Here is a 72,089-nt window from a genome sequence, read left to right on the forward strand (position 1 = left end):
TTTAATAATAAACTATTTAATTTAATATCATTTGTACTATAGTTTCTATATGTAGCCATTAACAAATGATTTTGTGGAACACTTTCACTTCTAGACAAAGACTTCATTTTTCCCTAGTGTTCATAACTCCTCTACATTCCATGTACTTACTCTCACTTCCTCTTATTTCTCCCTTCTTTTCTCTTTCTCCTTCCCTCCCTTTCTTTCCCCCTCTTTCCCTTCCTTCTCTCATTTCTTCTTTCACTCAGATGCTTTATATATATTTCATGTCATTAAATGCATAGCTTTCTAAAATTTAATCTACAAAACAAAAATTCACTATCTCATTCATTGCCAGAAAACTCCTTGATTCTGCAATTTTAGTTTGGATACTAGACAAACACAGAAATGAGAATTTTGAGTATATAAGTCCTTCATATTTTTCTCTTATTATTAAAAAGAGTTAAGATGATAGCTTGACTCTTTGACTATTATATAGAAAACCTTGAAAAATCAATTACTGGTGTATTTGGTAAATATAACATGAAAGATTTGGGAAATAAAAGACATCTGTATGACTTGTAAATTTTTTTCTCATGTTTGACTTTAATAATCTACATATTAATAAATTCTCTAAGCAATTCTTTGGGTATTGCTATATGTTAATATGAGAAGTACGAAATAAATGAGACACAGATCCTATTCTATAGAGATTTACAGTAATATGGGGGTGACAGGTAAGCAATTTATACCATAGTTTGGGGGGAATCAGCAACAGAGGCAGGTCCAAGATGCCATAAAAAGTAAATAATGAACTCTTTTTAGAAGGGAAGATCTTCCGGAGGCTCAGGGAAGTCACTTGATCTTTGTTTCAAGAGATGACAAACACAGAGGCAGACTTCTGTGTTTATTTCATGGGCAACGACTCATGTTTCCAATCTCATTTGAACAGTAGGGAAAATAAACATGACGTCTGTCAGACTTTCCTCTAAACAAAAAATATGTTTTATATGTTAGGACACCAGAGAACATTCACAAAGCAAAAACCTTAACCCAGAAGAAACTGACGTTCATGGCTGCCACAGCTCCTTTGCATCTGATCAAGACTTTTCTGCCTGACTCTTGTTCCTTGCTGGAATCATATCTGCCACAGACCCTGCTTCCACACCATCCCCTGAGCTATCAGTGAATAGATTACCCCCTGTTTCAATTAAGACACATATGTGTTTCTCCAAAGAAATGTAGAACATGAGTATTGACATGCCTCTTGGCAAAGTCAAGATTAAACACGGATCTCAAATTTCCCCCGCCAAGTGGTCTGAGGACCCAGACACCCTCAGGTACAGGGATGTAGGACCACTAGAAATCCCATTACATCTTTTATAGACATTGGGTGGAACTTGCCAATTTTATTAAGAAACAAACGAACAATAAGGAAATAAAAAATAAGGAAATGCAAGAAGGCTGCAAATGGGAGGGAGCAAAACTTACCCTTACTAAATGCTCCCTCGGTACACAGCATTTTATTCATCATTTTACTGAATTGTCCCAAAATGTTTTGCTCTCTAGTAAACAAATAAGCAACCCAACAAAGCATGGTGATGAATAAAAATGCTGTGCGCTCAGTGAACTTTTATTAAGTTCAAGTTGTGCTGCCTCCTATGTGTGTGCCTTTCACTATCATTTTTCTTTAATTCTTTTTTATTTCTTTATTTTTGTAAGGGTAAGGGAGGTGAGGTTGGTGGGGAAAGGTTGGTGGAGATGGAAAGGTGAGGAGAGGGCTGTAAAAAATTTAATAAAGTTTCTTCTTCTGGGAATGTTTAGGGTTTTTCCCATAAGCACTTATTATACACAATTGATGTGAGCAACAAATTAAAGTGGGGGTAGGGGAACAGGAAGAGAGAGGAAAGGGAGAAAAGGGAAAAGATAAGATAAATAGGATAGGGTATTTAGGAGGAATTTTTTCCACTTCATACTTGAAAGTTTATACTAATTTAAATTTTGGGAGGAGGAAGAGATAGAGAAAGCCTAATAAAAGTATAGAAGATAAAGACAGAGTAGAATTTCAGTTCAGTGAGCAATGTAATTCAGTTCTATCCTACCAGTATTTATGGCACAGTTAGTATACATCTATCACCCATTAAAAATTTGACTACACTATACTTTTGCTGATTAAGATCAACAAAAAAGAATGGCTACACTTTTCTTCTTCATAGACAATCTTTATTTGAAACTGCCTGCCAGCTTTTCCTCCTTAAAGCCTAACAAATCTAACCAGAAAGCAAAAATTGTTTTTTTTAAATCAGAGACCAAAAATTGAACCCTTCCTTCCAATTTTATTCTACTTATTATTTCATCTGTTTTTATAGAATCAATTAGTAAACACTGTAGTTACACAGGTACAGATTTTCACTTACTTACATATTATAACAGGTGATTTTAAAATATGTTCTTAAAACAAAACTGCATGCAGGGCCTCCCTGGTGGCACAAGGGGTTAAGGCGCAACCTATGAAGCTATCTGTAGCCACTGCAGCAGGAGTTCGATTGCTGGCCAGGGAGCTACCCACATGGCACAGCAGATCTCTCCTGATTTACCCGCTGCTCCCCTCAGCAGTGTATTTCAGTCAATCTGCCTGTTCTGTTCCCCACTGTCTCTGGTGAATCTTCTCACGCCCCACACTTCTGGCCTGCACCCCAGTTCTTGTTTGCATAAATAAAAAATGAATCTTTAAAAAAAATAAAAAAACAAAACTGCATGCAAAAGTTCTACATGATCCTGATTTTTTACCAAGTCAGTCCACTTTTCTTAAACACACAAACATAAACTGTCCAGTAAATTCCAGTAACTTAATTTTTCCAGAGGAAAAAAGAAAAAAAAACTCCAGTTTTCTCCTTAGCAGGACAGGAAGCATTTCCTGGCGCTTAATCACTGTTCTGACTTGCAAAATTGGGACAGTTGAGAGAAATTAGTAAAGTAGGTTATATCGTCCTACTTTGGAGCTGGAATTTTTGGACATGGTCCTGCCATTCAGATGAAAGCAATCATGAGTCAAGCTGGGGCGGGGGGTGGGGGGGTGGGGGTGTGTGTGAAGCAAATCAACATTGTCACCCTATAAAAGCTGCGTTTAGAGGGTGGACCTAGAAGGAGACAGGCAGAGAGCAAGGCATCAAGACAACATAGAGCTGAGTAATATCAGTGGAAATGAAGACTCTTCCAATTCTGCTAGTGCTGTGTACAGCGATGTGCTCAGCCTACCCACTGGCTGGAGGTGCAAGGGACCAGGACAGCACCATGGACTTTGTTCAGGTAACTAAGGAGGTGGCCCTCACACTCCTTGACAGAGGCAAGTGGGAAACCAACTCTGTTTTCCATTATAAATCCCTCAGAATGGTTTGAGCTTACCTTGTAGGGATAGTTCAATGATGGGTTGTGTAGAGTCTCATTATCATGCTGTTCAGACACTGCCTTTCATACAGGAAGAAATGAAGGCAGTGCCTTTGCCTCAGATCACACAACAGCACAGTGGAGGCACATAGATAAAAGTACATAGATAATAGTGGATGGACCATGTCCAGTTTGGATAGAACTATTTGGGGTACTTTAGTTCAATGTTATTTTAGCTAGATATTTAAATTGCTAAGGTCATGTTTAGATGCAAGGATGTGCATATATATATATTTTTTTTCTTAAGCTAGGTCTCAGCAAAAAACATAAAATGGACATGTGATGAAGTTGAATCAATGTACTATAAATACAGTTATTCCTACAGATGTTTGTCTGTTTTGCTTTTCTCCTTAAAATTCACTGGTTATTTATCTCAATTTTCCACTTCATTTTCATTACTTTAGTAGTAAACTGCAGACATTATTTAGTTACAAAGGTACACTATGGTGAGGAGGCAACTATAATTGAAGAATTAAAATATAACATCTATTTTTATTTCAGCAAACTAGAGAAATACTTCAAATAGAGGCAGTAGGCAACTGTAAAAATTTACTGTAAGTGGATAAAAATCACAACAATGATCTAAAAACTACACTTATTATTATTCCATTAGAGATACCTAGAAAACTACTACAACCTTGCAAAAGATGTGGAAAAGTTTTTTAAAAGAAAGGACAGTAGTCCAGTTGTGAGAAAAATCCAAGAAATGCAAAGGTTCCTGGGGTTGAAGGTGACGGGGCAGCTGGACTCTGACACACTGGAGATGATGCACAAGCCCAGATGTGGAGTCCCTGATGTTGGTCACTTCAGCACCTTTCCTGGCTCCCCCAAGTGGAGGAAAACAGACCTCACTTACAGGTACTGGGTCCAAAGAGGTTTTCACATACATTGAGATTTTATACATTACTATCACAGGAAGAAAATAGTATCATCTTCAATTTTCTCCATGCAGGATAGTGAATTATACACCGGATTTGTCAAGAGATGCTATTGATTCTGCCATTGAGAAAGCTCTGAGAGTCTGGGAGGAGGTGACTCCACTTACATTCACCAGGATTTATGAAGGAGAGGCTGATATCATGATCACTTTTGCAGTTAGAGGTAAAAACAAAAACCATAAAAATGCATCCAGTTATTGGGTGTTGTTTTACTGAAAAAGATTCTAAAGGGATCCTGACACCTGTCTCTGCACTATAAACATTTTCTCTATCAGAACATGGAGACTTCATCCCTTTTGATGGGCCTGGACAAGTTTTGGCTCATGCCTTTGCACCTGGACTGGGACTTTTCGGAGATGCTCACTTTGATGACGATGAACAATGGACAGAGGATACAGCAGGTCAGTTAGACACTCAGAATGACTTGGGCTGATTTTGCTTATATTTGTGAAATTCTTAATAACTAAGACTATTTAGGAAAATTGGCGTTCTGGATTTCCCAATGGGTCAAAGATCAGTAGAATATATATCTGTTTTTATCATTATTGAAAAATTTTCAGGAGTCTAAAAAGTTTATTATCTGTCTTGGTAAGCACAACTAGAGTCATCACTGAGTATTTCTCTCATGACAATGGTTCCAGTGTGCTCTTAGGATTATCATTAAGAGCAATTTCTTTGCAGATATCCAAGGGTTAGCATATTAAGCTGAACCTACACTAATGTGCGTCCTAAATACTGCTTATATCCAATTAGGGGAAATTGCCCCCAATTACTTCTTCACTCTTCAAAACAAAAATAAGAATTAAATTCTAGTAACTGAGGCTCCTATTTAGGTTTTTCTGGCTACACCAACATTTTACTCTCTTTAGGTTAAGAAGAGTGTTTATGAACTTACTCTGAAGGAAAGGATTAACCCCCAAATACAATGTACAAACACTTTCGGTAGAACAGTGTTTCTAAACTCATAACTGGATACTTTGAGGAATGGCTTCCAAAATTTCAAAAAACTGAAACAACACTGCTTCTGAATTTTAATTAGAATTTATAATCAAAATGCAAACAGACTCCCTACAGAGAGTACAAATATAAGGATTGCTCTAGGTAAACCTCTTGGTTTAACTGAACTAACAGTTTTTGCCTGCGAAAGAACCTTCCTACAAAGTCTCAAGTGAAAATTCTACTAGGATCACTAGCTACACAAAAAAGACTCACGGAATTAACTCTTACTTGCTATATTAAATCACCCACTGCCTTGCAGTTTCAGCATTCTGGGTTGTTTTTTTTTTAAATATGAAAAAATATTCTGAATATGGCTAATGTTTGTGCAGCCTAAACATCTTTTGTGACAACTTCTGGGCATCTTATGTTTCAATTCAATCTTACAAATCCTGACATCTATCATTGTTGATAATTTTGGACCCAATAAGTATTTGTTGACAGTGAGGCTGAAGAATTAGGTTGGCAAGAACCTAGAGGTGGAAGGGTGGGAGGTTTAACAGGCGTCTGATTGTCAGAGGATTTCAGAATTGAGTTGAATAAACTGTGATTCATTGAACTGAGACTAACTGGTAAGTGTTAAATACACTGAAACAGTGTTTAGCTTTTTATTGACAAATGAAGAAAAATATTTATTGATGTGTCAACAACATGGTTTATGAGTACAAGGAACCTGGTTCTCACATAGATAATAGGCTCTTGGTGCTGTAGAGGGGAGTAGTTGGATATGATTGGACACTGTCTTAATTAAAGACTCATTTCAATTATGAGCCTTGAAAAACACTTGGTTTTCTGTTAAGTGTGTAATTAGTCAATTCACTGATCAACCAAAAAGCAAGACAAAATAAATCCTGGGTGCTTCTAGGAATCAATATAATACACAACTGACCTGTGTGATATGTATGCAGCTGTTTTTAAGAAATGAGTTACTATTATCTATGATTTCTTAAATAGGAACCAATTTATTCCTCGTTGCTGCTCATGAGCTTGGCCATTCCCTGGGTCTCCATCACTCAGCCAACCCAGAAGCCTTGATGTACCCACTCTACAACGCTTTCACAGACCTGAATCAGTTCCACCTGTCTCAGGATGATGTGAAGGGCATCCAGTCTCTGTATGGTGAGTGATCAGGGAAAAATCAGACATGGTAGCTTTGTACTTGCAGTTTTCAGGAAAGCTTTAAAATGCTGCACAGAGCATTTTTGATGCAATTCAAAGCATTCACAGAATGTTTGAAAACCACATAAACTGAGAAGAGCATCACATTTCTCCTAATGTTGGCATGACTGCATCTGTTCCCTTTAGGGCCTCCCCCTGCTAAACCTGCTGACCCTGTGGTGCCCACAGAATCTGTGCCTCCAGGACCTAGGACTCCAGCCATGTGTGACCCTGCTTGGTCCTTCGATGCCATCAGCACACTGAGGGGAGAGATCCTATTCTTCAAAGACAGGTTATACTGGAAAATTATAATTTCCTATTTATTCTTTTGATGTGCAATGCCTAGAAAGGGAAATTAACAGAAAATTTGATATTTGTAAACAAAACAAAAATGTTTCCTTTGAACTTGAAATTCTTTATTTTTTTTGGTAGTTACAAATCATTTTAATTAGGCTGCTGCAATACAGTCCTGACCACCATTAGCTTTTCTTATTATTGTGCTAAATTGATTTCTTTTCCCACCTCTCATTTAATACTTAATTTTTTATATCATTGTTCATTTTTAAACAATATTTGCTCCCCACTCCCACCCCCCAGTTATAGTCCCCATAGAATTTCCTTCCCAATGCACCCGTGCACCATCACCACAGTCCCCTGTGCTCCTCCCTCCCTCCCTCTGATCCCTCTCCCTGCTCCTCCTCTGCAGGATGTCTCTGATTTATAATTGTCTGTTTTTGCTTTGTACTGTTATTATTTTTTTACACTGATGTCTTATTTGGTTCCCCTATATTCCTGCTATAAGTGAAACCATCCTATATTTTTCTTTTTCCTTCTGGCTTTTTCACTAAGCATAATTCCTTCTAGCTCCATCCACGTTGCTGCAAATAGTATGAGTTTATCTTTTTTGATTGCTGAATAATATTCCATTGTGAATATGTACCACATCTTCTTGATCCAGCCATTAATTTTTGGGCATTTGAATTGTTTCTAGGTTTTACCTATTGTAAATAGTGCTGCAATAAACATAGGTATACAGGTGTTCTTTTGAATCAATATTTTTGTGTCCTTTGGGTAGATCCCTAGAAATGGAATTGCTGAGTCATATGGTAGCTCCATTTTTAGTAGACTGAGGAACCTCCAGACAGCTTTCCGTAGTGGTTGGACCAGTTTGCACTCCCACCAGCAATGTAGTAGATGAACTTGAAATCCTTTAGAACCAGTGCTCCACTTCCCACCTTTTCCTAAAATTATCAAGTTCATTTTCAATGACTTGGAAAGATTTGAAACTTGTCCTCTAATTATTGTTCCCGAATGTTTTAAGTCACCATCATGGTGGCCTTACAAAAGGTGTAAGTAGAACTTCAGAATCAGAATTTATCTTTACCTCCTTTACAAATGACAGCAGGATAAGCTTTGTATTTAATCAATAATTCACTGCTGGATGAACATGCAAAAGCAGAATATTTAAACTACAAAAATGAGAAGTTCAAAGCAAGTGTCCCACACCTTACTGAATCTTGGCTCCTTAGTCCTCCTCATATTATCTATAGTCAGGGACTCTTCTATATACTTCCAGAATAGTTCATGCATAAGTAAGGATATACTACACAGTTCATACACACACATACATGCACACACACACAACTGACTGTTTAAAAATGTAGATAATGGTATAACATGCACACTGTTTTGCATGATTTATAGATATTTGGCTAATTAATTTGCACTGTAGGATAACTGGGATAATAAATTTGCACTCTAGGCTAACTTCCCTTTCACGGGAGACATTACTCTGGAATCCTATAGGAGGAGGTCAGGTGCAGTCAGGTGAAGAAAAAAAATATCCCCCTCTGTGATATACCTGATTTCTGTCTGCCCTGGTGCCTAAAGGAAGAGGAATGGGGGAAGATGGTGAGGCAGGGCAATGAGGAAAAGATGCTAAAGGTAGAAAACTATATTTCAGGTTATATTTCTTTGTACACATATTGCAGGCATTTTTGGCGCATACAACTGAGTGTACCTGAACCTGAATTTCATTCCATCTCTACATTTTGGCCATCCCTCCCTTCGGGCATTGACGCTGCATATGAAGTGACCAGCAGGGATACTGTTTTCATTTTTAAAGGTAAGTACTATCATTTCTTTAAGTTGTCAAAATAAACCCTCTTACAGGAAAACTGAATATCTCTTTAATTTTGTTTACTATGACAAACTTTGGCAACTTTACTACTCTAAGTAATGAAGCAATAACTAAGAAATATATTATTTTATTTTTATTACAAATGATAAAAATAAATGCAGATTCTGCTTCCTTTTTACCATAAAAACCAGAAGTACTAAAAAGTATTTCTAAAACCCAAAGACTTAACTGTTATAAATTCATTATGACTGAATTATTTTTTAACAGGAAAACAGTTCTGGGCTATTAGAGGAAATGAGGCACAAGCAGGTTATCCAAAAGGAATTCACATCCTGGGTTTTCCTTCAACCATAAGCAAAATAGATGCTGCTATTTCTGATAAGGAAAAGAAGAAAACTTACTTTTTCACAGAGGACAAATACTGGAGGTAGGATGCAATAGGATGATAGTATGTGGAGTCTTTTAGGGTTTTTTTTTTTTCTTTCACTGCAAATCCCCTACCTCATCTTAACTTACTTCTCTCTCAGTGGGAAGGGTATAGGCTTTAGACAAATATGGCTAGTGCTGACTATCAAATGTGGGTGCTCCTCACAGGTGTTTCCTAGGCTCTCCTGTTTTGAGTCCACATGCTATCAGCTGGACCTTTCCTCCCCACCTGCCTAGGGTATCTTCTTCTCTCCACCCACCAATTCCCACCCATCTTTCATGGATGGTTCCTGCTGGACTCTAACCTGACTGGACTTTTTTTGCCTTAAAGGAAGATGCCCTGAGAAACCAGGACACAATTTAGCATTTCTTTCCATGGTCTTAAAAGGCTACCCAGGGTCTCAGTGGGTATTTGTCTGGTCTTCTCAAATTTATGATTCTTAAGCATGCCCCTTAACTTCAGCCACTCATCCTCTGTCTGCTTAAGAGGATGGCGAGCCATAGCAGTCCAGGTTCATGGTTAGAACCCAGGGGCACACAGAGAGGCTGATTCCTGACCATCTGCCCAGACTCTGCAACATCTGGGCAGACCAATGGAGGCACAGTTGAATACGCATTTTTTTCTGTTTTGCTTCTGACCCCAAACCCTTTCCTTAGGACGGTGCCATGGGAAATCCAGGTGTACAGGATGGGGAGGGCATAAATGAGCCAACTATGGTAGAGAACTTGAAATTTGTATTTGAGATGAATTATTCAATTCACTTTACCTGTCTGTTCATAACATCTGTCTTTGTGACAGAAATACTGAGGTTCTCTCTGTCCATGCTTAAGAAATATGATAACAACTGCTAGATCAGGATGTAGCCTCAGTTTCTGACAGAGGTACCATTTTAAGAGTTAAGTTTAATTGCAGAGCCATTAAAGTCCCATGTTTTGGTGGTATAAACATTTGACATTTATGGGCACTATGTGGAAAGTTCACTAAAATAACACATTAAACTAGCATGATTTAGAACTTTTGGTAATGTGCTCTCTTGGTAATACTGAGCTGTGTGTATCTTACTTGGTACAGATTTGATGAGAGGAGAGGGTCCATGGATCCAGGCTTCCCTAAGCTAATAACTGAAGAGTTTCCAGGGATCGGCCCAAAAGTTGATGCTGTTTTTGAAGCATTTGGTAAGAGGACATTTATTTTGTTGCCAATAAGGCATTAGGAGCATTCTTTGGTATCAGAGGGCAGAGAATTGAAATAATTCTGACTAACAAGTTTTCTTTAACCAGTTCTCTCCTTCTTCCCCCAAATATCAAACTACCAATTTTGTATCAATTATATTACTACTTCACATAATAGAATAATAAAGATAACATAATTCTTCCTATTGTACGCATGCATTAAATCGAACACGCCCAGTGTTACTCCCTTATATATGTATCTATTACTTTTCAGATTACTGTGTCAATATAAAACTCTTCTCAAGTGCTGTGGTCACATTTAATATTGGTTGACTTTCTCCTCTCTATTTCTTCTAATCCATCCCATTGCTTCAAATTACCAGGGAGAGTTTTCTCTGTCCTTCCTGAGTAATTAGTCATTGTCCATAACAGTAAGTTGCAAATGCTTACTTTTCCATGTGCCAAAGCTTAATATGTGATCTATGTATACAATGGAATGCTATGCTGCCATGAAAATATGAAATCTTGCCATTTGCAACAACATAGATGGAACTGGATTGAGATTATGCTAAGTGCAATAAGTCATAAAGAAAAATAGAGATATTGGATAATTTTACTCACATGTGGAATACAGAGAAACAAAACAAAGGTACTAACAAAGCTAAACCAAAACAAATCCTAGAAACTTGAGCGCAGAACTTAACAGAGGGGGGGGAAATGTGAGTGGGGAATAAAGGGGAGGTGGAGAAGCTCAAAAAATCTATGGTAGAGGATTATAGGTACCTTGGTGGTGTGTGTGGACCAGTATGTATGTTATGTATGTTACATGTTATGTATGTATTTATGTATGCATGTTACATTCAGATGTATGTTACATCTGAAGAGGTGTGAACCTCTACCCCAGTTATATAGTTTTTTTAAATATATATTTTATATAATTCTTACATCACTTTCATTTTTGCACAATGTATGCATTTTCATTTTGGTTATATTCCCCATACAATTCCCAACCCCCTCATTTTGACCCTAATCCCTCCTCTCCTCTGCTCCCCCATAGTGTGTCCCTGGTTCATAGTTGCTTGTTGATTTTGATTTTTTATTTATTATAATTAGTCTTTTTTCCTGGTCCCTTATTTAGTTTTTCTAAATTCCCGCTATGAGTGAGACCATCCAGTATTTTTCTTTTTCTTTCTGGCTTATTTTGCTGAGCATGATCCCTTCCAGCTCCTAAAGACAGAGCTTCCATATGATCCAGCAATTCCACTCCTAGGTATTTACCCAAAGGACACAGAAACATTAATTCAAAAGGGCACCTGCACCCCTATGTTTATAGCAGCACTATTTAAAATAGCTAATCTATGGAAACAACCCAAATGCCCAAAAATAGATGACTGGATCAAGAAGATGTGGTATATATACATGATGGAATATTACTCAGCAATCAAAAAAGATAAACTCATGCAATTTGCAGCAACATGGATGGAGCTATAAGGGATCATGCTAGCAAAATAAATACAGTGTTTAAACCAACATACCACAATAAAAGAAATACTTTAAAAATAAATTGTAATAAATTGTTTTCACAAACAGAAATAAATAAAAAAAGTGTTTTTCCTACTCAAGGGCAGATGGTCACGGCTGATATTTTTGGAAAGGTAACCTGAGCACCAGGCTGACAGAGCTACACAGGGTCCTCTGGTGTTCTGCAGAATTAGTGTGTTTCTCTGAGGTCAGAAATGCCCCTCATGCTGTGGTAGGGGAAGGAGGATAAGGTGTGTTAGCTGGAAAGAAAGCAAAGAGATCAAAAGTTTCCAAAGAAGCAGAGAATTCTAATTCATTAGAAGAAGAATAATAGCCAATAGCCAGAACCAGGTTTTGCCATCAGATGGAGCTGGAAGGGAGTGCTGTCTCCTTGTCAAGTGACCTTACACAGCATGTAAGTCTGTCTGAGCCTCAACGTGTTTATCCACAAAATGGAATTAGATATATTTTCCTCACTGGATCTTTGCAGAAATAAATGGGAGAAAAACATATAAAAAGCTTAGCATAGTTCCTGGCACGTAGTTAAAATTATACACACTATTTTCAGTTGTTTGTTACTGAGTTGAATATTCTGCCAAATGCACATATGTGGTAAACTCTCTCACTATTTTCCCTTGTCTATATTTGCAGGGTTTTTCTATTTCTTCAGTGGATCTTCACAGATGCAATTTGACCCAAATGCAAAGAAAGTGATACACATTTTGAAGAGTAACAGCTGGTTTAACTGTTAGGAGAGAAACTAAGAAGACATAACATGGACATTTTAAATGAAGTGAAAAATTCTTCACCTAAGTCTTTGGGCATTGAAACAGTTCATCTTCTCTTGCATGTGTGGTGATTAAAATCTGAGCGTGAAGTGTGGGAACTGAGGGTCTTGTCAGTCACTTTCATGTGTTACAGGGCATTCCAAGCGACGGGGAGTTTGCACTTATTGCCGTCTACAGGAGAAGGGAGCTCACTAAGTTGCAAACCAATGACTGTACAGAGACTATTTACTTGGTATTTGCTTGATATTTAATAAACAGGGATTATACTTTACTTCTTTGTTTGTTTGTTCCAAAATAAGTCAGTTATCCTTACAATCTAGGGCACATCCTTGGACAGGAGTCAACCTGACATTCTCAGCCAGTAGAGGAGCAGGTGAAGGTCCCTGTGTCTGGGCCTTCACGATGGGCTCAACTGGATGGAAGACCATGTACCACTTGTCCTCCCTAAGTGCCCTGCCAAACAGGAGGCATATTTCCACCACCCAGACATCCCATAAGTACCTGACCACCTAGGAAATAGATCTAGGGACTTGCGATCTTGTATGACAGACTTTGGGGGGAGGTGGAATTTGGCGTATAATCCTACAATTATAACAAATCACCTAGTTCAGACACCTCATTTCTGGGGGAGAGGGAGTTGGACTCAAACATGCTCTTCAAATATTCCTTTTCTTATGAATTCCTTCAAAAGACTCATTTTCCTGCCCTAGCAAACAAAAGTGCTCATATACACCCTATTAAATATAAAAATATCTCCTTGTACTCATTTTGTGTCTGGCCATGCCCAAAGTCCATGGGTAAGTGCTGACCCTAAAACAGATTTAGCACCACCAAGGACTGTGTCTAGTGCAATAGCCACACCACAATAAAAGCCCGTTCACCCTTCAATTTACATGTTAACTTGAGAATAATTTATTAATCATATTTCATGTGCCATACACTGTGCTAGGTAGTAGTCATTGGACTTTGAGAAAATGGGACAGCTCCAACTTTATTGAGATTATAATCCAACAAGAAACTCGGTGTGCAAATAAGGACAATCATGAATATGTATTGTAATTTGAGTAAGAGTTATAAAGGAAAAACAGACTTCTTTGATACAACAATAGGAAGATCTGCTTTTAATAAGGTGGTTTTTGAAGAACTTTTGAAGGAATGGCATTGGAGGTGATTTTGAAGGGAGATATGGAAACTGGGTAAGGAGATAATGATTTGGACTAAATTGATAAGACAAAAACAGAATAGATATGTAATAAGTATTCTATTATATATACATAATAGACAACACAACTCTGTGTTAGAGAAGATATGCAGTCTAAAACAGAGGGAAGTGTCTGGAAAAATTCTGAGATATCTTCCTTGAGTGTAAGATTTGATGGTGACAGCACTTACTGACAGAGGAGGACTTGGAGAGAAGCAGGTTTGGTCTCACTCATAGCAGGAATCTAGAAAACTTAAATAAGGGACAAGGAAGATGAATAACTATAAGAAAGTGAAACTCAAAATCAACAAACAACTATGAACCAGAGACACTCTATGGGGGGCGGGGAGGGGAGGGATTGTGGTCAAAATAAGGGGGTTGCAATTGTATGGGGAATATAAAAATAAAATTTATTAAAAAAAGATTAATTTTGCTTAGTTTTGCCAAGCTTTTGAAATGTCTATGAGAACTGAAGTCTGTCATGAGGTAAATGAATCTCATTCTGACAGAGGAGGACTTGGAGAGAAGCAGGTTTGTGAAAAGTTAAGAATAATTGCTTAGTTTTGCCAAGCTTTTGAAATGTCTATGAGAATTGAAGTCTGTCATGAGGTAAATGAATCTGATTCCCCTCTACTTTTTTTGGGGGGAAGCTTCCCTTTAACTAAAAATTAGGAATATGTGGTGGAATTAAACTCTAATCACCTTTTTTGATTAACTACCCTCATGATTAATCACTAACTGCTCTCACCTGCATTCCTGGGTACTTGGAAACTGATTATATGATGTCCCTAAAATTCTCTGTGCCCCTCTGGGGTTGACAGTGGTCTCAGACACAAACATATGCTGGTTGCTGAGAAAACACCCTGCTGGGAAAGTCAAACACCCTGACTCATGTCACCTAGCACCTCCTGGGGTCTGGAAATATGAAGCCCTATACTCCCCTCACATTCCTTCTCCCCTTAGATAATCCCAGCACTCCTGCCATTTGGGGAGCCAGCTTTTTGGGGGTATCTATCCCACCAACCCTTTTAATGGCATATCAAATACTCAGTTCTCTGTGTAAAGACATTTCTTGTAGTTCAGAATCTAGGTTTCCAAGGGGCCAAAAAACCCAGCTTCATCATTTATAATCATTTAAAATGTACACACATATCAGGGCCTCCCTGGTGGCACAAGGGGGTAAGCACAACACTGTGAAGCTATCTGCAGCATCTGCAGCACAAGTTCGATACCCGGCCAGGGAGCTACCCACATGATGCAGCAGACCTCTCCTGTCTCACCCGCTGCTCTCCTCAGCAGTGTTTTTCAGTGAGTTTGCCTGCTCCCCACTCTGTCTCTGGTGAATCCTCTCACCCCCCACATCTCTGGCCTGTACTCCAGAACTTGTATGCACAAATAAATAATCTTTAAAAAATGTATACACATATCAAATCATTATGCTATATACCTAAAACCAACACATTGTTATATTTCAATTACATCTCAATTTAAAAAAAAAGAGGATATAAATATGTGGGATTGTTCAGCATTTAAATTGTTCTTAAAAACCAGGAATATGAAAGAGAGCATATTTTAAGAAGAAGATTTTAAGATATAAATTGCCCCAAGAAACTTTGTTCCAGGAAGATTGGTGTGTGTTTGTGTGCTGACAAGCCATTCATCCACATTTCTTGATACAGACCAGAAGCCAAGCACTAAGGACCCGATGTGCTGCCCATGTCAGGACGAGTTTAGCCCTAAGGGTGACGTGATGCTGAATCCCAGAATGATGTTCAAGAACTGGTTCAATTCCTCTTGCCTTGGGCATGTTTAGTCTTGGAAATTTGGAATATGTTTGCATTTACAGGAAGTGATCCAGTAGGTACTAATTTGGGGGGAGAGGAAAGAAAGCAGAACCTGGGAATCAGGTTAGAAGTTGGCAATAAACCAACAGAATGGTGGATTTGACATATTTTATTTTGACATCTTTTATTTCAAAGATGAAGACAGTACAGAACTTCATCAGTCAGTGAAGAGATGAGTGATGAACTAAGAAACATTTAAGATATCCACCATCAAAAATCAAGCAACATGGAGATTCTCTGGGACCCCACTGTATAGACAAACAGTGGAAAGAATATGCTGCACCCAAATAGTACCGGAATAATTTGTGAAAGCATTTTTCTATAAAATTGAAGAAGGTGGCAGCCTTAATTGCTATAAAGGGCTCAACTTGCTTGTGAATAGAATTATACTGGAAGTAGTACACAAGTCCTTTGCCTTGATTTATAATCACTGATAATAATCAGTGGCTGCACTGAACTTAAAATAGTAGTTACCTTCCCTTTGGTTGGTGAAAAAATTAACTAGTTCTAGAAGGAAGGTATGTATATGCTTAGAGACAATAAAAATGCATACTATATTGAGACTTTTATTTATTTATTTTTAAAGATTTATTTATTTATTTATACAAGCACTGGGTACAGTCAGAAGCGCAGGAGGGTGAGAGAAATCACCAGAGCCAGAGCGGGGAGCAGAGCAAGCAGAAGGACCGCAGTACACTGCTGAGGGGAGCAGCAGGCGGCAGGAGAGGTCTACGTGCCATGCGGGACCCTGCTCCGGTGGCCGGGGAGCAGCCAGGGATCGAACTGGCACTGTAGAGGCTGCAGGCAGCTTTGCAAGCCAGCACTCAACGGCTGCGCCACCGGGGAGACCCTATATTGAGACTTTTAATTATACTATTACTCTGTGATTGGTGGTCATCCTGTTCTGAATAGGTTTTCTCTGTTTTTAAGATGTTTGAAAACTATGAGAATTTCATTTAAGGCATTCAATTTTTTGTTTTATTAGATTAATAAGGGTTACTTACATGCTTAGACATACCCCATTTGTTGAGATTTAAGTCTGCACAATAGGGCCTCCCTAGTGGCTCAGGTGGTTGAGCACCACACCGTGAAGCTGTCTGCAGCCTCTGCAGCGCGGGTTCAATCCCTGCCAGCCGGTGAAAATCCCACTTGGCTCAGCAGACCTCTCCTGTCTCACCAGTTGCTCCCCTCAGCAGTGTATTTCGTCATTCTGCCCGTTCTGTTCCCCGCTCTGTCTCTGGTGAATCCTCTCACCCTCCTGCACATCTGGCCTGTACCCTGGTTCTTGTATAAATAAATAAATCTTTAAAAAAAAAAAGTCCACACAATAGAACTGGCTATTTTAAAATCTTAATTTGAAGTATTAATTAAAATGCTACATATGAATTCAAATAGTATTAAATGTTTAAGGATAATTCAATATTTTAACTGTACAAATCAATTACATTAATCAAACAGCTAATGAAAGTGATTGTACTTATTTTTATACATATTTATAGGTTAATTAAGATTAACAAGATTAGAACACTAAATTTAAAGTCTTAAGAAAAGTTGAGGTTTAAGTTTTTCTTCATTGACTATTAGTGATAATACAAGTAAACTACTAAGTATTTTTAGGTATGTAGCTCCCCTCAGATATTAGCAAATCAAATTGAAAAGCTGACATATATCACAGGTCTTATTTTAAAGCAGAAAGGAAACAAATAGTTTACATACATTATCTCATTTAATTGTCACTTCAGAAGTGGTGATATTATACCAGTTTTACAAATATAGAGATTGTTGTTGCTCTGTATGGTTAAGCAACATTCTCAAGGTCATGGAGATAATAAATAGCAGAGTCAGAGATGTAAGCATTCTGACACTAAGTTTATGTTCATCCACTCTGCAGTTCATCAACCCTACACCTAGAGTTGGCATGAATTGCTCTACAAATGCGATAAACAGTAAATGCTGTAGAGCAAAGAAAAGATGGACTGACATGATAAGACAGGAGTTGGAAAGAGATGGGGAACAAGATTGTCTCTTAGTAGCATGATGCATAAAAAGGAACAAGTTTGTGTGACTTAAGAATGGGGATATTCACAAGTCAAGGACTCATGACGCTTACAGGAACATAATAGTTCCAGCAAGTGTGATTTTATATTATTTTTCCATTTCGAAAAGCTATTTCCATGGGTTCACCTAGATGATATTATGCTAAGTAAAATAAGACAAGGTATGATTTCACTCATATGTGGAAGAGGGAGAAACAAAAGTAATGAACAAACAAAACAAAAACAAACTTTTAGACTATAACAATAAAATAGAGGTTACCAGCAGGGAAGGGGCAAAGGAAGTGGGTAAGAGGAGTAAAGGGGGTCAATTGTATGGTGAAGGATAGACATTAGATTTTTAAAGGTAAATATAAATAATTTAGTATACACATAGATGTTTGTTTTATGTGTATCTAAGTATCTGTTATTAATAACCAAAAGTATCTGTTATTAATAAAGTTACTTAATAAACTAACTCTTCAAAATTCAAGAGTATCTGATGATTTGTCAGTTGATATAGATCCACTAAGAAACTACTGCAAAATCTGATACAACAGGAAAGGGGTGTGGGTGACTCAGAACATCGTGGAGAGCTTCCACAATCCTGGAGAGCTTCCACAATCCTAGGACAACATGTGACACATGAGATCATGAATAGATTTTCAAAGGCATAAAAATATTTTACAGATCTGTTACAGCACATCAAATTAATGTCCCTGGTAAGTTGTACATCTGAAAATGACAGTTGAATACTTATAATTTTCTGTATGTTAAGTTGTTCTGAATTTGTTTTCCCACAAATAAATTCCCACTAATATGTTATAATTTGACTCCAAAGTGGGTAAGTTATTTGTCTCTATGCCCTCTGACCACAAAAGTCTTATGATTAATCAGATGCAAATTGCATCCTCATCAGTGAGTGATAAACTTATGAGGTGTGTCACAACTCCTCAGACTACAATGTGAAGAAATTCAGGTCAAAATTCTGCTCTGCTGGGCAAGGAAATGCTTCCTTTCCTTTTTGAGCTCACAAATTGGGAATGATGCTGCTTATAGGTACAAAAACATAAGGGCAAACAGGATAGGAGATAGTTTATTCAGCTCTTCATTTATTCATTCTTTTGGCAATATTTACTAATCTCTCCCTATATGCCAAGCATACTGATAAGACTTTGGCTAAATCAGCAAAGATTTTTGCCCTCTTAGAGCTTAAATTCACGCAAGGAAGGCAGACTAAAAATACATTTAGGGCCTCCCCTGGTGGCGCAGCAGTTGAGGGCTGCCCACAGCCTCTGCAGCACCGGTTCCATCCCCGGCCACTGGCAAGAGTCCCACATGGCGCGCAGACCTCTCCTGCTGTGCCCACTGCTCCCCTCAGCAGTGTATTTCATCAGTCTGCCTGTTCTGCTCCCCGCTCTGGCTTTGGTGAATTCTCTCACCCTCCCGTGCTTCTTACTGTACCCAGTATTTGTATAAATAAATAAAATCTTAAAAAAATAAAAATAAAAATACATTGTAACAAATAAATATATGTTAGAAGGGAGTGCTATGGGAAAAAAAGAAAAAAGGCGAGTGAGGGGATTGGAGGTGAAGAGGGCTGGGGTGGTGATGGTTTACAGTATGAAATGTGTGGTCAAGGAGCCTCACAGAGAAAGTGATACCTAGAGAGAGCTTGCCAAGCACATCAGAGGAGAGCACTCCAGGCACAGAGAACACCTGGATTGAAGAATCCTGGGATTGGATGTGTACAATATATTCAAGCCCAGCAAGGACACTATTATCAGCAATGAAACCATGAGGATTTTGGTGGAGGTGCGCCTAAACTGAATATTTAGTGGGCAAATACTTAGTAAGTGTAGGTGAGGAGGGATACTGTCCCCTCCAGGGAGGAGGAACATGTACCTGCAAAGGCCTGAAGGGAGAGACTTTGGCTATTTGTCTCCTTCTACTCCTTAGCATGGCATCAGGGCCTTCATAATTTCAGCATTAGCATGGCATCAGGGCCTTCATAATTTCAGCACTATTTCTTTCTCTGTTATATCTGATTGTGTCCCACCCTAAATGCTACAGTGAGGCCTTACTTGAACTTCTTTATATGTGCCATGTTCTCTGTCTCCTCCAGCCCTTAAGTTCAAGGTATCCTCCACCCGGAACACAGTGGATGACATGTTTGCTATGTCTACCTGGTTTTTTACTTCTCATGTCCTGCCAAAGTCCCAGTGTTTGGGAGGACACTGTTTAGGATGTGGTTGGCTAAATAACCATGAAGTTTGCACAGGTTTGCCCACCACTCAGTGGATTAGAGAAGGACCCAAGAATAAAATAGAGCTTGCTAGGGTTCTCTCCCATAATGAGACACAATAGACCCAGAACACAGGGTGATACCATGTTGCAGACCAGATCTAGAGAGCTGTAACCAGAATTGGGGCCAGGGCATATCAAAGTCATACACAGGCTGCTGATATAGGGGAGCATCCACATGCTGCATAGCTGGTTGACAGAAAGAGAACAAAAGCAAACACTCAAGCTAAGTCTATAAACATGAGGGAGAAAGAGACACACAGAGAGACAGCACTCACTAAGAATCTTTCATTTCTCAGAAAGGCTATACTGAGATGGGATTTCAAGACATTCCTCAAGTTCCTTATATATCCATTATAATTAACTTCCCAACAAAATGATTCCCGTCTTAGACATGATATGGGAGTGGGGCAAGCCACAGAGTTTCAGACTACTGAGGAAAATGTCTTTTCAAGAAGTCAGGAGTCTACAAGGAGAGGAAGGAAGCAGCTGGTTGATCACCACCTGTATTAAACTATGTCCTGAACTGATCACAAAAATCTGCAAAGAGCTGATGAGACTCAGCAACAACAAAGAAAATAATCCAGTCAAAAAATGGGCAGAAGAGCTAAAAAGAAACTTCTCTGAAGAGGAAATGCAAATGGCCAACAGACATATGAAAAAATGTTCAACATCACTTGTAATCAGGGAAATGCAAATCAAAACTACCATGAGATACCATCTCACACCAGTGAGAATGGCACATATTAAAAAAACTTGCAACAACAAATGTTGGCGAGGGTGTGGAGAAAAAGGAACTCTTCTGCACTGTTGGTGGGAGTGCAAACTGGTCCAACCACTATGGAGAGCTGTGTGGAGATTTCTGGACCTACTAAACATAGAGCTTCCATATGATCCAGCAATTCCACTCCTAGGGATTTACCCAAAGGACACAGAAACATCAATTCCAAAGAGCACCTGCACCCCTATGTTTATAGCAGCACTGTTTACAATAGCTAAGCTTTGGAAACAGCCCAAATGCCCAAAAATAGATGACTGGATCAAGAAGATGTGGTACATATATACCATGGAATATTACTCAGCATTCAAAAAAGATAAACACATGCAATTTGCAGCAACATGGATGGCGCTGGAAGGGATCATGCTCAGCGAAATAAGCCAAAAAGAAAAAGAAAAATACCGGATGGTCTCACTCATAGCAGGAATCTAGAAAACTTAAATAAGGGACCAGGAAAATGAATATAAGAAAGTGAAAATCAAAATCAACAAAAAACTATGAACCAGAGACACTTTTTGGGGGGTGGGGGGCGGGAGGGGAAGGATTGGGGTCAGAATGGGGCGTTTGCAATTGTATGGGGGAATATAAAAATAAAATTTAATATTAAAATAAATAAATGAATAAACTATGTCCTGAAACTCAAGTCATGTGCTCCCTGAAGGCAAAAGTCTTGAGTTGCAAAGTAAAGGTGTCTGAAGTTGTTGGTTATGCCTTGTCATCTAAAGTCTATGAGGACTGGGACATATGACAGTACAGGTTTTCTAACTGAAAATATGTGAAAATAGTAAATAACCTTGTTGGAAGAAGTCCTGATACCCTGTTATTCACAATAGGTCATAAAGATACCTCCAGAAGTTAAAATCACGTAACTGGCTTAACAGCAACAATTGAAGCCCAGCCTTATGGGTGGCATATGGGAGTGATGGTGTTCTCAGGGGAAGAAATGGGATCACTGAGAAAAGATGGTGGGTGGGTTGAAGGATTCTGATTCTATTTTCTAACCTCCTGCATCACATCATCTCATTAACAGATTCCACAAGATTCCTTGAGTCTTTCAAATAAACTCTCTCATTTGGACTCAGTGCTATTCCTGTCATTTAATTATTGCTTATTAAATTTTTATGGAATGAATGAATGGACAGGTTTGGGAAGAAAGCAATGCTTGGCTACAGATACGAATAACCACAGGTGAGGTGTACAGAGCAGGGCACAGCATGTGCAGGGTATGAGCAAGTGAGAGAAGCTACCATATCTGCAGAATCACAGAGTTGGTTTGACTCTTTTTTTTCTGAGTAATATTGTAGAGGGAAGAATAATAAATATTCAACTTGCTATACATTAAATTAATAATATTAAATTTCATTTATTAAATGTAACAACTGAGAAAATGCTTCCGAAAGCATATTAGTTAACAAATTCAGCGAATAATTCAGCAGCAAGTCCATTTTGGAAACAGACTATAAATAAATTAAACTATTAATTTACTTAGCTAACTGTCTTAAGATCCCTGAAGCAAGTTAAACATGCTTCAGAGAGGGGCAAAGTATACCGGGAGAAGAGCACCTTGGCCTTCCACAGACTTACAAAAGAGAGGTACTTGAGAATCCACATTAGTCACTTAATTCTTATAGGTCAGAAGGAAAGAGCTGCTTTGGGGAAAGTCTACCATGGAAAGGTCCTGGTAAGTGACAGACCACAGAATAATAACTAATTCTTTTTTTATTTAATTTTTTTCACATTTTATTTTTTATATTCCCCATACAATTGCAACCCCCTTATTTTGACCCCAAGCCCTCCTTTCCCCACCCCCAACCCCCATAGAGTGTCTCTGGTTCATAGTTGTTTGTTGATTTTGATATTTTCTTTCTTATAGTTATTCTTTTTCCTGGTCCCTTATTTAAGTTTTCTAGATTCCTGCTATGAGTGAGACCATCCGGTATTTTTCTTTCTTTCTGGCTTATTTCGCTGAGCATGATCCCTTTCAGCTCCATCCATGTTGCTGCAAATTGCATGTGTTTATCTTTTTTGAATGCTGAGTAATATTCCATGGTGTATATGTACCACATCTTCTTGATCCAGTCATCTGTTTTTGGGCATTTTGGTTCTTTCCAAAGCTTAGCTATTGTAAATAGTGCTGCTATTTACAATAGCTGCTAAACATAGGGGTGCAGGTGCTCTTTGGAATTGATGTTTCTGTGTCCTTTGGGTAAATACCTAGGAGTGGAATTGCTGGATCATATGGAAGCTCTATGTTTAGTAGATCAAGAAATCTCCACACAGCTCTCCATAGTGGTTGGACCAGTTTGCACTCCCACCAACAGTGCAGGAGAGTTCCTTTTTCTCCACAACCTCGCCAACATTTGTTGTTGCTAATTTTTTTAATATGTGCCATTCTCACTGGTGTGAGATGGTATCTTATTGTAGTTTTGATTTACATTTCCCTGATTACAAGTGATGTTGAACATTTTTTCATATGCCTGTTGGTCATTTGCATTTCCTCTTCAGAGAAATTTCTTTTTAGCTCTTCTGCCCATTTTTTGACTAGATTATTTTCTTTGTTTTTGTTGAGTCTCATCAGCTCTTTGCAGATTTTTGTGATCAGTCCTTTATCATTAATGTTGTGTGCAAAAATTTTCTCCCAATTGGTGGGGTTTCTCTTTGTTTTTGTTATTGTCTCTTTTGCTGTGCAGAAGCTCTTTAATTTGATGTAGTCCCAGCTGTTGATCTTTGCCTTCACTCTCACTGCTTTGGGTGATGTGTCTGTAAAGATGTCTTTGATGTGCATATCATGGAGTGTTTCGCCTATATTTCCTTCTATGTATTTTATGGTTTCAGGTCTTATGTCTAGTTCTTTAATCCATTTTGACACCATGCATAATAACTAATTCTTAACTACCTGTATCAATAAAAGCTCCTAAACGAGATGAAGAGCAAAGGGTGTTTCACTTTCCTAAGATAAAACTAAAGGTTAGTAGCTGTGACACATGACTTCCTGGCTATGATTCATGCAACTAAGAAACGTGATGCCTTGACAATTCTTAGAATCATCTTCAGCTCATGGCAATGCAGGTATATAGATGATAGAATACCTCACAGCATGGCTGCTTCATGGGCAAGGTTCCAAAATTAATGAAGGTGGTAACTCATGGTGTTGGTTTATGACAATAACTATATTCTCATTGAGAATATAGTTGACTTGTTCTACTGCCTTGCATAAAGAAAATTTCCTCAGGAATCACAGTTAATTCACATTACAGATGATAATTTATTATCAATATTTAACATATTGATACACCCTTCTTAAGATGTCTGAGTCATATCCAAAGAATTTTGCTTTCAGTAAATGAGAGCAAATGAAAATTTAGGGGCTCAACAGCTTCATCTCTAATGCAAGAGGGTTAAATTAAGTGATTGTGTGTTTCCAATCTAAGAATTATTGATGCTCTTTGAGCAGCTATTAGCAATAAGCATGATGCATATTGCATTTGAGGATATAACTATCCTCCAAACTGTCATGATGAACTTAATATTCCATCATGATGTGAGAAAATAAAACATCAGAGCATGCCTACGGTCACAGGTCTAAAGAAATGCAAAGTTGAGTTTGTTTGTTTTTTTAATGGAAGTATGACTGACATATAACACTATATTCATTTGTAACACTATATTCATTCAGGTGTACAACATAAGTCTTCCATGTTTGGATATGTTGTGAAATGACCATTACAGTACTCTAGCTATCACCCATCACCATGCATAGTCAGCATGCTGTACATTATACACCAAGATTTAATTTATACCTGAATTTGTGCCTTTTGATCCCCTTCACCCATTTTGCCCACCCCACAACTCCGATACTCACTCCACCCCCACTTGTAGCAACCACCAATCTGTTCTCTGTATCAATGTGCTTTTTTTTTTTTTTCAGATCCACATGTAAGTGAGATCATATGGTATTTGCATCTCCCTGTCTGACTTATTTTACTAGGCATAAACCTTCAAGGTCCATCCATATTATTGCAAATGACAGGATTTCCTTCTTTTTTATGGGTGAACATTAGTGTGTGTGTATCATATTTTCTTTATCAGTCATGATTCATCCATCAAAGGACACTTAGCTTGTTTCCATATCTTAGCTTCTATAAATTATGCTACAAAGAACATGCAGGTACCAACATCTTTTTCAGTTAGTGTTTTCCTTTTCTACAGATAAATTCTTTCCAGAATTGAAATTGCTATATCATATTTTAATATTTTGAGGACCTCCATATTGTTTTCCATAATGGTTGAACCAATTTGCATTGCCACCAGCAGTGCACACACCATGATTTCCTTTTCCTTTAAATCTCCTCCAACACTTATTACTTGCTTTTTTTATAATAATCATTGTACCAGATATGAGATAAGATATCTTTGTAAACTGGTCCAACCACTATGGAGAGCTGTGTGGAGATTTCTGGACCTACTAAACATAGAGCTTCCATATGATCCAGCAATTCCACTCCTAGGGATTTACCCAAAGGACACAGAAACATCAATTCCAAAGAGCACCTGCACCCCTATGTTTATAGCAGCACTGTTTACAATAGCTAAGCTTTGGAAACAACCCAAATGCCCAAAATAGATGACTGGATCAAGAAGATGTGGTACATATATACCATGGAATATTACTCAGCATTCAAAAAAGATAAACACATGCAATTTGCAGCAACATGGATGGCGCTGGAAGGGATCATGCTCAGCGAAATAAGCCAAAAAGAAAAAGAAAAATACCGGATGGTCTCACTCATAGCAGGAATCTAGAAAACTTAAATAAGGGACCAGGAAAATGAATAACTATAAGAAAGTGAAAATCAAAATCAACAAAAAACTATGAACCAGAGACACTTTTTGGGGGGTGGGGGGCGGGAGGGGAAGGATTGGGGTCAGAATGGGGCGTTTGCAATTGTATGGGGGAATATAAAAATAAAATTTATTATTTAAAAAAAAAAAGATATCTTTGTAGTTTTTATATGCATTTCCCTGGTGGCAAAACTGAATTTTGAATCTAAATCTGCTTTATAAAATTCAAATTTATTACAAGTCACAATGCTGGTTCCAGTACTATAATTCTGTGTGGTTCTTAGATTAATATTCTAGGGACATACTAACTGTCGACCAAGAAGATGGACTTCATATCTCTGAATCTGTCTACATGGCATTGCTCTTTAGTCCCTGATCACAGGACAGTTGTAAAGGTCAGAAGGTAATTTAATTACAACTTGAAGTCATCTGGTTTACAAAGTTCAATTATATCATAAACAAATGGGCTAGGCATTAGAATTTCCTTTTTGCAGATAACTCCAAGATTGCTCAGCTGTGATTCAAAACTAAGTCAAATGATTCAAAATTCTGTTATACTACCACACCCTTTAAAGGGTACTTGAAAGAGCTTCCTCCTAAATACCCACTGCTCATGTACTGATAACTATCTTCACTCACTAGTATTAGAAAGTCACAGTTTTGTACATAAACCACTGACATGGCAATGCACATTAATAACTTTGGAAACAGACAGCCCTGGGCTTCAATCTCCACTCTGCCACCTATGGGTACCTTGGAGAAGATAATGTGTGTCTATTTTTTCCTCACTATTATTACAGAGGATCCAGCTGTAAGGAACGCTGCCTTCCTAGACCCCCCTCACATCTCCTCAGGAGCTTCAGGGAGCCTAAGGGCAATCTAGGTATTTATGCCTGGTGGGAACTACCTAAATATTCTCAGTTTAAGGAAACTGCTCCTATCTCGTGTTTTCCTCAACCCTGATTCCTTTCTTCTCTTCATTAAAGATACCTGATGTGACCTCCTCACAAGGTTAGGAGAAATTATGGAGCATAAAAACACTCATGTCTCACATTACATATGATGGTAATATATGTTAAATATGTAGTTTTTGCTATAGAACTGTGTGCATATATTCTTTTATAGGTACATTGTTATGTACATTTATGTATTTATATTTGCAGATATTGAGTCACGAAGCTTCATATGCATTACACATTGGTTCTTTTTGTACAGAAAATATGCTAAGCCCTTAGTATATGTGAATATATGCATTTGTTCTTATAAACTTAACATCAGGACCCTGAAATGAAACAGGACTCTAGGATATTTGACAGTACTCGAAGACCTCAGGGTAAGCTGCAAGGCCAGGGAAGAAAATGCTCTCTAGTTTTGAAGCTAGCTAGAGTCTTCTGAGGGGTCTGGCTCTAAACCTGAGAGAAGCTTTCTCTTAAAACCATATATCCCCTGGTAGCACAGGTGGTTGAGCACAGCTCTGTGAAGCTGTCCACAGCTTCTGCAGCACAGGTTTGATCCTGGCCGGCAGGTGAGAATCCCACATGGTGCGGCAGACCTCTCCTGTCTTGCTTGCTGCTCCCCTCAGTGTATTTCAGTCAATCTGCCTGTTCTGTTCCCCCCTCTCACCCTCCCATGCATCTGGCCTGTACCCCAGTTCTTGTATGCATGAATAAATAAATCTAAAAAAATAAAAATTAAAAAAATAAATTAAAAAAAAAACATATATCCCAATCATTCTCTCTGTATACATTCTCCTGCTCCATCATAAGCATTCTTCTTTTGAAGGGTGTGTGACCTGGAAATCTAGTTTCATTTGCCAAAACCATGGAGGAGAATCGGGCTTGTGCCTGAGGGGAGGACATCATCTTTTATGAACTTCCATTTGGGATCCATGCCCGGCCTGGGCCACCATGGAATATGGTTGAAGTAGCATGCTAGTGGCTATCTCTGTACTACCTCTTCACTGAATTTAGCTGGTAAAGGAGAAACAGTAATAAAAACAATAAAACAGTAATACAAACAAAAAACCAAGGATGTTTCTTCTACTGTTATTGTGTGCCAGAAACTCTTCTAATTAAATTTCAAAAATAATGTTACCCAATGTCAAAGAACACTAATATGAAATAGGGAAGTAAAAGTTGATTTTCTTTTCAACTGGTTGTGAAGTTAAAATTATTTCATGAGGCAATTCAAACATTCAGTAACTTTTCCCCTTTCTGAAATGCAATGACTTTCTAAAAGCCTCCACATGTATTATGTGATTCTGAAATTGACTAGTAACATGTCCTTACCCCTACACCAAATCCTAATGAATACTCATGTTTTGAGAACCCTCTATTTTCAACAGCCCCCAGAACCAAACAGAAGACCCTACAAGGAGAGTTTATTGAAAGATAGTCCAGACAACTCTCTAACCACACAGCTCTTCTAAGTCTCTCTCTACTTACCTCTCTAACACATTAAATGATATTATTTATGTAATATGCCAAAATCTGCTATCAGGACTTAGAAGTGCCAGAACTAAAAGAGTCACACTTACATGTGTAGACAAACAGGACTAATTAAATTTGCTTTGACCATTAAATTAGTTCTAGATAAAATGTCTGGAAAGCACACACTTAAAGCTTGCATCTTGTTTTTCGTATTGTCTTCCATAATGAAATTTAGAGATATATGCCTATATTGGCATATAAGATTTTAACAGCTATTTGAAGAAATGATCATTTATACATGAATCAGGCTGAAACTGTTTCATGAGAAATTAACTTTTGAGAACAAAATCAGTGCCTCATTATTTTTATAATTCATCGCATGTATCCCAATGTCTTATATATCATACCCATTTAATAAATGGGTATGAGTTAAGTCTATATGCATTCAAATTTTAGGAAATACTTACCTAACTTCTTCTTGTCCATATACATTATTGCAATTTGATAGTTTTAATTTCTTTGAGAGTTCACTACTATTCCTTGGATTTAACCATTTCAGCACTCATAGTGACTATGTTCCCTCTTGGTCTTACCAGCTGAAAAAACACTTTCAGAAAGCAGAGAAATATACTATCAGAAGTGTTAATGGATGACTTTTCCATTCTACTGAATTATAACCTTACAGTTTCCATATCAAGCAAATGAATATAAGGCTGGTAAGCCCTGGAAAATAGAGAGGGACACGTACATAAAGAAGATATTAGCCCTCCTTTCAACAAATCACTTTACATTATGAGAGTGAAATTAAGGTAAAGAAAATAGAAGTGCTTTAAGAAAGTGTATTTTTTTAATTAAAAAAGTAGACCTATTTCATAGGAGGAAATAGAATCTCTGTGAATGAAATAACATTTAAACTAGATCTTATAGAATTGTATTAAGTAGAAATATTAAGTAGAGGAATAAAAAGTATGACAAGGTAGAAAAACAAGATGCAAGACACATTTGCAAAACAATGCAATTCAAATTGTCTGGAAGCTTAGGATGTAAGATGGGGAAGTCATTTTTAGAACTGACCATGTGAGATATTGAATGCTACCATTAGTTAATAGTTGTTTCAGAAATGGGAATCACTGAAGGATTTTAATCATAAAAATAATTACAAGTATTTTGTGTGTGCTCGCTATGATCTGGTCATTGTACCAACATATTATAGTTGTATTCATGTATTATCTTATTTCAGTCTCAGAAAACCCCTAACCCACCTAAATTGCTTCTTACACAATTTAGGTGAGAAAATGGTCATTTGATTAACCATTGACAGAGCTTGTATAGGAACCCAAACTGCAGTATAAGAAGCTCTGTGCTAGAAAGCAAGTAGAAAAGTAAGGAAAAATTAATCCTGGCTTAAAGGGAAATGAAATCAAATTCATCTAGGTGATGCCCTGGGAGCAGCTGAAACTGAGATAGGAATTCTGGAAAAGACTAAGGTTAGAATTGAGGGAGCAATTTTTGTAAGGATGTTGACTGAAGACAGTCCCAGGAAATAGTGATGAGACAGTCCCAGAAAATAGTGGCCAGAGATCAAAAATGAGTACTCAGAGCAGGACCTTGATGTTCAGGAGGAGGAGAAAAGAAGAAATGCCAGCAAAGAAGAGAAATAATCAGGAAGGTACAGGGACAAAAAAAAAGTGCAGGAATTCCCAAACCAAGCAAAAAATGATTTCCAAGACTGAGCATTAAGTGCGATAAAGGATCAATGAGAACGTGAACTAAAAAAAGGCCATTTGACTTGGTGGTGGGAGTTAATAGCAGCTTTTGAGAGAACAGTACAAGGGGTTAAAGTCTAGGTAAAAGGTTAAGCAGTAAGACTGATGGTAAAGAGAAGAGAGATGCTTGAGGAATAATGGACTGAAATGATAGTTGTCATTGAGGTCATTAATCCATTTCATAGGGAAGACATGTTCACAGGATGAGAGAAAATATCTTTATAAAGGAAAATTTTTTGGAAAAGAGAAAGGCTGAGATTACAGTGGGAGACATCTATTTAAGCAAATAGGGACCATGCTGTCTCACTAGTTGTTTCAACAGTAATTTTCTACTAGAACTAATAATTGCATTCCAACCTCAAATATATAAAGATATTGTCATGGTTTAACCTTTTGTATTAAGAGCTAAGTCATATGGCTTTATAACTAAAAACCTAATTTCAAGTTTCTAGCTCTACCACTTGATAGTGAGATAAACTTGAAAACCACAGAAACTTTTGAGTGTCTTCAAATACGAAACATAAATAATAGTATTTGCCTTAACTATTTCACATGATTATTGTGAGGGCAAAATAGTCATGCATGTTAAAGGTGACGAGGACCCAGTGACTGCCAATTGTTATTTCTTTCACCCAACAGTCCTAAGTGTTGATGAACTCAAAACCAGCTGAACAACCCAGTTTTCATCATAATGTTTTATCGCTGGGACATGAGTAATTGAGAGAAATTTTAAAGAACTGGATAAAATGATTACTAAATTCCCTTCCAAAGTGATTCTGCTTTGTCAAAAACATAGAAAAAGTCTGTAATAATAGAATATAATTTGAGGACCTAGTCATAGGAACAAAAGGTCTATGCTGAAAAAGCAGTATGTATGTATACATCACAGATCCCCAAGCAAGTCAGATTCTAGACATTGCCACGTTATCAAAATCTCATAAGGATGCCCTAAACTTCCTTATGCATCTCAAATCTACAGGTAAAGACATGAAGACTAAGATAGAAAGGTTATAACATGACTGGGCTGAACCATGATACAAACACACTCATTCCTACCAGGGGCCTTCATTTGAACTTCCTTCAAGGAAAGCTACAGCTGCAAATGTCTGTAGGCATGTCTCAAGGATATGTTCCCTATAAGCATTTTCCAAAGTGTCTAATAATCTATCCACCAGGGAGAATGTTATCAAAAAATTAATAAAATGCTTAAAATAATGAGCAAAGACTAATGGCCATATCCAAACTACTCCTATTCAAAATAACTTTAATCTTTGGAGAGTAAAAGAAATAAAAATCTAAAGATGGACAATAAACTGCTTGAAGACAACTGAGGCTAAGGAGAAATGATATGATCACTTTTAGGTGTGATATGGTATCTCTTTATTTATGGTCTCATTTGCTCATTAATCATCATAAACACTTACTAAACTAAATTGAAGTAGTATCTACAAACTGCAATTTCATAAATTTTGGTGAGCTTGAAAAGGAAGATTCTTTCTGGCCTGAGGGACAGGAGGGTGGCATGGAGACATTATTGTAGACATCATGGAATTAAGGGAACCACGTCCCAGAGTCTCACAACATGTTGTCTCTGTACCTGGAGTGTGTTTGTGTCCTGTCTGGTGATGGGAGCACCATGAAGCCAGCTAGGGGTTGCGCTGGAGTCCAGACCCATGCACAGTAAGTGATTCAGGGTTGATGTGTCACTCATTTCTATCTGGAAGGTAACCATGAAGACTGAAATGCCAGCAGGTGCAGAGTGTCTGATAAGTCTTTGGTTGTCCATGAAGCTACCATGTGGCCATATATAGAGTGTGTATATGGGGTGGGACAAAACTCATGTTACTTCCAAAACTTTAAATTTTAGTTTAATATTTAAATACCTAAAGTTTCTGACTAAAGACCATTTCAAGAGAAAAAATTTGAAAAAAAGTGACACACAAATTGAATTATAGAATTGTAAAAGATGTATTTCCAAGCACAAAAAAAAAAAAAAATAGAAAGCAAGTCTGAGTTCCAAGATTGAATTCAATATGGAAAAATGCAAACATTTGCTTCTTTACACAGAGCAGCCAACATGAAGTGACCAAGAAAACCGTGGGAAAACATGCTTGTTTGGAAAGGGTCAGGAGTCGGCTGATGCAGCCACACTTATGAGAGCCCTCTTAAGCTTTCATTCTCCCAGGGGACAAAGGGTAGTGGGATAATTTCCACAAAATTATGTGTAGGTCAATAAAATGTTAACATGTTTTGAGTTTCTTGGAAACTGCTAACTTCAGGCATTGCTAGGATTTGAGTAGAACTTAATCCCTGTTTAGTCTAGATTTTTTTGTTTTCTTTTTTACTCACCAATAGATCATCCACTAGCACTAGACCAGAGGTTACATGATGCTGTGAATATCTAACTGGAAATCTCATGATTCAGGACCAGGCATCCTGTTTAACCAAAACTTAATTTTAAATTATTTGTTATTTTAGGAATAAATTTAATAAAACACTGTTTGAAATAACCAGTTTCCAATCCATGTCAGCATTCTTGAAGTTGTAATGAAATTTTTAGATCAAGAGCTTTGGACTCAAGCCAAAAGACTGTGGTGTTAGTTCAAGCTCTATCTGCCTTTTTTCCCACTCCTGCCCTCTAATCCAGATGGAGGTGCACTCCCCTGGCCTGAAGGCAGTGTCTCTGATCTTTAGTTTCTTTAATCTGGTAAATGAAGCCCCTAGGCCATGTTTTTGAGCTTCAATCCATTGAACCCTCACTGTTCCTTAGGAATTAGGAACTTGGCTAGAGAAAGGGCGCAGAGGACAAAGTGAAAGTGAAGCACTCACAGCCCTTGTTACCACTTCCATCTCAGCACTTCTGCTTTCATCTGGTTTATATGCAGATTTTCCAAAAGGGATTCTGTTTAAGTAAGGATACAGTATTTTACAAGTATTTGAGAACTCTAAAACTGAAGGATACATAGAGTCTTGCTAGAGTGAACATTTCATGAGATTCTTGCAGGGTGGTATCTTGTGTAATTTCTTGCTCAACCCCAAATGGTCACAATGCTGTTCCCTTGAGTTAAACCCTTATGACCCTCGTTTCCCACGCCCTCATGGAGCTGTGGGGAGCAAACTGTTTGCATTGACCAGATTTCTTGTTAGTCGACCCCTTGGTTTTAAAAACATAGATTGCGCTAAACCTTGATTATGAAGAATACCTTTCATTTCTTCCCCTTGCCTGCACAGAAGTTCCTTCAGTTGCTCATGTTCTCTGCTGTCCATCCCATCTGTCCACAAGAAGGAAACCATTTTATTTTCATGAGAACCTCTATTTCCTCTTACCCTGTGAACTCACAGATGAGGAAGCTGTGGCTAAAAATTTAGGGAGTAAACAAGCTCTTTCAAATCAAGGCAGTATATGTTAAAGGAACATTTAAACACAAAGATGTTGTTAGAATAGAAAAGCAGAAATCAAGAAGGCAAGAGAAAACCTGAGAAAGGAAATGTGGCATTCTAGGGAAGGTGTTGAAGAAGATAAACAAGTGTTTCTTAACTTTAAGTTTCATCTAAACACTTTCAAGGAAGGATCATGGAGCGTGAGTAGAGAAGCTACAGCTTTAGAGCAGTTTTCTCACCAACAGTGGAATGGATACCACCAGTGGCATCCAAGGCACTCTGGACCAGGAATGTGGATTTTTCCATTTGTACAAATTCTTTTCCTGGCCAAGGTTTCAATGGACCTCCCTCCCCAAAATGCCTTCTCACGTGGCCCATGCCATGGAAACAGTGCTGGTCATGGTTCATAGACTCGCTGGGGTAAAAAGGCTTATTAACAAAGGAGGGCCTGAGCATATTCAAGGAAAAGGAGTTCCTTGGATCTTGGACTATCAAAAAGATCCTCTGGCTTGAGACAAATTGACAAAGGCCTCAAAATAGTGCCAAGATGGCAGGTGGGCTTCCAGTGTCCCTTGATCCTGGTGCCTGTGACACCGAACGCCGGTCTCAGTTTCCCTCGGCCAATAAAAGGAAACAGAGTTTGAGGAGAAGGAAAGTAATTTAATTTGTTGACAAACTGAGGAGGGCAGCAGACTCGTTCTGCAACACCACCGTCCTGCTCTTTGGCAGAGGGCAGGGGCATTTATACAAAGGAGTCAAACAAAAGGGAGACGGGCAAGGGTCAGCACGTCCTTTTGATGCAGGCATATGGAGTTTTCAGGTGGGCACCAGCCTGCTTTGTTAACACCTGATATTTAACATCCTTATTATCCTCTTTGGGATATCCTTCTTTTTCCTCAGACTGCAAGAAGACAAACTTGTTAAATGTAACAGATAGGAATGCTTATCTGAGGGGACAGGAAGAGAGACCTGACCTGTTTCACTGCATCAGCTGGGCTCACTGTCATGTACAATGACTATTCGGCAGTACACATGAGCAGAAGGGAAAGAAGCAGGCAGCCAGGAGCAATACTCCTGCTCCCTAAGAGTGCTCCTGCAGGGAGGGTGCCTTAAAGAATCGCCCAATGGCATCCCCCCTATAAGGATTTCACTAGCAAACCAGGACCTTAGAAAAGGCACAAATGCAATCCAACCCCTTTTGAACAGAAAAGAAAGAAAAGTCAATTCAAGCCAGATAGGCTTCTGATTTTTACATTGCTTGCCTCCTCTTACCTTCAGTACACAAATTCCGTTAGGGAAAAAAAAATAGCCCATTAAAATATGATTTTACAAATATGATTGTGAAGTCAGTTTTGAAGGTTTTGGGCTTGGAGAGTGGATTCCTTGGGTTAACTCTGGGAAAAGTTTCACCAGAGCTCCCCTTTTAGCGGGACTGGGGAGTTTGCCAGGTGAGTTTCTCCACAAGGCGGAGAAGTTAATAGTATCCAAAAGGGCATGTTTATTATAAAATGGAGAGAATAATAAAGGACACTTGCATAGACACAAGTGGGCAGAAAGGGCTGCCGCTGAAAGGGAAAGGTTTGCTAAAAAAGGAGGCCTGCATGGTCATAGGTGGGCAGCTTGGGAGGAGAGCTGCCTCTGCTGCTCTGCCGGAAGTCAGTAAAGAGAAGCACTGACATGGTGATTTTTCCCTTTGCTTTGCAAAAGGAAAAGTTTGGCCAAGAGAGACACCTGCATAGTCACAGGTGGGCAGAAGGGCTGCTGCCCCCCACCAGTGCAGAGATTGCACTTACATAGTTATCTTCTCCTTGGGAGGGGTCATTCCTTTGTGGAGTGGTTCATTTTTGTTAATTTTGAATAACTATGCAGAATTTGAAAAGGACCAGAGAGAATCTCTAATGGTCCTCAATCTCCATATCCTCTTTCTTTTGTGGAGGAAGGGGGTTGTCCCTTGTACTGGGTTGATTTGTAAGGACCAGTGATTCTCTACAATGACCCTCGATTTCCATTTCCCCATGTCTGGTCTGCACCTTGTGATACTCTCTGTTCTGATACTTGCTATAGCAGTTGGCACCTAAGGATTTTTCATTTCTAAATCTGGTTTAACGACTATGTTAATCACTTTGACCCCTACCTCCAGCTCCCAGCATTGCCTGAGCCAGGTTTCTGGTTTTGTGGTGCCTCCTTTTCAGTTTTTCTACTCTTAATCTCCATCAATTGCTTATAATGAGACAACACTTTTAAAGTACATTAAAATAAAAATAAATCTAATACAAGAGGTAGCACTAAGGTTTGGCAAAAATTATGATGGAGGTTGGAGGATGAAGGCACCTCAGGAAATTTTGGGCTAGACAGTTCCAGTCTCTTCTGTCACAGTACCTTCTACTAAAACTAATATGTGCAACTTTAAATAGACTCTGTGAAAGTCATCTTAAGGTCCCATCAGATGTGCTTACTAATTTGCTCCCTCCTATAGCAAAGAAGATAGCTAAATAAGATCTTCTGAATGAATGTTTACATAGGTGAGGGAATGTCTATGAAGAATAAACAAATGCTGTCTAGCCTTGGGGAGCAAGATATGCTCACATCAAAGGGAATCAGGAGGATTAAAAATAAGACCCTAGACTCCTACTTGGTCTTTGCCAGGCCCTGCCTCACCTAGTCATTTTGTCAGCCTCTACCTCAACCTCTACCCAGTACAAGGTTTCAAAGAAGGACCCTATTTGTCCCATGATACTGATGGACAGGGTCTGCGTGGAGTAGGGCGTTATCTCATACTCTACTGAAGACAGGGGTCTTCTCAACCAAGACTCTCAAATCCTGGGCCTGGACGAAGATGGCAAAATCATGGTGTTATGGAAATAGTGTTACAGGCAACTAAGTAAAGGCAGAAGGGAATCCTGATGAACTTGGGAGAGCTGCCCCAAGATGAATGCCTGCAGAGTTGAATTTTGGTCAGTACAGATGCTGAACAGCTACAGGTTACACAGTGCCAATGTGTGCCTTCTACCCTGGGGGCAAGGTGGATGCAAAACCCAGAGTACCTCGCAACAGGCAGAATCAAGCAGCAAAGCCCTTTTTAAAAAGGTCACAAAGTACTCTTTTATCCGGGTATATAACAGGCTCTTCTCAAATAGGATATCAATAGAAATGAAATGGAGAAAACAAGTGCTTACCCCAAGGAATGTGTCTCCTTCACACAGGTACTATTTGATATTAATCATAAGATTGCAACACTGAGCAAACCCAAATAATCTGCTCAGAGTCACCCTTTCTTATGATTGCTCAGGCTATTCATTGCTAATCAAGAGGATGTTGTGAAACGTGAGTCAGACAGCCTCTGGCTCTCCAGGAGTACAAAGACTCTGCATATAAAGGAGCTTCCTAGTTGAGTTATTAAAGCAGCTGGCAGGTGATTTCCTTCCGCTGAGAAGAAAGAGAACAGCATGTCCAGCCTTCCTCTGCTGCTGCTGCTCTGGGCCCTGGGCTCTCAGGGCTTCCCAGCAACATCCGACACACAAGAACAAGATATGGAGATGGTCCAGGTAAAAGCTGCCTTATACATGCCAGAAACACAAAAGCCTTTATTTTCACTTTTCTTCTACGGTATAACAGTGATAGTAGTATAAGGGACTTTATTTAAGGGTGGATTTCATACATTAAGAAATTTTTTTCTGAAAATGTATTCAGCCAGTTGTCTCTTTTTCCAACTAGAGGTGAGAGAGAAATCAACAGACAGTGTGCTGATGCGGTTCTACAAAGTGTAATTCCGACTTCAAAGTAATCAATGGCACGGAATATTCAACTCTGAAATTATATTTGAATTAATAGGACAATAAGAACCATAAAATCTAAGCACAGGGGCCTCCTCAGTGGCACAGCGGTTGAGTGCTGGGCTGTGAGGCTGCCCACAACTTTTGCAGCGCTGGTTCTATCCCCGGCTGCCAGCGAGAGTCCCACTTGGCGCTCAGACCCTTCCTGCCACCCGCTGCTCCCCTCAGCATTGTATTTCAGTCAGTTTGCCTGTTCTGCTCCCTATTCTGGCTCTGGTGAATCCACTCACCCTCCTGCGCTTCTGACTGTACCCAGTGCTTGTATAGATAAATAAATCTTTAAAAAAAAAATCTAAACACAAACTTGAGTTGTTCTCTGTTTCAGCTTAAACATTATACTGTCCATTTTTAGATAAATGAGAATGATTTTCCATCCACTATCTCAATAATTTTATCTTAGAAATATCTGGAAAACTACTACAACCTAAAGATTGATGGGATGCAAAAAAAGCAGAGAAGCCATGATCCACTTGCTGAAAAGCTGAAGCAAATGCAGGAATTTTTTGGGCTGAAGGTGACTGGGAAGCCAGATGATGAAACTCTGAAAAAGATGAAGCAGCCCAGATGTGGGGTGTCCGATGTGACCCTCCGCTTTAAACTCACTCCAGGGAACCCTCGATGGGAGCACACACACCTGACCTACAGGTAACCAGGATGAGCACCAGTGTGAGAATGTTTTCCCTCAAAGTCGTAAGAATACAGATCTGATGTGTATTTTTATTTCATTTTAAGGATCGAAAACTACACACCAGATTTGCCAAGAGCAGATGTGGACCACGCCATCGAGAAAGCCTTTCAACTCTGGAGCAAAGTCTCTCCCCTGACTTTCAGAAGGGTCTTTCAGGGTCAGGCAGACATAATGCTCTCCTTTGTGTGGGGAGGTAAGCCCTTCCTGTCACATGAGAATAGTCTCACCTTAACTTCACCTTGCTCCTAAATCTCTTCAGCTTTGCACCTGGAATTCTTTAAGGGGAATGTCAACCTCACAGGTTTAAGGAGGGGCGCTATATCATGTTCTGTGAGTTCTGTTGGTCTCTTAGAAAGCTAATGTTTGTCCTGCTGGGTCAGTCTAAACAGAATCACGAAGGACACTGCTTGAATTGTTTCTTGCAGATCACTATGACAACAATCCTTTTTATGGACCTGATGGAATCCTTGCCCATGCTTTTCAACCAGGCCCAGGAATTGGAGGTGATGTTCATTTTGATGAAGATGAAACATGGACCAGTGATTCCAGAAGTGAGTCAATGAATTTTGCCAATCTCAGTTCCTCCTCTCCTTCATGGTTCATTGTGACACTGGTATATTTAACCGAAAGAAAGCATGTTTAATAGAAGTATGCACATTTCTACTGCTACTGAGAAAATTAATGCTACATCGAGAAACATGTAAGAGAAGGATATTTCTGTTATTAACAATATATTGCCTACAAATAAGCCACTCTCAAATTTCTGTTTAAAAGATGTTGGAACTTGTAATGTTCTATTTGTAGGAATCTCGTAGAGTTTGTTTTTTACTAAAAAGACATACCACAATTTAACACTGGTAGTAACACTATGGAAATTGTAAGACTATGTGGGAATTAAAAGAGAGGAGGTTGTGTTTTCTAAAATTTCTAGCAGTACACCAGTGTCAGATTTGTATGTAGGGGGAAATATATTTATTGAACTCTATTGCTTCTCTGAAATAATATGTCCCATTGACTCACTGATATGATTGACCAATTTGTGTTAGAAACACAGCTGAGTTTTTCCTTTACTCAGTGTCATCATATAGAGTTTAGGCTTGCACCTATTTTTTAACTATTAATAAATGCACTCCTCCAGCCTTCAGAAAAAGTTTTAAAAATATTTCCAAACATTATCAAGGAAATATGAGGATTGCCTTTTGTGGGGTGGTATGTGGTTTTTTAATTAAATGTCTCTGAAAGATGAAAACATTTCAAATAATTGCAAACAACTTTATTGGCCCATTTAGATTACAACTTGTATCGTGTTGCGGCTCATGAATTGGGTCATTCCCTTGGACTCTCTCACTCTACTGATATTGGGGCTTTGATGTACCCCAACTACATCTTCAGTGATGATGTTGAGCTAAATCAGGATGACATCAATGGCATCCAGGCCATATACGGTGAGAATAAGGAAAATCTGGGTCATGGGGTCACTGACACCGCCATTAGCTACAACCTGGAAGGAGCTGTCATTTGTTGTCTATGTAGTTTTCTAATACCAAAACTAATTCCAGATCTTTTTTTTCTTTAGGACCTTCCAAAAATCCTATCCAGCCAAATGTCCCACAAACCCCAAAAGTGTGTGATAACAAGCTCACTTTTGATGCTATAACTACAATTCGGGGAGAAATGATGTTCTTCAAAGACAGGTGAGACCTCAGGTTCTTTGTGTTTTGCATTTGTAAGAATGACAACACTCACCACTCTGGGTCTCTGTGGGCCACCACTGCGCTTGACATGCATTTATCTTACACATATTAATATACCTCACAGTATGGCAGCAATTGCTTGCATTTCCACAAGATGAAAAACAGCAAATTTGGTTCCCCATGCGTATTCTATTTGAGCCCCAGGAAACTATACCATCGAAGGAAAAAAAAAAATCAGTCAATATAATTCCATTTTACAGATCAGTAAAGTAAGGCAGAGAAAAGAGAACTTTTCAGGGCATAAAAATAATCAAAAATCATCTTTTGAAATTATTTTGCTACAGTTTACTATTTCTTTAAGCTCTTGAGATTGTTTATGTCTGATGTTTGTGTATGATTGAAATACAAAGGTGCACTACTGAAATCTGCCTTGACCTGTATTTCCACACAAAATTAAGCAAACGCTATAAACTAAGTCTCCGCCCACCCCCATCTGGGAGAGCCAGATGTTAAATATTTACCAGCACATCACAAGTGCCAGCAATAAGGAACTGGATGTCAACCAGAAATTGTAGTCACTTAGATCAAAATCTTTTCCTTTTTTACAAATCAGATTCTATATGCGTACAAATTCCTACAATCCAGAAGTTGAGTTCAACCTCATTTCTGTTTTCTGGCCACATTTGCCAAAAGGATTTCAAGCTGCTTACGAAGTTGTCTATAGAGATGAAGTCCGGTTTTTCAAAGGTAATGTTTCCATTTCCCTTTCATTTTGGTATGAATTAATTTTTCATCTGTTTTGGGGCTGAGATATGAGAGTCTAACTACTTTCTCTCCATGGGCTTCTGAGAAGCTAACAGTTTCATCTACCAATCAAAAAGAGTCTATCACATTAAGTAAGAATTGCACAGAGCACCTCTGAGTTATTTTAAATAAAAAGTGTAGGGCCTCCCCTGGTGGCGCAGGCTGTTGAGCACAGCGCTATGAAGCTGTCCGCAGCCTTTGCAGCATGGGTTCAATCCCAGCCGGCCGGTGAGGGTCCCACATGGCGCAGCAGACCTCTCTTGTCTCACCTGCTGCTCCTCTCAGCAGTGTATTTCAGTCAGTCTGCCTGCTCTGTTCCCCGCTCTGTCTTTGGTGAATCCTCTCACCTCCCCCGCATCTGGCCTGTACCCCGGTGTTCTTGTATAAATAAATAAATAAATAAATCTAAAAATAAAATTTAAAAAATAAATAAAAATAAATAAAAAGTGTAAGAGTGGATGGAAATAGACATTTTCTGATTTATTTATGAATCAGGACTTAGAAAAGTATTCACTTGTGTATTATAAGTCCTCTCTACACTCCTGGGGTGCACAGGAATAAAATTGAGAGACTTGGTTCAACACCATAAAGAGGATAGAACTTAACATTTGAATCATGTGATTTCTGAGAACCTGTATTAATACAAATGACTCTTCTGAGTGAGGATAGGTCTTCAGTGGGCAGGCTTACTAGGTATAAACATACAGCAGGCTTGCTGTAAACATAGGGTCCTCAGACCAACAGCAATTAGAAATAAAGAATCTCACTTAGTATAATGTCCTTAAGGTCTAACAACATTGTCAGCTCCTATACCACACCTTCTGAACTTTAACAAAGATTTCTAAGCAACTTGTATGTATATGAAAGTGTAAGTCCTGAATTGCCATGAATTGAATGGTAACTTCTTTGATTTTATCATGATGAAATACAAAAAATGATCAGCTTTTAGTTTAGAAGATACTATACCCAACACTAGTATTTCTGCAAAGACATTTGTGGCACAGTCCAAATGTTAAGACATGTGACACAGTCTTATATTCAAGGCAATGAACTGAATGCTCTTTGGCGGGACACAAAACCTTGAAACAGACTTTCTATTTCATGAAATCCCCCATGATTTTAGAAAAACCAAGCTTCAAACTGCTTTTTCAAAAGGGGTTAAAAAAACCCCATTTGTGCCATGAAACCAAATCTGACTTCAAGAAAAATCAGTGGTTTTATATGATGTGGGGCTTACGAGGTATAAACATATAGACTCTGGACACCACATAAAGTCAATTATTTGGAACTGTGTTCTGCAGATGCAATGATTTTTACCTGGGGTTGCAAGCCATTAGAGATGGTGAGTCATTACAACACTCCAGCCGTTAGGATATCATTGGTGTGAACTTCCACAGTCCCTGCACAACCTGGAGGAATGAACTTTATAAGGCTGAGCTTCCAGAAGGAAACTCCTTAGTCATCTGAATATTTAGCTTTGCAAAGATGCCCTTAATCCCATAAACTAACCATTCACAAAGTTTGCCACAGATTAGAATAATCTAGTAAACCTTAAAATGTCTACTGACTTAATCAGTCTAGGGTAGGATACTGGCATCAGTACATTCGAAAAGCTTCCCAGATAAATGAATTGTGCAGCCAGGACACTGCTGCTGCCTATAAGACAAAATGCTGAGCAGGGAATCTGCTTCCTGTCTACCGGCATCCTGGGCAAATGTTTTCATCCCTGTTTCTTAATTGACAGGTAACAAGTACTGGGCAGTTCGGGGGCAGGACGCATTATACGGATACCCCAAGGACATCTACAGCTCCTACGGCTTCCCAAGAAGTGTGAAACACATTGATGCTGCTGTTTCTGAGGAAGAAACTGGAAAAACATACTTCTTTGTTGCTAACCAGTACTGGAGGTAAAGGCCAAATGCAGAAAATATTTCATGTGAAGCCTGTAGTCAATCTAGCTTCCACGTCTAATGATCAGTCATCACTATGCAACACTTACGCTGATAATCAGAGAACACAGGGCTGAATTTGAAAAGGATGTAAAAAGAAGGTACATAGTATCATAGAGTAACTTCAACCAACAGTAACTTACCGGTCATTATAGTGACCTTAACAGGGCAGTGTATGGAGAATTGGAATCCTTGCTGGGGTGCAGAGGGACCCAGCCTCTTACTCTCCCTTATCCACACTCCCCACCCCATTTTCCCATGATCCATAGACTTAACAGTTTAACAAATGATTCTAACACTTTTTTTTTTTTTTAACCAGGTATGATGAATATAAACGCTCCATGGATGCAGGCTATCCCAAAATGATAGTGGAAGACTTTCCTGGAATAGGCAACAAAGTTGATGCTGTCTTCAAGAAAGATGGTAAATGAACATATATGCATTTCCTCTATTTTGTTGCTATAGGAACATCAATGTTTTCATTTGGAAAAACAAGTGCCAAAAATATTTGTTCGTACAAATAACTTGGGTTCTTCAAGAATCCAAGATAAACCTAGAAATCATTTGTATAATGTAGTAAGTCTCTTTTGTTTTATTTCTAGGATTTTTCTATTTCTTTCATGGAACAAGACAATACAAATTTGATCCTAAAACTAAGAGAATTTTGACTCTCCTGAAAACAAACAGCTGGTTCAACTGCAGATAATAATTGACCATCACATAGTGAACAGAAAAATATATTTCAACAGCCCAAGAAAGTGTTTTCTTGAAGAGCCATGCATTCAAATACAATAGTCTTTAAGTATAATATTATTGTATTTCATTCTGCACGCTTTTCACAATTGAGATTGTAATTTGCTATGTACTGCTATAAGTCAGTTCCACAAATGAGGGTGAGGAAATTCATTACTTGTTTAGTCACATGGGCCAGTTTTGCAAAGAGAGAAGCTTCTTTCCAACGTCTAAGTCTCAGACATTAGTCCTGGGAGCAGCCTTAATGATAAACATCTCTTTCAAGAAAAAAGAGACGAGAGATAAGAATCTTCACCTGAGGAAAAGCCTTTCAAGAACATGTAAGCAGCCACTGGTATCATCCTAACATGCAAGGGACAGCTTCTATTACAGAAAATAAAGTGTTTTATCTTTGGAATAAAGCCATCCTTGTCTATGCTCTCTTATAATTTTAGTCTTAAATCTGTTACAGTCTATTGTTACTTCCTGGTTATGAAGTCACAACTTAGAGAGATCAACTCCCATATCTGAAATGGGAAGCAGATAAATATTCAAAATATTCATATGGGAAATTAGGATATAGAAAAAGTTCAAACATTCTCTATTCTCATGGAACTGACATCCCACAGAAAGACAGGGAGGAGGGACCTACTTCCCATGTCCATGTAAGGATTCCCAAACTGCTCCTACAAGAGCAGGGATGGCAGGGTAGAGTTTTTCAAGGGCATATTCATCTTCTTTTCTGAGCCCAGGGGAGAGTTACATTTCTAGCAGTCCAATGAATGGACAGTGGCTTATGACTCATCCTGGCCAATGGGTTGTGTCCAGAGGAGGCCAATATCACTTCCAGATGGAAACACAGACTGCTGGTGTAAATTGTCCCGTGTTCTCCCCTTTGCTGCAGTGACTGTAGTAATCTGATGAAGAGTTTCGAAAAGATATTTGCCTCCCTTCCAAGCTTCAGCATATTTTGCTTCCACAAGAAATGAGCTTTATTGGAAAAGCCACTGAGATGCTAGCTATTGTTAGCGCTATCCAGTTTATCTAAACAAGCATTATCCAGCTGATCCTGACTGATTTGGGAGGATGTTAATGTTAGTAGGAGTCCTGTGGGTGGCTTTCAAGTTCCACAAGTTTGTTTTATAAGGACTTCACAGCATGCTCAATAGTGTCTGTGCAGACTTTCAAAATACATAGAGATTTGAAAATAGTTTGAGATACTGATTTTGAGACAGGCAGTTCTTAAATCAAGAATTTGGAAAGCCCTGAACCTCTCCTTTGGGCAAGTCTTTCTCGCTCATCATTATTTTTAGACCAAAGTGTAATATAAGTAGAGAAAATGGCTCACTCATTGTCACTGTTCATATCACTGAATGATGCCAAAGTTGACAATATCCAGACCAACATGGCAGAGCCCACCCCCATCACTGCTCACCTCAGCCTCAGTCCAGTTCACTAGGATCAGAGGCTGAAACTGGAATTCCTTGGTGGGGAATGTTCTTATGAGAAGAGGAAGACATTTTAAAGCAGGTCTAGAACGTGGTCTCAGACAGAGACAGCCCTGATCTCATGGGCAAGGAGATCAGGAGCAAAAACTGAACCATGGTTGACCCCACCTTGAGGTAAAGGAAGAAGAAAGGCCAAGAATAGCCAGGATGTTCCTGGAGAGAATGAGGAAAAATATCCCACTTCATAAAGCTTAACTATTGATAGAAAAGATGATGTGCCAGTGCAGAAACTGATAACTAATGGAACTATTCAGAACTGTTGGCTCCTTTGCAAACCACTGTTTTCATAAACTATTGTTTCATAGTGTTCTACTGATAGTATATTATTTGAGCTTTTATTATGTTTTGGGTCTGTTTTGTTAGTGTTTTCCTAGGAATTTTTCAACTGTGTCTGCTTCCAAATCAGCTGGTATAAAATTTTTGGAATATGATTTTGTTGTCATTTTATTTTATTTTTAAAGATTTATTTTTATTTATTTATACAAGCACTGGGTACAGTCAGAAGCGCGGGAGGGTGAGAGAATTCACCAGAGCCAGAGCGGGGAGCAGAGCAGGCAGAAGAACCGAAGTACACTGCTGAGGGGAGCAGCGGGCAGCAGGAGAGGTCTGCGCGCCATGTGGGACCCTCCTCCGGTGGCTGGGGAGCAGCCGGGGATCGAACCGGTGCTGCAGAGGCTGTGGGCAGCTTTGCAACCCAGCGCTCAACCGCTGCGCCACCAGGGAGGCCCTTGTTGTCATTTTAATTACTGCTAATGATATTTTCCCTTTTTCTTTCCTAATATTGAATCTTTGTGCTTTCTCCATTAATTTGATAGGATAATGAAAGATATTAAAGAATTTTTTAAAATCTTCTATTAAGAACTACTCTTTGCTTTGTTGATACACTCTCTTGTATTTTGATTTTCTATTTAGTTTCAATCCATATCCTTATTATTGCCCTAAATTTTGTTTTCTTTGAATTCATTGTGATTTTTAGAAGTTTGATCCTTCTCTTATTATAGCCTTTCTTCTTTGCTAATATATGTCTATGCTTACAAATATCCCTTTCTTTTTTTTATAATAAATTTTATTTTTATATTCCCCATACAATTGCAACCCCCTTATTTTGACCCCAATCCCTCCCCTCCTGCCCCCTACCCCCCATAGAGTGTCTCAGGTTCATAGTTTTTTGTTGATTTTGATTTTCACTTTCTTATAGTTATTCATTTTCCTGGTCCCTTATTTAAGTTTTCTAGATTCCTGCTATGGGTGAGACCATCCAGTATTTTTCTTTTTCTTTCTGGCTTATTTTGCTGAGCATGATCCCTTCCAGCGCCATCCATGTTGCTGCAAATTGAATGTGTTTATCTTTTTTGAATGCTGAGTAATATTCCATGGTGTATATGTACCACATCTTCTTGATCCAGTCATCTATTTTTGGGCAGCAAATATCCCTTTCTTCCCAACTTTTGCTCATCCCACAGTGTTGATACATAGTATTTTCATTTTGTTCATTTTTAAGTATTTAAAATTTCCATTTTTAATTTTTTCTTGACTCATAAGTTACTTGGGAGTAATTTTAAATGCCACACTATGTGGGAATTTTTAAAACATGTATTTCTTAGGATCCCATTTTTATGAGAATTAATGAAATAACAAGAAATTACATTAGTAAAAGATTATATAACTCTAAAGTGCTACTATTATCCATTCATTTATCTAACCTGTATTTATCACTTGCAGTATGCTGAGAACCATGCTAAAGGGGCTCTGTTGTAGAAAGGACAGCAGAAATGAAGTCATCAGCTGACTGTCTGATTCACACTAGCAATGAGGAGAGCCAGGGGCCCAGAGGCCCAGAGGCCCAGAGGAAGAGCACCTTACCCATATCCAAGCTCAGCAAAGAAATGTTATCTTATATATGAGTCTTCAAGGACTCTGCTGTGTAGAGAGCAGCTGGGTAAACAGGGAATGGAAAGTTCTTTAAGGCAGAAGGAATTGTGTATACACAAGTAAGAGTGTATCTGGAACTGTTTGGACAAGTAAAAGTCACTCAATTCAGGTGAAGCAAGAAAGATACACAACTGACTAGCATTTTAGAATAGTTAAGCTGACTGTGATGTAAGAAAAGAATTCAGGCCTGGTGTGGGAGGGCATGATGTAATAAAATAAAAGCAGAGAAACTGACAGGATTCCATTACCCAAATTCATTCAAATGTGGGTAGATTCCTAAGAGAGTCAGAAGCACAGACTGGGTTTGGTGATCAATCATAAAGTATCCAAGAGAAAGTGTCCAGTAACCAACTGATTTATTGATGTGAAGCTTGACAGGTATAGGTAAGAAATGTAGATTATGAATTCACCAGCTATTGTAAGAAATAACTGGGACTAACCATTATAATTTATAGTTAATAAATATAAGACTCAGAAAAGGCAGAATATCAGTTATCCACTCATTTATTTGTTCATTTATTCACTCTTTCAAGAAGTATTTATTAATGCCAGCTATGAACTTGGTATTGGGTTAGTGGTTGGAATGAAAACTAAAACTTCCTCCTTGCCATAGCAATGCACTAAAAAATCATATATAAAGCCAAAGGTTTCATTAGAAATTTTGGGTGTTTCTTTTTTCAAGAGATCAGTTCTGGGCTGTCAGAGAAAATGAGGTACGAGTAGGTTATCCAAGAGGCAACCAAACTTATCCAAAGTTACCCTTTGTTTTCTCCCAACTGTAAAGAAAATTGATGCAGCCATTTCTGATAAGGAAAAGAAGAAAACATACTTCTCTCCAGAGGACCAATACTGGAGGTAGGGTACAATAGGAGGAAATTGTATGGAGCCTAATTCAGGAAATTATTTCCTTTCATGAATGAAATCCCCCACCCCTCTAGCTTCCTCTAACTTCAGACTTTCTGATTATGAAGAAGACTGTTTGTAGTTATTCAACTACCCAGATATATAAAGGCTGTCAGGACAGTTGGTCCCTGGGTCATATATCCAAACACCAACAGAGAGAGACCAAACAGAGGTGCAGACAATGGGGCAGATTAGGAAGCCCAGGGATATAGAAAAAGAGTTGACAGGATGTAGACATAAGGTCTATCAGGCAAGTGTGAGAGTAACAAAAGTTTATCATTAGACAAATGACTGAACCAGTTCAGTTGACCTGATTAAAAACAAACAGAAAATCAAACAAACCACAAAAGCATCTCCACGCCTCCTTGCCCTAGTTTTCCAGGCACTTCAGGACTCAGCTCAGGAACCACTTTTCTGAGACACTCTGTTCTCTCAGATGGTCTGCAGACATGCCCTTGTGCTCCCAAAATACTTGTCACACTCTACTGTAACGATTACCTCCAAGTTACCCAAATCAGGCTGCCACTTCCTTGAGTGGCTGCCACATGCCACTCTAACTGACTCAAGGGCACAGTAATTAGCATGATGAGGATGTTCAATAAAGGATGATTAAATTAATGGATAAATGGGTCCCTAAGCCTAGCATGGAAGTAATGTTTGACCTTAGAGTAAAGTATGAGTGGAAGTTGTCAACTCCACAGGTCTGGAGAGGAAGGGCTTTTTAAGAACAGGGAGCCACATGAGCAGTGGCATGGAGGTGTTAGATGACAGGCCATGTGTAGGGTCCTGAGGGAAAAAATTGAGAAAGAAGGGATAATACCAAACACGTTCTATGAAGCCAACATTACACTAATACCAAAACCGAACAAGGACGACACAAAAAAAGAAAACTACAGACCAATCTCCCTAATGAACACTGATGCAAAAATCCTCAATAAAATTTTAGCTGTCAGAATCCAACAATGTATCCATAAGATAATTCACCACGACCAAGTAGGATTCATTCCAGGGACACAAGGATGGTTCAACATCTGAAAATCAATCAACGTTATCCAACACATAAACAAAAAGAAATATAAAAACCATATGATAATATCAATAGATGCCGAGAAAGCTTTCGACAAAGTGCAACACCCATTCATGATAAAAGCCCTTGAAATTCTTGGGATACAAGGAACATACCTCAACATCATAAAGGCCATCTATGACAAGCCAACAGCCAGTATCATTCTCAATGGTGAAAAGCTGAAAGCAATTCCATTAAGATCTGGAACAAGACAAGGATGTCCACTCTCACCACTGCTTTTCAATATAATACTGGAAGTCCTAGCCAGGGCAATAAGACAAGAGAAAGACATCCAAGGAATCCAAATAGGAAAAGAAGAAGTCAAACTATCACTATTTGCAGATGATATGATATTATACATAGAGAACCCCAAAAACTCCACAGAAAAACTAATTCAACTCATCAATCAGTTCAGTAAAGTGGCAGGATACAAAATCAACACGCAAAAGTCAGTAGCCTTCCTATACACAAACAATAAATCTGAAGAAGAAGAAATCAAAAAAACCATCCCTTTTGTTATTGAAACAAAAAAAATCAAATATTTGGGAATAAATCTAACAAAAGAGGTAAAGGACCTATACAAAGAAAACTATAAAACACTGTTAAAAGAAATAGAAGACACAAAGAAATGGAAAGACATCCCCTGCTCATGGATTGGAAGAATAAACATTATTAAAATGGCCATCCTTCCAAAAGCAATATACAGATTCAATGCTATTCCAATCAAAATTTCAATGTCATTCTTCAAAGAAATAGAACAATTATTGATGAAATTCATATGGAATCACAAAAAACCCCAAATAGCCAAAGCTCTCCTGAAAAAAAAAGAAGGGAATGGAGGCATCACACTCCCAGACTTCAAACTATACTACAAAGCCATAATCATCAAAACTGCATGGTATTGGAACAAGAACAGACATACAGACCAATGGAATTGAATAGAAAATCCAGAAATAAACACACAGATTTATGGTCAACTAATCTTTGACAAATGAGCAAAGACTATGCATTGGAGCAAAGAAAGTTTGTTCAATAAATGGTGCTGGGAAAACTGGGTCGCTACATGCAAAAGAATGAAGCTTGACCACTACCTCACACCATACACAAAAATCAACTCAAAATGGATTAAAGAACTAGACATAAGACCTGAAACCATAAAATATATAGAAGGAAATATAGGCGAAACACTACGTGATTTGCACATCAAAGACATCTTTACAGACACATCACCCAAAGCAGTGATAGTGAAGGCAAAGATAAACAGCTGGGACTACATCAAATTAAAGAGCTTCTGCACAGCAAAAGAGACAATAACAAAAACAATGAGAAACCCCACCAACTGGGAGAACATTTTTGCACCCAACACTAATGATAAAGGTCTGATCACAAAAATCTGCAAAGAGCTGATGAGACTCAACAACAACAAAGAAAATAATCTAGTCAAAAAATGGGCAGAAGAGCTAAAAAGAAACTTCTCTGAAGAGGAAATGCAAATGGCCAACAGGCATATGAAAAAATGTTCAACATCACTTGTCATCAGGGAAATGCAAATCAAAACTACCATGAGATACCATCTTACACCAGTGAGAATGGCACATATTAAAAAAAACTAGCAACAACAAATGTTGGCGAGGGTGTGGAGAAAAAGGAACTCTTCTGCACTGTTGGTGGGAGTGCAAACTGGTCCAACCACTGTGGAGAGCTGTGTGGAGATTTCTGGACCTACTAAACATAGAGCTTCCATATGATCCAGCAATTCCACTCCTAGGTATTTACCCAAAGGACACAGAAACATCAATTCCAAAGAACACCTGCACCCCTATGTTTATAGCAGCACTGTTTACAATAGCTAAGCTTTGGAAACAACCCAAATGCCCAAAAATAGATGACTGGATCAAGAAGATGTGGTACATATATACCATGGAATATTACTCAGCATTCAAAAAAGATAAACACATGCAATTTGCAGCAACATGGATGGCGCTGGAAGGGATCATGCTCAGTGAAATAAGCCAAAAAGAAAAAGAAAAATACTGGATGGTCTCACTCATAGCAGGAATCTAGAAAACTTAAATAAGAGACCAGGAAAATGAATAACTATAAGAAAGTGAAAATCAAAATCAACAAAAAACTATGAACCAGAGACACTTTTAGGGGGGCGGGGGCGGGAGGGGAGGGATTGGGGTCAGAATGGGGGGGCTGCAATTGTATGGGGAATATAACAATAAAATTTATTATCTAAAAAAAAATGGGCAGAAGAGCTAAAAAGAAATTTCTCTGAAGAGGAAATGCAAATGACCAACAGGCATATGAAAAAATGTTCAACATCACTTGTAATCAGGGAAATGTAAATCAAAACTACAATAAGATACCATCTCACACCAGTGAGAATGGCACATATTAAAAAAACTAGCAACAACAAATGTTGGCGAGGTTGTGGAGAAAAAGGAACTCTCCTGCACTGTCGGTAGGAGTGCAAACTGGTCCAAACACTATGGAGAGCTGTGTGGAGATTTCTTGATCTACTAAACATAGAGCTTCCATATGATCCAGCAATTCCACTCCTAGGTATTTACCCAAAGGACACAGAAACATCAATTCCAAAGAGCACCTGCATGCCTATGTTTATAGCAGCACTATTTACAATAGCTAAGCTTTGGAAACAACCAAAATGCGCAAAAACAGATGACTGGATCAAGAAGATGTGGTACATATACACCATGGAATATTACTCAGCATTCAAAAAAGATAAACACATGCAATTTGCAGCAACATGGATGGAGCTGAAAGGGATCATGCTCAGCAAAATAAGCCAGAAAGAAAAAGAAAAATACCGGATGGTCTCACTCATAGCAGGAATCTAGAAAACTTAATTAAGGGACCAGGAAAATGCATAACTATAAGAAAGAAAATATCAAAATCAGCAAACAACTATGAACCAGAGACATTCTATGGGGGGTGGGGGGCGGGGAAAGGAGGGCTTGGAGTCAAAATAAGGGGGTTGTAATTGTATGGGGATATAAAAATAAAATTTAAATAAAAAAAGAGAAAAGAACAGGTACTTTCTATGTTTGTTTTGGAGAGAAATGATGAAACATTCTACTTGTCAACTTATAATTAAGAGCATGACATTTTATTCCATAAATGAAGTAACTGAGTTAAATATCTCTATGAAGTTCAAGTCTAACCTCACCTATGTTCTGAAGGGTCAATATACCCTGTACATTTATTTATTCAATTATTCTTTCAATAACTATCCAATCACAGCATCAAATCCATTTCTGAAGCAGACAGGTTGTAAATGTCAAAATAATGTGCTCGGTTTGTTAGACAGCAAACTGCACCACCCTCTGTGATGATGTGTATACTAAATTTTTTCAGCAACTCAGCAGATAAACACTATTTCAGCAAGTGGGTGGGGAAGAGAATGACTTAATCTCCCATAGGTTCAATCAAGGGACATTTTCTGGTTATTTATTGCCACTTAGGAATAAGCCACTTCAAACTTAGTGGCGTAAAATGGCTATCCCCTGGTTCTGTGGATTGACTGTTTACATCTGGACTGTTCTTCAGGCTCTTCAGCCTTTGTCATCAGTGGTTGCTAGAAACACTGCAGCTTCTCAACTCTCGGGCTGGCGCCTGCTGAAAAAGCAGAAACAGCATGGACGGGCCCCTCCCTTCAGCCTTTCCATCTGGGTGGCCTGGGCAGCCTCAGCAAAAAGATCTTGTACATTGCGACTCAGGACTCCAAGAGCAAGTGACCTGAGACTGAAAGTAAAGGTTGCCATTCCCTACATTATTTTTGCCTTATTTTAATGATCCAAGTAATAATAGAACCCACCTAGTTTACAAAAGAGGAAAGGACACACCTCTCAAAGGTCCAAGACAGTGGAATAAAAAAAAATGAGAGTGATTTTTTTATGTGCCACCGAGACACTGAAGGACTCCTACAGACTTGATGCCTACAAGGTTAGTAGGAATCACAGTTCTTGGGAACACGCTACCTGGAGCATGAACCTGGCAAGGAAGAGATGAGTTGATGTCCAGAAGCTAAATTGTAAATGATTATATAAGGCTGTCCCAACAAGATCAGCAGGGTGGGAAATCAGCTAAGCCAAAAATTTGGTTATGAAAGATACATGATTTTAGCACACAATTTATCTATCCTGGAAACATGCCATTTTAGCAATTATTCTTAGAATCATAGTTAACTCATCAGGATAATGATGATGAAGGAGCACATATCATATGGCTATCTCTTAGGCAAGGCTCCCAGATTTACTAAAGAGATGATTCATTGTGTAGTTTACAATGTGATTTTAGCAGAAAATACTTTTTTCTTTGTTTTGTCTCATTATACAGAAGGAACTTCCTCAAGAGTCACAAGTCCTATAAGAGTTGGAAATCCGCTTGAATGATCTCAGCTAGTCCCATGAATCATTTCCTAATTGCTTTCTTTCTAAGAATTAAAGCAACTCAGCATTTCTGGATCTCAGTTTTCCCATCTCTCTCTCCTGTGACAGAATTTGGTTAGGTGGGGTTTTTTTAAAATTAAATTTATTTATTTATATGTATTTTACATCATTGTTCATTTTTGTACAATGTTTGCTTTCTCCTCTCAGGTGTAGTCCCCACAAAATTCTCACCACCAATTCACCCGTGCACCATCATCATAGTCCCTTGTGCTCTTCCCTCCCCTTCTCCTTCCCTCTCCCCTGCAAAATGCCTCTGATTTATATAGTTCCCTCCTAATTTTGGTTTTTTATTTATTATTATTTTTTTCTCATCCCTTATTTGGTTCCCTTATACTCCTCCTGTAAGTGGAGAAAAATTATCCATCTGATATTTTTCTTTTTCCTTCTGGCTTATTTCACTGAGCATAATCTCTGCTAGCTCCATCCATGTTGCTGCAAATGGCATGAGTTTATCTTTTTTGACTGCTGAATAGTATTCCATTGTGTATATAGACCACATCTTCTCAATCCAGTCATCTATTTTTGGGCATTTAGGTTGTTTCTATAGCTTAGCAATTGTAAATAGTGCTGCAATAAATATAGGGGTAATAATCCTTTTGAATTAATGTTTTTGTGTCCTTTAGGTAGATTCCTAGGAGTGGGATTCCTGGGTTATATGGTAGCTCCAATTTTTGTAATTTGATGTTCCTCCACACAGCTTTCCGTAATGGTTGGACCAGTTTGCACTCCCACCAGCATTGGAGGAGAGTTCCTTTTTCTCCACACCTTCGCCAACATTTGTTGTTGCCAGTTTTTTAATATGTGCCATTCTCACTGGTGTAAGGTGGTATCTCGTTGTGGTTTTGATTTGCATTTCCCTGATTATAAGTGATGCTGAACAATTTTTCATATACCTGTTGGCCATTTGCATTTCCTCTTTGGAGAAGTATCTGTTTAGCTATTCTGACCATTTTTTTGACTTGATTATTTACCTTTTTCGTTGAGTCATATGAGCTATTTGTAGATTTTTGTGATCAGTCCCTTATCAGTTTTATGGAGTGTGATGGGAGGATAAGGTAAACCTCAATTTTTCTTTACCTGCCAGAGACCAAATGGTACCTCCTCTCTAGGGGTTCTGTGAGGGACTGGCCCCTCTCACCAGGTCACAAAAGTGCTTAGGTATTCTGATTCCCCACATGTGTTGCCACAGTCTGAAGTTGAGCACGGTTCTCCAGACTAAATGAATGCTCCTCCTCTGATACTCCCTCCAAAGCTTCTCCTCCCACTCCTGAAACAGACTTGGAGCACTGGGTCCTCAGGTGCTTCTGAATTTTACAGAGGCAGCGACAGATTGACTCAAAGGAGCTTTACTTTCCATGCTGAAAGGTACTATGAGTCTAGAAATGACAAAGGTAGGGGAAATTACAGGGCAAAAGAAGGCAGGCTAATATCTCAATAAATTACCCTATTTTACTTTCAATTAATATATTCTCCACAAAACAAAAAAAAATGTATGCATGAATGTATGTGTATAGATTTAATACACATACATATGCACATACACAAAGTGAGAGAGTACACACATATATGCAGATACACATATATAGAAATACAGAGATAGTCATGCAGATCTGTAGCCAGTAACAAATGTATGTGCAGGAGCTGAAAATGACTCTGATCTCAGATGGGCCTACAAACCAACCATCTATCTGGTTCGGCAGCTTCATAGAGAGGGCAAGTGTGGGTCTTGACTGTGGCCTTGGAGACTTTTTCTGAGAGTGATTAAGCCCTCTACACTCTTTTTCCACACCTCCTGCTGCATAGAGAACAACTCTTCCTTTGAGGACAGCCTGGGACCTGTTCTCCCTCAGTCACCAGGCCTTGTCTGACCCCTCAGGAGCCTAATTCTACCCACCAGTAGCCCCTGATGCTGTCAGATATAGCCTTGGGATTTAGGACTGCAGGAATTCTCTGTTCTTTAGCTGACGTTGTGATTACTTGCCAAATTACACAATAATAATTTAAAATTACATAAAAATAAAGTTTTTACTGATCAAGGTAAAAATATTGGCATATATTAAGTGACAGGTACCATGTCACTTGAATTTTTTTTTAATGTAAATGAAGCCTACAGAAAATAGTAGTGATAATAATTGTCATAAAAACAGTAATGAGAACTGGTGCTAATCTTAGAGGTTACTTCCCTTTTCAGTTAAACCTGCTGATAAAAATCACTCCTTGGGAAACATAAAGACCTTATTTCCCACTTCTTAAGAATGCATGAGTCTCTAGAAATTTTTATACAATATGGATGTGGAACTTGTTTTTTTTTTTTCATTTAGCAAATATGATGATATTATTAGAAAAAGTACTTACTAAATAACAGCCAAGACAGATGAACTAAGATAGGGCATGCATGATGGGTTCAAGGAAAACTAGGTGGCCAGTGTGAGAAACAAGAGAAATCAAGGGCCAGAATTGCACTAACACTCATAAGAGGAGTGATATTAGGCCAATGTAAGCATTTTCACCCTCATTCTGGATAAAAACAACATTGGAAACCTTTGCAGCATTTTGAGCAAAGAAATCACCACTATATTAAGGATACATGGTAGAATAACAAGAACAGAAAAAAGAATGTCTATTGTCCTGGCAAGAGATGAATGTGGTTCAGACTATGGGAATAGCAGAGAACATACATGATGGAAGACTTTTTCATGTTTCCTTTTATTCTCTGCACAAATATCAATTTCTTTCATGTTCTTCTGGGTTTCTTACCATTGCTAGTAGGTTGTCATCAAGTCTTCAACTGTTTTTGGCAGACTTGACATTTTTCCTTCTATCATGCTCCACTGTAAATTGTGGCATGACTGGGCTCTGGGGAGCACCCTCTCTGCATGTCATATTCATCTCCAATCCCTCCCTCTTTGCATGTCAGATTCATCTCCAATCCCTCATCCACTGAATTTATTCAGAATGTCTCTTCAACTGAGAAAGCTTCATGCACCAGTGGGTCATTTTGTTGCATCAAGACCAATCCGAGCAGTCATAAAACAAGCCATGTCTGAAGCATGCTCATATAAGACACTATGTAAACATTTATGAAAGGCCCAATCAATGACTCTCTAAAACTGCTACCCAGCATATGACATTAAGAAGGTGTTCTTCTGTTAATGCAGGACAAAATTTTGTGTGTGGGGACTTAGTGAACACTCTGGAATGACTCACTCTATATATCAAGCTATCCATTTTAGCAGGTCGTGACACCTTCTCTGATGTCCAGTTCTCCAAATAACCTGTCTTATTCAAATTTCGTTCATCCTCACTAACTAGGATAATGGCCACCTATGTTTACTTTTCTATTTAACTTTGACCTGATCAAATAGCTCTCGGCGCCCTCTACCGGTTTTACAAGAGCATGATCAGCAGCAACTTGGCCAAGAGGGACAGGTTCTCAAAACTGCCATGATCCATTTGCATATGGTTTGCTTCTTCCCTGCCCCAGCCTAGACTTGGAGCACTGGGAACACACTAAGGAAGAGAAATCCTGGATTCTTCTATAACTAATGACAATTTTTCACCCTTGGCATTAAGACATGAAAAAATATCTGGATGGAGCCATCAGAATGTTAACAGTGGTCACCTATAGAGGAGGGGAATGAAGTGAGGAAGGGGGCTTAGGGAACTCCACATTTTATTTTCATATTTCTGAGTGTTTGAATTTTTTTAAACAAACAGGAAAAAATAATTTATTGCAATATTTTGAAATAAATTATTTTAAAAATAAAATAAATCTTTTGAACAGAACTTCATCATTTATAAACTGTTTTTCACCCATGACCTCCCTAGAGCCAACAGCTATCATGTGAGGTATTTTCATATCCAATTGTCAAAACTGACAGAAATGTCAGAGAGTCTCATCTAATATGTTACATCATCAACTAGTTTGTGTGCTAAACACTTCCCCTGCTTATCTATGATGTGGGTGTGTCACCACCATTTCACACATGGAGAAACTGAGGTTTAGGGATATGAAATGGGCTACTCAGAAGCCACAGCATAAATGACCAATCATGGATGTAAAATTAAGACACACAGAGATGAAGGAACTTGTTCAAGATCAAGTAAAGGGCAGAGAAGGGTCAAACCCCAGTCTCAGACTTTCCACTCCACATGCAAAAGCAACCTGCTGCTCTTGTGGCACTCAGGCTCACTATTTCAGGTTCCTCTGAAGTTCTACTTCTGTCCTCTTGTACAGGAAACAACTATTGTAGACTTTGGTGGAAGGAAATGTCAGAATATTTCTATAATGACTTTTGTGTAACATCTGAACTAAAGAAGCTACTAAGATGGGGCCTCCCAGGTGGCGCAGCGGTTGAGCGCTGGGTTGCGAAGCTGCCCGCGGCCTCTGCGGCGCCAGTTCGATCCCCGGCTGCTCCCCGGCCACCAGAGGAGGGTCCCACATGGCGCGCAGACCTCCCCTGCCGCCCGCTGCTCCCCTCAGCAGTGTACTTCGGTCGTTCTGCCTGCTCTGCTCCCCGCTCTGGCTCTGGTGAATTCTCTCACCCTCCCGCGCTTCTGACTGTACCCAGTGCATGTATAAACAAAAACAACCAACCAAATAAATAAATAAAACATGCCTCTATTTAAAAAAAAAAAAAAGAAGCTACTAAGATGGAAGGTATACTCCAGTCTATGACTGTTGAGCTTTAACAGCAAGTTTTAGAGTCAAAGTTATGAAACCAACCTACTTCTTTTTTTGAATAGAAGAACTGGGATGTAGGCCAGAGGTGTGGGGGGTGAGAAGAGGATTCACTAGAGGCAGAGTGGGGAGCAGAACAGTTATATCTACTGAAATACACTGCTGAAGGGGGCAGCAAGAGAGGCAGGAGAGGTCTGCGGCTCCATGTGGGTAAGCAAACTGGCCAGGGATTGAGCTCAGGCTATAAGGTGATAGTCCTGAGACTTAACCCCTAGGTCACCAGGGAAGCCCCCCAAACTACTTCTTTTGATAAATTCTATGCTTACTTACCCACACCTTGCTGATTCTAACACATAATCCAAGTTGTCCCATCTATCTGCCTTTGCTCTTCTTCCATTCCCACCCTTATTCACCCCAATCTCAACACTGAAGTTCAATTTACTATTTGAAATTCATCTTGAGGCCATTCTCACCATGCAGGTTTTGTTTATCTCCCAATGGGATATGATCATTCCTTCTTTGAAACCCTTAAAGTGGGACATTCAGGGTTGTTATGAAGCTTAAGGGAGATTATAGAAACTGAATTATCGATACGACTGAACATTTAAGTCCTACAGAGTATGGATACTTAATATATGTTTCCCTTGCTTGGTAGTAAAGACCACCAGCTGTAGTGTTTAATACATAATGGTTTGTGTGGCTTTATCTTAACCATTTTTATTCTGTGCAAAGGCTGTAAAGGACGTGTTTCCTGACTGCACTGAAAGAAGCTGTAAGGAAGTTACTTCATCACTCAGTGGCATAACTTTGAAGCACTTCTCTTTCTGGAGAAGAGGATCTTTTCAACATTGCCTACACTTTTCACAGAGTGGACACTCAAACAAGCATAGCCATGACTTCATCACATTCATGATACAAAAAGGACACCACACTGGGCGGTTTACATGAGCTTACACACTCTCGACTAGTTCTTATGATGCTGAATGAGGGAAATGTTAATGTCCCAATGTTGTAGATGTGGAAACTGAGTCTCAGAAGAACTTAGGTGATTTGCTAAAAGTTGCATAAATAGGAAGTGGCAGAATTACAGCTTACGCCCAGTTAGTATAATTGTAAATCCAATGAAACCTTCACCACAAAGGACTCCAACAATTAACCTGTTAATTTGATGAGGGCAGACCTCCATCCTGATCATCAGAGTTCATAAATGCATGACACAGAGGATATTTTTCCTTGGCTTATGAACCAAATTAACCATCTGCTTCACTGGATATACAGCTACGTTTACCCCATGCTATGGGGTCTCTATTAGGTCACATCCCCTACTGGCCAACTCCTAGTCATCCGTCAGAATTCAGGCACACATCAACGTCTCCAGGCACCTATCTCTGCTGCCTACGCCCAGCTCAGCTGGCTGGAGCCATTCTTTTTCTAGTCTCCTTATCCTTCTCTTCCTTCTATCCTTTCTCCTCCTCCACCACCTTCACCCCTTCCTCTTCTTTCTTCTCCTCTTTTGTTTCTAACTAAAGAGAAAATGACCTGTATGTCTGCAACCACTTTCATCTCTGAACAGCAAAATTGAGCTATACAGTTCCAACCTGCTGTCTCTGCATGGAACAGCGAGCACATCAGATGATCAGACAAGGTTGCTGCCTACAGTGATGGCACTGAAGAGACAGAAAGACCCTCCTTTGGTTTGCATCATCTCTATCCAAAACTAAACTTCCTCCATCTCGTACTTACTCTGAAATTTATATTATAGGCAACAAAGCTTTCACTTTTAAAAAGGTATGTACTTGTTTGTTTGGTTTTACTAGAAAGAAACTAAGTTCTAAGCACCTAAGTTCACACTGATGTATAAATGAAGCAGGTATTCCAAAGAGGGAGAACCTGAGAGAATTTTGGATTCTAGGCACCAGAAGGGACGAGGCACAGATGACATGGAGACAGGCAGTGGCCAGGTGGAGAAAGGATTCAAAGGCAGAAGCCGGGGCCTGGCTAGTACTACGCACTGGAATGAGATCTGTGTTGGGGATCCAGAACCTACAGTCCTGTTAATTAATACATTTACCCAAATGCCAGAGAGCTGGCTTGCCAAAGACTGGTATTTTTATCTAAATCACTTACTATGTTCATAAAAAAGTTTGTTAATAAGACTTGTCAACAAGTAATATCAAAATAATATGTGGCACACCAATATTAATGAAAGGCACCTTCACTAAAGACCTAATGTGGGAACAGCCACCTCATGACTAAGTCTTGTGCTTAAGGGTTCACATGATCAGGACCTGAGAGGTCTTGACAACTTGGGGGTAAGCTATCATCCGTGTACAAAGAAAGGATTACCACATCCCTGCAGGTCCATCTTCTACTTCCCCTTTGTGGCCTAGTTCAGGTTCTGCCTCCTTCAGGAAGTATTCCTTGATTCCATCTGAACTACTATTAACTTACCTCCAATAATTGAATACCCACCACAGCACCTGACATATGGTAGTTGATAGGAAAGGTATAATGAGTAAATGCAGAAATCTACATCATGAATATTTTTCTGCTATCCAAATATGGTCTGATGAAAGACAATTTCTCTGGTTTGCTTACAGAACTTGCAAGTGATAACAGGAGGGAACTGAACTACTTACCATAACATCTCAACAAAGACATTATTTACTTAATGACATGTTATACATTATCCATAATACATTTTATACATAGGAATACCTGCATTTACTGAGTATATAAAGGTATATGTAAATGATGCAGTCATCCTTCAGTATCCATGAGGAATTGGTTCTAGAATCTCAGCAGATTCCATAATCCATGGACACTCAATTCCTTTAAACAAAATAGCATAGTATTTGCAAATAACCTATGCACAGAGCATTTGCAAATAACCTATGCTTTAAATGAAATGTAGTTTGCTTATAACACCTAATGCAATTTAAATGCTATATTAATAGTTTGTTATATTGTATTTTTAGGGAATAATGATGAGAAAAGAAAGTCTGTACATGTTTAGTACAGATGCAACCATGCTAACTCCATAGTTCAAGTCTGAAAGCAGGGCCCATGGACATGGAGGGACCACTGCACATGGAGACCGTATGGTGTATGATGTACATGCCCACGGACTTAGAATGAATGGGATCAGGAGGCATGTCTTGAAAAGAATGCTCAAGAGCCCCTGTAGGAGTCACACTGTCTGAAAATCCTCTCTCATTGTCTTTTTCCTTGAGAAATATGCAAACCACCTCATTTTCCCTCTCCCTCAACTCTTCCTCCAAAAACATGAGCCAGGGCATCACACTTGTTGCATCCAGGAACTATTACTCCATCGTCAGCAGCAGTGGGAAACTACACAGCCTGGGGGTTATTGGGGTACTGTCAGTTGGGTCTCTCTAAACATGCCACCTGGGGTTGAATCCTGGTCCTTCCACACGTTAGCCTACACGAGTCAGCTAACAGCTCTATAAAAAGCAGGTCATAATAGCATCTACCTCCCAAGGCTGGTGAGGAAGGACTGAGGCAATGTACGCACAGGGTGATGTCTGGAACACATAAATATTCAGCAAATGTGTGTCATAATCCATATCCATATTGTTCTCTTTGTCTCTCCTGTGGAAAATCCCGCTGGCAGATTGGGGATTTTCTACTACACTCATGTCAAAACCACATCCTTCAGAAGCTACCCCAAAACCCCCACAGAAATCCTGCACACAAGATGACTCATGCGCCTCACCCATAGCAGGGCAGGTAAGTACAGAGATGCTCTGATAAAGCTCCTTTGTCCCAAATACCAGCGTAAATACCCAGTGGTTGTCTAATCGTGTTCCCCTGCATAAAATCAGTGCAGCCTTGGCATCAGAAGAAATGTAAACTCTTAGATAACTGGTGTTATTTAACTTCAGTATCAGAACCTTTTTCTTTTTTCTTGATCAGATAATTTTTGCAAAAGTAAATCTCTTAATTAAAAAATCAAAAAGAAAAGAATATAAATTGCACTTTTTTTTCTGTTGTCTGCCATTTTGGGTACTAAATCACATTATGACATTGCAAAACTGTCAGAGTGTAATTAACTTGCATTGCTTCACATTCCTGATGCAGCAATTCTTGAAGACACCGCTTTATAAGGGACCCAGACAACACCGAGAGGGACACTGTGAAGCCAGGGCACTCACCGAAGGAAGGGCCCAGTGGGAGCAGAGCGGAGGGCAGGAGAGGGCCTACTTGGAGACAGAGCCATGTTCAGTCTGAAGCCACTTCCACTTGTGCTCTTGCTCCACATGCAGCTTTCCAGGGCCTTTCCGATATCTTCTGAATCCCCAGGAGAAAAAGACATAAAAGTTGTTCAGGTAAATTGACTCTCAGCAGGTGGGTGGTTGATGTGCTGGCTGTTAGGAATTTGGTGGATTGCTTTCTCTTTTCAGTTTAAACAGCATTAAAGAAATTCCCTGGGTAGTATGTGGAAGCATATCTTATTTCAGGGATGTGGAGGCTTCCACATCCTGTAAAAACTGTAAAAACTGGCATGAAACAAAGCCTAGAAAAGACAACTCCCCAGCTGTATCCAGCCAGGAACCCACATAGAAGGAATGGTTTTAATTACAAATTAAATGCTTTCCTTTCTCCCTGACCTAAGCTGTTCCCTTCCAGAACATCTGCAACCCAGACCCTACAGCTACATGCCTGGTACTTTCTATACGCACTTGTCTCTATAGTCAGATTGCAGGTGTAGAAGAGAGCTCGAGGATAGGAAATTACAAAGAACTAGAAATCAGTTCATAGTGTAATCAGACCTCTTAACATAAGATGATGGAGTCGTTTGAAAACTCTTGGAAGCACTATAAAAGCAGAACCAGTAACATTTTCCCCTTGTTCCATGGCATGAAAGTCAGGCCAAATTTTAAGAACTAACTAGAAGACAAATCTGTTACAAATTTATCAAGTGCAATTTTCTTAGCATTACAGTTTTAGAAAAGCTGCTTTTTCTCTTATTTTTTGATAACTTTTACAATGCTAACAGTCCCCAGGAATTAATAACTAGAGGTCACTGAGTGCTTGTTCTGTACAGGGTGCTTTGCTAAGAGCTACCAAACACCATCTTGTTGCCTGCTCACAATAGTGCGGGTGTTGGGGGGAGGGGCCTGGGGCCTGGGAGAGAGAGGGACATAATGAGGCGAGACTGTTATTTCCACTTAAGAGACTAAAGTTAATCTTAGATCAGTGAAGTTACATGCCCATGGACTCAGTTAATACACAGCAAAAGTAAGGTCTGACCCCAAAGCCTGTGGGAGCACAAAACATTCTGTTCTGGACAGGACTCAAGGGTGCCAAAGGTGAGAGAAAGATGTTTCAGGATTGGCTTGTTAATACCCACAGAACCTTTATTTTATGTGAGTGCTGGCCCCTTCTCAGGACTTATTTAGTGGATAAAATGCTATCAGCAGTGGTGCTGATTGGAGCGCTTTTGAAATTGCCAGTTCTCATTGTAGAACAACATGGTGAGCTGGGACTGAATTGTCACCTTGGCAAGTTTCTTCTCTGCACCTCCATGTCTTGGGATAATTAAATCTCTACAATAGTGAAAAGAGGATTTAAAGAGCACTGACGCAGCTAGGACCTCCAGAAGTCAATAAATTCTAGTGCTAAGTTTCTCATAAAAATAAGTCAGTCTCTTAACTATATACAAGCATTTTGCATGATGCCTCAGTCTACATTCCTTGGGAAACACCCATATTGATGCATAAACCTTAACAGGAATAGTGCCTAGAGTACTAGTCTTTGCAATAGGTACTATTCTCTTGGAGTCAGTGCTTTTGTTCCTGTTGCTATTGGTTTTAATCCTGGTTTGGCCTCTGCAGTAACTTAGAAGAAAGGTAAAATTCCCTTAGAGAATGGGAGGCAATTTCACAGCAAGTTCCCTTATATGTCTCTCTTTGCCCAGAGATACCTAGAGAACTTCTATCAGTTACCAAAGGACAGATTCCAGTTGGAAAAGAAGAAAAGCACTAGTGTGATTGCTGAAAAGCTGAAAGAAATGCAGCAGTTCTTTGGGTTGAAGGTGACGGGGAAGCCAGATGAGGAAACTCTAGAGATGATGGAAAAGCCTCGCTGTGGAGTGCCTGATAGTGCTGATTTTATGTTGACCCCAGGAAACCCCAAGTGGAAACATACTAACCTGACCTACAGGTAATATTTCTAGAGTTTCACCATTCATTCATTCAACCATTATTTACTGAGTTCTTGTGATGTAGCAGGTGCAGACTCTGGTGAACAAATATGAGAATTAATAGGTAATGATCCCACAGGTTCTTTCAATCCAAAGCCTGCCATTTTTGTCTTCCTTCTCTAGCAATCTAAAGAAGCTTGCGGCAATGTCTTGCCAAGACTCACATCACAGTAAGACCCCCCAAATACTTAATCATTGGTGGGGGAAATCTAGCCTCACCTTTAATGCATCTTGAAGATGATGATGATATTGATGATGATGATGATGATGACCAGTATCTATTGGATATTTGAATATTGCCAAGTAGTGAACTAATGCTTTATAAGCATTTGTATGTATTTAAACCCCACAATAACCCTGTGAAAGGCACACTATGTGAGTCTCATTTCATGAATGAGGAAACTGAGTCTCAAGACATGTACTAACTTGTGCAGCACATACATTTGTCTTCAACCCAGAATCCTGCACTTACTCTTTCTAACCTCTCATCACTTAAGCAACTTGCTCCAAAATAGAAGAACTCATATGGTAAAGGATTACTGGCGCTTTGGTGGTGGGTGTGGTGTGATAACAAACATTTCTAGAAGTGTCAACCTGTACCCCCAATATATACAGTGTTGTAAAGCAACATTACCTCAATAAATATAATTTTAAAAATACATAAAAATTAAAGGAGAACTTAATCTGTTAATGAAATGCTGTGATAAACAATAATGAATCTCCTCATTTTAAAGGATCATTGACTATACCTCACAATTGTCAAAGAACGATGTAGAAACAGCAATTGAGAAAGCCTTTCAAGTCTGGAGTGGTGCAACACGGCTGACCTTCACCAAGCTCTCCCAGGGAGAAGCAGATATCATGATCGCTTTTGTCCAAAGAGGTAGGCCAAAGAGGTTATGCTCAATTGCACTTGCCTTCCTTGGCTCAACAGATTTGACAAGGACCTAATATTTCATTTCAGATCATGGTGACAATTCTCCATTTGATGGGCCCAATGGCATCCTTGCTCATGCCTTTCAGCCAGGCCCAGGCATTGGAGGAGATGCTCATTTTGATGCAGAAGAAATATGGACCAAGACTTCTAGAAGTAAGTTCGCCAAGGTTATGTCCACATGCAGCATCTGATTAACTTTTTCTGTTAGAATTCTCAATGCCCCCACCACACACACACACACACATTCAAGTTAATGTAATATTTCAAACACACAATCTGACCATCTAAATTATTTCTACCTCAAGATAGTAAGTTAACATAGGTTTAAAAAAAACCTGAAACTAACTACCAACCTTATTTTCTAGGACAGGAATTGGGAAGTTACAGACCATTCCTAAATCCTACCAAGGCCTATTCATATAAAAATAGTTTTGGGGGAACAGGGCCACAGTCATTTGTTTCTGCATTACCTGTGGCAGTTTTTACACTGGAAAGGCAGAACTGAGTAATTCAGACAGTGACCATTTGGCTCTTGGAGTCTAAAATATTTACTATCTGACCCTATACAAAAGAGTTTGTTGACCACTGCTTGAGGACATATCTTTCTTTTAACATTCTGAAACATAATGGTGTTTGGAAAAGAGCCCTATATTTGGGAATTTCAGAAATAATTTGGTTCATTTAGAAAATTGTCCTTTCTGAGAAATGACAGTCATCTTCTTTTTATCTAGTTATTTCAGCTTCATGGATTGCTTTCTCAATGGCATGGAGATATTTAGCAAGTCACCCTTTTCAAAAGACTGAGAGTAAGAGGAATTAGGGCACCTGAGGGGAAGAAAAGAGGCTAAGGACAGGAACTTTAAATCTATATGGTACTTCACAAGGCTATAGGGCAACAATATGCCACAGAACACTTTCTAGAAAAAAAATAGGAAAGGAACCTTTTACCTGTTCCTCCTACCATATTCTCAACATAAATCCCTGTGCTAGTAGCTGTGTTTGCATTCCTACTGCCCTTCTCTCTAGTTCAGATGGTCATTCCCTCTTATATGAACTAAGTGATTCAGATTCCCACCTGGACTGTCTACCTCCAGTCTCTACTCCCTCTAATTTTCCCCAATATGGCCCTAGGCTTGTCTTTGGAAAGCCCATCTTGGATCACATCAATCTCCTACTTAAAACTCTGTTTTTACCTATTCTGGACCAAATAATATCCCAATACTATCACTTAGCATTAAATGTTCTTGGTAATCTTCCAGCCCCGTCATGGTTCATCCTCACATTTCACATCCACAAGCCACATTATATATTCACTTTTCTTAGATTACATCCATGGTGTGCTTTCTACTCCCTTATATTTGCTTGCAATGCTTCCTCTTCCTTAAAATGCCCCTCCCCATGCCCCAAGTTCCACCATTCAAAATCTCTCTCTGCCCATGCTGTGTCAGATGTCATGCCCCTCTTAACTTTCAGCTGGAATTGAGACCATTAGTCTCAGAATCCCAACAGCCTTTGTTTCTCCTTGTCTAACTGCTCTCCTCATTGTTCTATCCATTCACCTTCCCCCCTTTCACACTATACACCATGACAAATCCCCCAAAGCGCCTCATATAGTATTCCAGGCACTCTGATTTTTTAAAATCTACTCATGAAAACAAAACTGGAAGGATATGATGATCCAGGAAATTAGTCCACAGAGCATGGGTAGAATTTTACTAGGCTAGCGAGCCACAGGAAGTTGACTGTGGTGGTAAGAACTTGGGTGCTGCCCTTCACTTGGACTCAACACCCACATTACTCACTTATTATCACAAGACCAGTTACAAGATACTCAAAATCTTTGGGCTTCCATTCCTTTACTGTAAAAGCATTTCCAAGAGTACTTCATTAAAATGTTGGAAGAATTAAATAATATTACACAGTCTAGCATACAGGGAGTACTCTACAACTATGATTTTAACAAAAGTAGGTATGTAGGAAAATGCAGTGTTTGTGAGATGGCAAGTAGTCTGGCAGGAGTGAAGTATTTGCATCAGAAGTCAAATCCCCAGGTACCTGCTGGAGCCCAGCAGGGAAGTCATGGAGGCCAGGGAAGGAGCTTGGACTTCCTGTGACAGGAAGGGAAGCTTTGGAAGCCCTGCAGTTCCCAGTCATGGGGCATGAAGCTCCAGGAAGGTACAAGGTGGGGAGGGAGCACTGAGAGGCAGCAGCTGTCTCCTTGGGCAGAATTTCTGGAGCTACTTGGAGAGTTCTGAATCCAGAGGAGGTGGTGTGTGGCTGTGGGTGATTTGGAGCCAAGCGAATGAGTCCCACAGGTGGCAGGCTTCTATCTGTTCACTGAAACTTGACTAATGAAGTTAAGGTCCCAGGAGACTGGTGAGGGGCAGGTATGTGAGCTTCTGTGTGCCATGAGATCTGCACTGGCTGTGCCACCATGTCCTAAGCCTCAGGTCCACATCCATGAAGTATGGGAATACAAATAAAGGCAGTTTCTCTTGGTTCTCATATTTGATGAGGAATACCCATCTATATCATCTCCTGGCTCGATTCCTTCCAATCTGAAAGGAGAATGGAAAAAGGCTGGGCTACTTTTTTGGTTTTGGAGTGGCGATGCTTGATAGCCAAATAGACTTTTTGATTCATTTGCAGCCATTCATCACACGTGCTTTTCTTTCAGATTACAACTTGTTTCTGGTGGCTGCCCATGAATTTGGCCATTCCTTGGGGCTTTCTCACTCCTCTGACCCTGGGGCCTTGATGTATCCCAATTACGCTTTCAGTGAGCCCAGCACCTACGTGCTCCCGCAAGATGACATCAACGGCATTCAGGCCATCTATGGTAAGGGCACCAGAAGATCATGGTGGGACCTGGGAGTAGGCCTGGGGACCTAAGCACCTCCCCCTCTGCACATCTCTCAGACGTGTCCCTTGGGCAAGTCCAACTGAACTCTGCAGGTGGCTAGTCCACAGTACAGCATTAGCAGAGGAGCCTGGGAGTGGAGGCTCTGCTCCTGCCCTTGGGGAAAGGTCAGGGAGAAATGAACCACAACAGTTCCTGGCAGATATCCATGGACTGGATGGTGTCCAGGAAGGATGTCCTCCTTACTTTTTAGAATGTTTTCAAAGTTTATATATGTTTAAAAAGACATAACTACCCCTTTCATACAGTAATCCTAGATCTATTTACCCAGAAAATTCTCACATAGGTCTATGAGGGGACATGTGCAAGTCATGGCAAGGGTGTCCATTACAGCTTTGTCTGTGGTGGTGCAATTTGGAGGGAAGCCAGGAGTCTCCAAGGAGGAGAACAAACAGGTAACAGGTGGTAGGTGCAGCCCCAGAGTTACATGCAGTGGTTAGAAGTAGCAAATTAGGTGAACACAAGGCAAAGCCATGGAGGAGTCTTTAAAACACTGTGCTTCATGAGAAAGAAGCAAAATAATACATACACAAGCTGTCAATTACACAATATAAGAATCTCCATAAATTTAAAATGCATATAGGAAAATAATAATAAATATAAATGAATATAGACAAAGCAAGGCATTTTCAAGAAACATGTTAAAAAGATGAATAAGATGACCACTGAACATACTAAAATTGTTATCTATGGGGGGAAGAAGAGCAATGGAAATGGAGTAAAGAGAAAAAAATGTTTTTTAAAAGACATGACTGATACTTTTTGGGGTGGGATATAGGGGTCTGTGTACCTACAGTTTGATCTAAGTATGGTTTGGATAAGACCATGTGCTAGATCTCTGCTTTTTTTTTTTTAAATATTTATTTGTTTGTTTGTTTGTTTGTTTATTTATACAAGCACTGGGTACAGTCAGAAGCACCACCGGAGGGTGAGAGAATTCACCAGAGCCAGAGTGGGGAGCAGAGCAGGCAGACTGATGAAGTACACTGCTGAGGGGAGCAGTGGGCGCAGCAGGAGAGGTCTGCATGCCATGTGGGACCCTCGCCGGTGGCTGGGGATCAAACTGGTGCTGCAGAGCTGTGGGCAGCTTCACAGCCCAGTGCTCAAACGCTGCGCCACCAGGGGAAGCCCTCTCTGCTCTTTCTTGCCCTCCTGACCACTTGTGGCCATAAGGAAGAATGAGAAATCAGAGAAGAGGTTAGAGGCTCTTAGAAGTGCGGAGTGGAGCAGAGTGAAAATGGGAAGGCATTCTTCCTTCCTTGTGGGAGCATCACAAAACCAAGTAATCCAGGGTGTGGTGTGTTCTCATGACAACAGAATTTGCAGAATGGCCAGACCTACTCTGCTTGCCTCTACTCCCATCCCCTTTCCCCTAAAAAACACCTCCTTCCCCTGTTCACCATGTTTTAAATTCTCTAAACTGCCAGTATAACCCTTCACCTTATAATGAGAAAACACACCAATGCAAATACTTTCGGAAGTATTGATTCAAAGGTATAGTGTATGTCACCACACCACACCCACTAGCAAGGCACCCATAGTCCTCCATCGCCAGTTCATTAGCACCTTTCTCTCTTTGCTCCTGAAACCCGCTTTCTCCCTCTCATAGCCTCAATTCTGCAGTAAGATTTCTAGGGTTTGTTTTGGTTGAGTTTTGTTTCTTTATATTCCATACATGCGTGAAATCACCTGATCTGGTATTTGTCTTTTTCCTTCTGACTTATTTCACTTACCATCCTCCCCTCCAGTTCCATCCATGTTACTGCAAATGGCAAGATTTCACCTATAAAAGGCCTTCTCTTTCCCCCAGGACTTTCAAACAATCCGGTGCAACCAACTGGACCAAGCACACCCTCAACCTGTGACCCCAGACTGACCTTTGATGCTATCACCACACTCCGTGGAGAAATATTTTTTTTTAAAGACAAGTATAAGATTGAACTATTCTTTACTTTGACTACTTTTATGGGCATAACTTAAAATTGGTTTCTAATTAAGTCCCACATTGCACAATACTCAGCTTTTTCTTCGAATTCTACCCAAATGCATCCTATTGGAACTTACAACTCAAAACATCTAGGAAAAGAAACCAAAAAGCTAAAACATTATAAGTGTTCAGATATTTGTGATGTAAGTGGCCATGAGCTCTGTTTCATTGGAGACCCCAGAGTTGAGTTTACCAAAATATAGCACTCTGTTCCACCCTAATACAGTCAAGTCAACAGAAACTGTCATTTAACCAGCTGCAGGGGAAATCATCTAATTAATGAAAATTTTTCATTTTCCCATTGACTGTTTTGTGAATGTGTTGTCATAGGCTGAGTGTACTTGTATTGTTTTTGCTGGAATATTCTAAATAGTCTCGTCAATTTGTATAAGTGGTAATGGAAGAAACTAACAAGATAAAATTTGTTAATGTTGAGGAGGAGCACAGTGTAAAATGTAGACAAGTCAGGTCATGCCTGTGGCCTCCCCTGATGATGGTGAGGCACTCATCACAAAGCATTAGCTATGTGCTGGCCACTATGCTAGAAAGCCTGCATTCACTATAGTGACCAATCCTCCCAGCAATTCTAGCCCAGGTCCCACAGAAACTGCCTGCTTAGACTGAGGTGTATGTGTGGTTTGGTTCCTTTAGATACTTCTGGAGAAGGCATCCTCAGCTACGAAGAGTTGAACTCAATTTTATTTCTCTCTTCTGGCCATCCCTGCCCAATGGCATACAGGCTGCCTATGAGGATGTGGACAGGGACCTTGTTTTCCTATTTAAAGGTAACTGCCTAAGGTTTTTGACTCATTTGAATTCTGCTTGAAGGAAGGGGGCACTGCTTCTTTGTGCTCCCTTCCAGGTTCACAACAGGCAAGCTGGTGAGTGTTATGTCAGCTCGGCTTTCGTCAGGGGACTTGGGGTGGGTGCCTTCTCTATCTCTGATGCTGTGTGAACCTTAGCAGGTTGTAGCCTCTTCAGGTCTCAGTTTTCTCAGCTACAACATGAGTAAATCTTATTAGACCTCCTTTGGTATCCCTTCACCCTCTTCCCAGATAAAATTTTCAAAGATACCTCAATGCTGCAATTTATTCTCTGAATAGAAGTCATATAAGACCTGCCATCAAACTGTGTGTCCATGAATGTTAGCCTAAGAAGTGTGAATTTTTATACATGTGGGTCCCCACTAGTGCTCTCAAAACCCCATGAACTTAAGTTTGGCACCTTTATTCCATTGCTATGATGAATTTGTGTCAAAACTAAGAAGTGATATAGATTTTGTAGGAATGGAAGGACTTGATCTAACATAGAACCTGAATAATTGGCAGGAAGCCAATACTGGGCTCTGAATGGCTATGACATTCAGCAAGGTTATCCCAAGGACATATCAAACTACGGCTTCCCACTCAGTGTCCAAGCAATTGATGCCGCTGTTTCCTACAGGAAAAAAACATACTTCTTTGTAAAAGACCAATTCTGGAGGTAAGGCAAATTATTTTTCCAACTGGAGACTAAAATCCATTTTTTTACCCTGTGTACAAACTACTAATGATCAAGCATCTAAAGGTTTTAAAACTCTGAATGGAACTTGATAGGTCACAGGATGAATGGTTTGCCCTGAATTTTGAAAATGTTATTTTTAAACATTAAAATGCCTGTACAATGGTGTTAAGATTCCCTATCATGAAAGGGAAAGTTCTAATAAACACTAGGGAGGAATGCAAAGAGGCTACTTCTAACGAATTCACTTCTAATACACTCAAATGTTATCCAGATAAGCATTGGAATTTGATGTCCAAGTTGAACTTACAATTTACATTTAATCAGAGAAAGAGAAACACTCTTAGTAATTAAGTTACAGTCTTGGAAAATATAAGCTTTCATTTTTTAAAAACAACACTGTGCCAGCAGTCAGGAGCTTATTTTAGTATTAATGATACCCATATATGTTATAAAAATATCTACCCTTAGCGGTAAAATGTAGTCATGTTGGTCATGCCTGTGGCCTCCCCTGACAACGGTGAGGCATTCACTATGTAGGCACTATCACCTTAGAGGTAGAGAATTATCCATTCTCAGTCCCAATAAATAGATCATTGTGAAAATGAATGAGAAAATTTGTATGAAGGCACTTTGTAAAGTGCATGCAATTTAGTAAAGTTATTATTCTATATTACATTGGTCTTAAAAAACATGACTTTTGTTTTCTTATCAGATATGATAACCAAAGACAATCCATGGATCCAGGCTATCCCAAAAGCATAGCAAGTACCTTTCAAGGAATTGAAAATAAAATAGATGCAGTTTTCCAGCAGGATGGTAAGTAGAATAAAACTATTAATAATTTTGTTACTTGCACATTTGCATTTCAGTGGTATATTGGGAAAGAAGTATACGTTTCTTCATTTAAAACATCTGAGGTCTGTCTTCTCAAGCTAACTTAATAACTTACCTCTTATTTTTTTACAGAGGTCTTCCTCTTCTTCAGTGGACCAAGATACTACGCATTTAATCTTAATACTCGCACTGTGACCAGGGTTGACAGAAGCAATAAATGGCTTAACTGTAGACAAAAGTGATGCAAAATCAGAATGTGTTTTCACAGATTTT

General features: G+C 39.2%; 3 protein-coding genes across 3 annotated transcripts; all 3 read left to right on the forward strand.

The window, feature by feature from the left end:
* Positions 1–3,180: 3,180 nt before the first annotated feature.
* Positions 3,181–12,530, forward strand: MMP10 (matrix metallopeptidase 10; the record flags this gene model as incomplete). The annotated part of the gene is made up of 10 exons (XM_084250574.1): positions 3,181–3,288; positions 4,040–4,284; positions 4,379–4,527; positions 4,640–4,765; positions 6,315–6,479; positions 6,666–6,810; positions 8,510–8,643; positions 8,926–9,085; positions 10,157–10,260; positions 12,430–12,530. The coding sequence occupies exons 1-10, from the start codon at positions 3,184–3,186 to the stop codon at positions 12,528–12,530; spliced, it is 1,434 nt and encodes a 477-aa protein (XP_084106700.1). The 5' UTR covers positions 3,181–3,183.
* Positions 12,531–36,590: 24,060 nt separating this feature from the next.
* MMP1 (matrix metallopeptidase 1) lies at positions 36,591–42,818 on the forward strand (the record flags this gene model as incomplete). Its single annotated transcript, XM_084250573.1, has 10 exons — positions 36,591–36,689; positions 37,378–37,622; positions 37,710–37,858; positions 38,091–38,216; positions 38,955–39,110; positions 39,242–39,359; positions 39,973–40,106; positions 41,908–42,070; positions 42,432–42,535; positions 42,715–42,818. 10 exons carry the CDS (start codon positions 36,591–36,593, stop codon positions 42,816–42,818), a joined length of 1,398 nt encoding a protein of 465 aa, XP_084106699.1.
* Positions 42,819–61,647: 18,829 nt separating this feature from the next.
* On the forward strand, positions 61,648–72,058 carry MMP8 (matrix metallopeptidase 8; the record flags this gene model as incomplete). Its single annotated transcript, XM_084250572.1, has 10 exons — positions 61,648–61,758; positions 63,351–63,595; positions 64,370–64,518; positions 64,600–64,725; positions 67,250–67,411; positions 69,303–69,420; positions 70,131–70,264; positions 70,808–70,961; positions 71,695–71,798; positions 71,949–72,058. The coding sequence occupies 10 exons, from the start codon at positions 61,648–61,650 to the stop codon at positions 72,056–72,058; spliced, it is 1,413 nt and encodes a 470-aa protein (XP_084106698.1).
* Between the last annotated feature and the right edge of the window lie 31 nt (positions 72,059–72,089).

The sequence above is a fragment of the Talpa europaea genome (genome assembly GCF_964194135.1).
Source record: "Talpa europaea genome assembly, chromosome: 12".
Lineage (NCBI taxonomy): Eukaryota > Metazoa > Chordata > Mammalia > Eulipotyphla > Talpidae > Talpa > Talpa europaea.